Source organism: Pectinophora gossypiella, chromosome 11, assembly GCF_024362695.1.
Source record: "Pectinophora gossypiella chromosome 11, ilPecGoss1.1, whole genome shotgun sequence".
Taxonomy (NCBI): Eukaryota; Metazoa; Arthropoda; class Insecta; order Lepidoptera; family Gelechiidae; genus Pectinophora; species Pectinophora gossypiella.
In genome coordinates, this window is record NC_065414.1 from 3,911,302 (window position 1) to 3,983,390 (window position 72,089).

The 72,089-nt window shown below is 37.6% G+C and overlaps 1 protein-coding gene across 2 annotated transcripts; it reads left to right on the forward strand.

The window, feature by feature from the left end:
* Positions 1-14,083: 14,083 nt before the first annotated feature.
* Positions 14,084-53,857, forward strand: LOC126370652 (furin-like protease 2). 2 transcript variants are annotated; one of them, XM_050015613.1, is made up of 12 exons: positions 14,084-14,298; positions 31,802-31,906; positions 39,838-39,969; positions 43,926-44,060; positions 44,556-44,863; positions 44,934-46,700; positions 46,785-46,900; positions 47,010-47,127; positions 47,198-47,752; positions 47,919-48,019; positions 49,771-49,949; positions 51,192-53,857. In XM_050015613.1, the coding sequence occupies exons 1-12, from the start codon at positions 14,146-14,148 to the stop codon at positions 51,345-51,347; spliced, it is 3,825 nt and encodes a 1,274-aa protein (XP_049871570.1). In that variant the 5' UTR covers positions 14,084-14,145; the 3' UTR covers positions 51,348-53,857. The 2 variants fall into 2 exon arrangements, with proteins under 2 accessions (XP_049871570.1, XP_049871569.1); XM_050015612.1 differs by lacking the exons at positions 14,084-14,298; positions 31,802-31,906 and adding an exon at positions 39,121-39,221.
* The last annotated feature ends 18,232 nt before the right edge of the window (positions 53,858-72,089 follow it).

A 72,089-nucleotide genomic window follows, 5' to 3' on the forward strand; every position in this document is an offset into this window, starting at 1 on the left:
ATTTTATTGCCTCCATTGTGTGACGAACTGCGAATTTGCGCGAGAATTCCGCTTTAGTTTTATACGAGTGTGAATACGCATTGGGCTTAGAGCTGAGATTGAATTCTAAGAATAGGTACGGTACTAGTTATTACTAAGAATGTTAAAGTAGCGTCACGATATGATAGCAGATTGACACATTACAATAGTGACGTAAAATGACGATTCATTTAACAAGAAAATATAATTAAAAAATTTCACAAAATTTTATTACTGCAATTTACTCCTTTAGCGAAATTATTATTTAATAACAAACTTGATGAACATGTAATAATGTTATAGATAATAGGATAATTAGAAACACAAAAACGTTTTTCTTAATGCGTTTGTAAGATTATGTAGGAAAAGTAAAGCTTAGTACGAATATTACTAATAGTACCTAGCTTATATTGGTTGTAGGTATTTAAAACGTGTACTATCACTTTTAAGTAAGTAATATAGTTTAATCAAAATGACGACGCCATATTTATTTAATACGACTTGTTTTTTGTGCTTGAGTATTACAAACATGTTTAATTCATATTCTTGTTGTTGGAAGGGACATACCAAGAAGAGTTTACATGGAACAGATTAAAGGGAAGGTGAACGTCGTGTCTTATAAGGAAGTGAAAGAATTGGCCTTTGATAGACAAGAATGAAGAATCGTTCACCGACAAGAGCGTGGCTCTTGAATTAGTGAATATTCTTGTACAGAACTAGCATAACGATAAACAACATATATGATATCCATCCTCAGTGGAGCAGCAGTGGTGGAGTATGCTCAATACCCCCTCCAGTTGATTGAGGGGAGGCCTGTGCCTGGCAGTGGGACGTATATAGGCTCTTTATGATGATGAAGATAATATCCACCCTATTACTTCTAAACTGCTACTCCAATCACAGGATAGGTACAGCAAGAAGTATCAGCTGAAATAGTAATTCGCGCTTAGTTTTATGTGCACGTTTAGGGGTTAAGTGTGAATAGGAATGTAGATAGGTAGAATACTTGTGGGGATTGGTCACTCGCCGACCGTTTCGGAAAGCGTTTATGGGCTCTGCCACAGTGCATGGAAAGAAATTACGCTCGGTCACTACTAGAGATGAAAGTTCTGATAAATGTTTTCCTAGCTCGCTTAAAGTATGGCTCACAAGTAGTGTTCATTGTAATCATATTTTTCGAGATAACTTAGAATTCTAAAAAATTAAGACAATACTAAAAGACTAATTACGCTGGTTTACATCAACTACTACAACAATCTAAGGAAATCTAATGAAGGGTTCGCCAGTAATGTTTGCTATTAAGTTTATGAAAAATATATTTTGTAGTATTTCGTGCGCCCTGTAGCGCTTTTTTTTGGAATTAAGGGCCATTATAGACGGACTTCACTTGAACCGCAAGCCAGCTGCTCAGCTGGGATGAAATTTTTGCATCAAAACCGACTGCAATAAAATGAGGTTGTTTTAGCTGGAGAGACTACTCCCTCTGTCTAAGGGTGCCTATAAGGCGTGTCTAGTAGCGGCCAGGCGAGATGTTTTTCTTGCTCTATGGCCTAGGCTCGCTGTAGTTTTATTGTATTATGAGTGCTGTTTAGTTACATAGCGTCTGTGGTAGATGGTGTATGCCTTTATTGCTTCTTTATTGTCTCAGAACGCGTGACGTTTAGTATATATTTACAAGACAATAAGATGACGTAGTGAGAATTTTGAAGGACAAGATAAGGGAAGAAGATGGAACATTTTCAATATGATGGATGATGGACTATATAATTAATAAATATACAATAATTATACATTGTTTTAAGTTTACGCGGTTATTATCATAATTATATCCCCATTTAAACGCGGTAAGAACCCGTTATTATGTGTTTTAATTATACAATAATTAATTGGAAATGGAGTGGTACATGGTCACGATGTTAATTCAACGTAATGTTCATAGATAGACTTGTTGAAGATCAATTTAATATTTTTAAATCTAATACGTCATTTCGCAAGGTGTTTTGGCTTAGGAGAAGAAATATATTTTTTTAACAACGGAAGTATATATTACAAGTTATAACTGAAGGAACACATTTAATACCAGGCATTTTTACCATGCTATTTTACATAAAGTATACTTTACATGAGCTTTAAATTTATTTTCTGACAAATTCAAAATACTGTTTGGTATTTTATTGTAAAAACGTATAAATAACCCCAAAAAAGGTGAATTTAATAATCATAGTTGTGTTCAGTGTAATCGAATAAAATGTATAGTATTGACTAAAGGTGTCACTTCCATACTTACTCGGAATACTTACATCTGAATCTATCTACCCTGCAAGCGATTAACTTATTTATTTCTAGGAATCTATTGTAGTTTTTGATTCGAAGTGGGTAAGTATAGAACGGTGCCAATTTGGACTACTACTAAAACTCTCTATCTCTTTCTTGCACTTATTTTAAGCGAAGGACGGCACTAGTTTTAAGAGCTGTCAATTTAAAAAGAAGTTAAGTTTGTGTGCACTAGAAAAAGCCCCACAATATTAATAATCTGAACTCTAAAATTATTGTCGTAACGATAGCTACGTATATCGTAGGTCTACGCATCTTAGCTACGGCGTAGATGGTGCTACGGAGCTCCGCAAGTCTTGTGTATTATAACCTGCAGGGCAAAAAAATAAATATCAACTATGAGATCCCTCTTTATCATAGGAAAGCTGAAAATATTAGTATGATCAGATACTTATCAAAAAAATACTTTTGTATGCAGTATTTTACGAGAAGTAATGATAAAATTGCAGCTAATCACATAAAATATACATTGCCGGTAAATTGGCTTTGGAATTTGAGGAGCAGTAGAACTGTCGTAGTTATCTGTTTGCAGGAGTATTAGTATAAGATAGTGGGGTTGAACCGGCGACAGCAGCTCTCGTACAAAATACGCGTTAGGGCTTTTCCAACCTCTTTTCTATTATGTGGTAACATGATATTTACCTACTGTCTAGAAAATATTGTTTGTCTTAGAAAGGTTCCATAATGTTTACTAAATGAACAAACACTATGTTTAATAAATACTTCATAACGCTGTGGATTGGTAAATATATGCATGGTTTTATTAGAAATGTGAATAAATTGTTTATTAAACGATGTTTAGCCAATAATCAATGTTTGTATAATGTCTTTCTTCTAACTTTGAAGAAATCAATACATAAAATCACGCCTATTTCTTATTTGGGTACAATAAAATACAAAATTTTATTGCACTTTAAACATATATTCTTCTTTTTCTATCGTGTGGATTACCAACCCTATCAATCCTGGTGTCAGGGTTATTACTGAGCTGCCATAGGCCCCTGACATGACTCACGTAACGACTACGCACTTACATCAGTAAGTAATAACTGGGACCAACGGCGTAACGTGCCTTCCGAAGCACGGATCTTTTTACTTTTTTGATCACGTGATCAGCCTGTAAAGTCCTAACCAAACTAGGGATCACAAAGTGATTTTTGTGATTTGTTCCCACCGGGATTCGATCCCGGGACCTCCGGACCGTGAGCACAACGGTCAACCACGGGACCACGGAGGCCGTTCATATATTAAAAATACATTATTATAATTAGATAGGTACAACAGGCGGCCTTATTGCTAAGGTCCACCAGGCTAATTTTAAGTAATTATAGGAAATTAATTTAATAAAAAACGTAGTGGGATAGACAGTGCGGTATAGTATAGTAGCAGGATAGAGGTAGTAAGTGACTATAGAATTATCACATACCCTGACACAACTTCGCTTCATCCATTCTCAACAAAGTCTTCACGCATGCTCGTTAGTTCGAGTACCCTGAATTTGATCGCGGTATACGCCTAGGTTTTTCCAACTCTACAACGTACACCCTAACTTAACTTTAACTACGGTATGGTTATCCTGTTTGTTATAATAGTTCTACGTGGATGTGTACCCGGTTAATGGCAATAGGCTAGTGCCCTATTACATGGGACTTACGGAGCTGGCGAGGAGTGGGTATACTTACTATTTACTGTACATCTCTGCCTTCTCCTTCGGGTGTACATGCGTGATGTTATGAATAATTTATTTCAAAAGTTATCTCTTAAATACGCGATACAAGCTGAGCTTAGTGCAGGGACCACCGCATTTCTAGAGTAATTGGTCCTATTATAGTTGTCTGCTTTTTTCATTGTAAAATTTAACGATTGGAAGGCGTGTGTGGGGCGAAGCCAACACGTAGAGTCCCCTTAAGACAATTTAATCTAAATGTGATGTGACACCAACCAGCGAATTATCCCTGTATGTACTATGGGAGTGCACCCAAAGACAATCCCCGGTCCGTGTAGGGCTATTGCAGATTATGGGAATAAAGGGACCTGGGCTATTGGATTGGGGGTTAGTGGACCGGATACTGGGGCTATGGGGGACTACGGCGCCTGACCAATGTTAATAACAAAGATATAATTATTATTTGTATGTCGTTTCCATACCTCGGGCCTATGGAGTCCCGGACTTTTGGAAGGCGTGTGTGGTGCCGAAGCCAACACGTAAGACAATTTAATCTAAATGTTGTGTGACACCAACCGGCGATTATCCCTGTATGAACTATGGAAGTGCTATTATTATTAAAGACTTGTAAACACCCACGGTGCTTGCGCCACAAAATTGTTCGCCTAATGAGATAGGGCCCTAATTAAATCAGCCAAGTTTATGACGCATTCATAAACAAATAGACCGTTCTTTGAACTTATAATTCACCTGTCAACAATTGATCCCGAAATAAAGCCGAATATGACTTTAGCTGCAGGTTTAACGAGTCTCATTCACGGCAACAATACGGACTCAGTTCTATAAAGCCTCTATTCAGAAGATGTGTGCCTTTCAACGAGATTTTCTTAGACTGAAATGAGAGCCTCTATCACAATTCATTATAATACCATTCGGATAACTCCATTGTGTGGGCACCATTATAGAATCATTTACCTTAAACTCCAACTAAGAATCTGAGTGGATTTAAGTCATTTGTGCGCAGTTTAATAGATTAATACATAATTTGATTTATTATAGAGTAGCTTTAGTAATCATAATGGGTTTAAGTTTTATGTTTTTGTGGGTTCACGCATTGTTCGTAATTTACTTAGTAACTGAATAAAGTTCGTTGTAGATCGATGAGATAAAATTGTGCTAATGTGTTGTTGACATTCATTTCATCTTAATTGCCCGACTGCAGCGAATCAAGGAGAGGGTTATGTGTTTTAAGAGTTTGTTTACCACGGCATGCGACCACGGCTATCTTCTATTACTGTTTGGAAAAATTTCAGAGAAATATATCTAAGTATTTTCTTGTTACCTTTTAGAGCGTACTTTTCCGTAGTTTTATTTTTAAACACAGGTTTCTTTTGGTTGTCGTTAGAGCGTTAAACTGTACTTACATTTATATTTTGTTCAAAAGCAAAGTTCAATCGAATTATTTGATAATTGGATTCAATTTTGCTTGGTTGTATTATTCTTATTAGAAGTTCACCGCTTGTTTATTTATTATTCGTAAGGCGAGGTGTTATTGTATAGATAATACTTACTTTTCGTGATGTCCAAATCCACGCAGTTGCAATCGCGGGCAAGAATTAGTTACAGAAATAAATGTTTAAAGGTCAGTCTCTCGAAATTGTGTGAGCGTGTGCCGCTATCACCGCCATACTCAAACAGGACCAATGTTTGTCTTAATTTAATTTTAAATGTAATTAAAATTATTCGCATAAAAAGCAATTAATTTACCCAAACACTTGATAAATCACATTTCCAGCAAAAATGGTTTTCTCACAACTAAAACATTAATTACTGAAATTATTTTTTGTTATTACGTTGATTTTTTTAAATTAATTACTTGCGAAATTTAAATGGATTTATTTTGAAATATATTTCAATGATTTTGCGGATAGGCCGATTATTTTTCTGAAAACAGGGTATGGGTAGGATTAAATTTTATTGTATGGTGCCTTCATTCCATTACTTGAGTGATACTTACCTATAGTATAATTTATGACAGAAACAAAACATGTATATCTCTTCTGCTTCGGTCTTGGCCTCGGGTTGGGCTCACGATTCGGAGGGCCCTGGTTCGAATCCCGGGGGGGGGGGACATATCACAAAAATTACTTAATGATCTATTATTTGGTTAGGACATTACAGGCTCATCATCTGATTGTCCGAAAGTAAGATGACCCGAAGGCACGTGAAGCTTTTGGCCCCGGTTACTACTTACTAATATAGGTTAGTAATCGTTACATGGGCCATTGGCGGCTCAGTAGTAACCCAGACACCACGGTGGATGTGGCTCACAACCACACGATAGAAGAACATGTTATATATATGAATTTATTGTATTGCTAGCCATACATGAATATGTCAGGCATATTAATGTACCGTGTTACGCGTAGGGACTACATAGTGATAATATTAATCACATTCCCAATAACAGTCGGATGACACTAACTAGTGTATTAAATTAATCATAGAACTGTCATAATGGCGTAGCGTAGGGAAGCGGAGGAATTTACTTAATGGTAGAAGTCAATGGGGAGCACTATTAGCATACAATATTATGTTTATCTTTACAGATATTGGTGGTATTTCCTGTACGGTACGAGCATTAATATGTATACACTTTGTACCATGTCACATTAACTTTTTTGACAAATTGAACTGTAAGTCTCACTAAATATCAAATATGTTAGTTAAGTCTCACTAAATATCAAATATGTTAGTGCGACAGAGTCCTAAAGTGGGTACATTATATTGCTCATGACTGTACACACAATCTAATTTTAAATTATACCTGTCAGTTTCTTATACGCTGAAAAAGAAAAAAGACGGCTAATCGATAGGCGTAAAATTTGTAGAACACACGTCAATTTTAGGCATAATTCTAAAACAACCCTCTAAAAATTTTACATCGGCCATTAACCCGACAGAATTAAATTGACAGCAGACGTCAAACGAGTTGCATATCAGCGAGACGCCTATTTTATTCACTGGGGTAATTCATTTTAAAATTAACCTTAGTCAATTTTGTCAGTCCATTTCCTTTTCTGTGGATAATAAAATAAGGCGGTGTCTGCAGGAATCGAGGCCATTGTCTTACAATATTTTTTAAGAATGTCTAGAAAGCTAACAGAAAGCTCGGTGAGGCGTGGGTACTTAGTTCATCTAGTGATGTATGTTGTTCCTCGCGGACGAACTAAGTTGCTAGTAACACCCCTCTCACGCGAGTCATGCACGTGCTAAATGAGGTTGCAGAAATTACAGATTTGTTTTCATGCTCTATGAGTGAATTTGCAAAGGTTACGCTTTATGTGTTAAGTTATAAAATGAATACTTATAAACAATAGTTAGGTAATAAAGTAAGTGATGTCTAGTTATGTTCCTACTCTATCGAATTGGTTATATAAACTGTTTTGAAGAAATAAATGAGGAGCTCGGTGGCGCAGCGGTAAACGCGCTCGGTCTGCGATTGTTGAAGTAAAGCAACTTTCGCAAAGGCCGGTCATAGGATGGGTGACCACAAAAAAAAAGTTTTCATCTCGAGCTCCTCCGTGCTTCGGAAGGCACGTTAAGCCGTTGGTCCCGGCTGCATTAGCAGTCGTTAATAACCATCAATCCGCACTGGGCCCGCGTGATGGTTTAAGGCCCGATCTCCCTATCCATCCATAGAGAAGGCCCGTGCCCCAGCAGTGGGGACGTTAATGGGCTGATGATGATGAAGAAATAAATAAAAAAGTACCTTAAGTCGTGAGCTTATATTATCTGTCTTAGGGCCCTGTGCTGAGGATTTTCTTGCAGCTATTTTCCTTGGCTGTACAGGTTGAGACGTTCGATAAAAAGTATTTCCATCGTCCGTATATTGAGATTCCATGGGAGATACAAGGAAACCCTTTTTTATGTACGTATAGTTCACTTTTTTATTGAAATTCGGGCAGAGTAACGGCTTACAAAACAGTTCAAATACAAATGTGTCCGCTCGAATGGTGCGAGGACTTAAATAGTAAGTGACAAACAACCCCCCACTACTACTCTGACCACGCCATTCAAGCGACGTGACTTATACATAATTGATTTAACTTCTAAAAAATCAATAAGTAATAAATCTTATTACAATTAAATTATTAGTAAAAATACAAGAAGTTCCATATAAATATAAATATAATTTTATAAATTGTTTTAAGTTTACGCGGTTATTATCATAAATATAATAACAACAAAATAAATAATATCGGGAGTCTCATATCCCCATTTAAATGCGGTAAGAACCCGTTATTATGTGTTTTAATTATGATAATTTTATAACTTATATTGCGTAATTCAAATGCAGAATTATAAATAAATTGGAACCGGAAGTTGTAAACACTCAGTTCGGATGTAATTATAAATTGATTTAACATAAAAATAACAAGATATAGTTTTCCTACTTACTTATAGTAATATAGTGGACATTAAGGTACGCCGCCCATATAAGTATACATAAGTTTATAAAAAATACTGATTTAAAGTGTAGCTTTGTTATCCATTGATTTAAAATATTTTTGGGTTTGAGTTTGCTTAACATAAAGTACATTATGATTATATGTTTTTATTAACAAATATTAATTAAAACATAATTTCTCAACATTCCAGCCATAACAGAAGTAAAGTAAGCAAAGTAAGAAGACTTAAAAAATACACTCATGTTTACACATCCAACTGAGTCTATATGAAACTTAAGAAGTTCTAAAGTTGAAGCTAGAACAAATAAGGTATTTGAATTTCAGCCGAAGCTAGCCTAGTTCGCTTTGAACTGAATACCAACTTCGCTTCTCGTAAGTGGCATTTTAAGTCTTCATTTGTGTTTTTTGCTACAGTTATTCGACGAAAGTTGGAGATTTAAAATTTCTATACGTTTGGTTGGTTGGTGGACTGTGGTTCTGTGGTATACCGGCTTGCTTCGCAAACGGGGAGCGCCGCTTTGAACCCCGATATCGAACTTGCACAAACGAGCTACTAATTTATCTCAAGTGCAGTTTTTACTAATTAGTTGGCTTGAAAATTATAGACAGTGATACGGCTCATCACCTATCACGTTGGCCAATATGGTTCCAAGAACCACGCGGTATCAAAAAAAATGAAAATAAAAAAAAAATGGTACCAAAAACAAAATAAGTACCTGAACAATATAAAACACTTAGGTACAATTAATAAGTTCTCCAAATCGCTACACGAATGGCTACTGCAAAAGCTTTTTTATTCTTTAGACGATTTTTTTTGGCTTGCGTGTATGAAACGATTAACGAATGCTGAGGAAGCAAGAGAAGTGTGCCAGGATCGAAGGGGCCTCCGACCTCCGTGGTCCAGTGGTTGAGCGTTGTGCCGACGATCCGGAGTTCCCGGGTTTGAATCCCGGTGGGGACAAATCACAAAAATCACTTTGAGATCTTTAGTTTGGTTAGGACATCACAGGTTGATCACCTGATTGTCCAAAAAGTAAGATGATCCGTGCTTCGGAAGGCACGTTAAGCCGTTGGTCCCGGTTACTACTTACTGATGTAAGTATGTAGACGTTACATGAGTCATGTCAGGGGCCTATGGCGGCTCAATAATAACCCTGACACAATGTTGTTGGGGTTGGTAACCCACCTCACAACCCACACGATAGAAGAGAACATACATACATACATACATAAACTCACGCCCGTAATCCCTAATGGGGTGGGCAGAGCCACAAGTAATCAAAGACAACTTGCAGCCACTGTTGATACGAATTCCAAAGATGGATATGATGAACCTTATGGTGATAAGGGATCAGCCTATCGCCCATAACATTAGTCCATCATGTTAGAGGACACAATCCCTCTGTCGGTTTTTACGACATGCCCGGGAAGAGAAGCAGCTGAACGTGTTCTATGTTTTTTATATGCTCCCAGAACAGCATAGAAGCAAGATACGATAGAAGAGAAGATGATTGTTTAACAATTTTGTCTGAAAATCTCGGTCGTTAGAGCTTAAGTTCCGTGCTCTTGACAAGAAATCTTGTCGAATGTTTTAACGAAGCGGTCAAAACAGTTAAATTTGTTTCATTAGAACATTTATAGCCTTTTAGCTACTTTGGATATCAAAGGGCAAGAATCGAGAGGACTTTAGGACCCAGTTAATTGATTGATAGCATATAAAAGGGACTTGCTTGCAAAGTTTACGAAACCTTCGCGTAAATTTAATTTGAGATTTCCCGGAAATCATTCAAATTCAAATATACTTTATTGGAAGATAAAATAAAAGTTACAAAAGTGACTTAACTAGTAATGGCGGCCTTATAGCTTAAAGTGATTTCTTCCAGGCAACCATTAAAGTGCAAAGATGGCGGATGCAAATGATTATTACTGCTTTACTAAAATTTCTAGTCGATTAAACATTGGTTCCATAAAACAACACGGACCTCCGCCATTGTTACTCACAACGGTAACTATATTTAGTATATACGTTGATGAGGTTGGTACGTCACCTCACAACCCACACGATAAGAAGAAGTATACGTAGTAGTTAATATATATTAACATTATACGTATACTTATACTCACGCCCGTAATTCCTAATGGGGTGGGCAGAGCCACAAGTAATCAAAGACCAACTTACAGCTACTATTGATACGAAATCTCAAGCATAGGTAGGATCAACCTATCATCCATTATAACTTCATCCTGTTAGAATGGACAAAATCCCTCAGATGAACGTGTTCCAAATCTTTTAAAAACATAATTTAAAAAATATACAGGGTGTTAGTGACATTGCAACGAAAACTTTGTTTCAGACTATGATTCTGAGTTGATATCAAGTGGAAATTTCCGTTGTAAATGTATGGAACTGAATTAGAAAGACATTTAATCACCAAAATTAAAAACAAAACAAACACATCTTATAAATAAAACACCTCCTCCAATGCGTCACATCGAGGCAAGGTGCCCAACAGGCTGGCAGCATTACCCCTCTGAATCGCCAGACTAATTCTCTGACAGAAATAACTACCAGCCCTAGCATCCAAAAAAAAAATGAAAATAATTTAAAAAACACCAAAATTTTTTATGATTTTTTCTATAGAGAATTCCACTCGATATCAACTCAGAAAGACCATGATTATGGTCTGAATCATCCCCCAAAGTTTTTGTTACGGTGTCACTAACATCCATGAGTACCCTTACGGCTGCCTGTAAGTAATGTACATGGTGTAAGTAACATCGTAACAAATACTAAGAGGGACGATTCGGCTCATGATTCGGAATAAGTATCAAGTGGAATTGTTTATCGCAAAAGTATATACCTACTTAATTGAAAAAAACTCGAAAAAGAAATATGAATTTTGCGACGGAAATATCCACTTGATATTAACTCAGAATCACGGTCTGAATCATCCCCCTCAGTATCCGGTACGATGTCACTAAAACCCTGTACATGACTTCGATGGATGAATAACGTACGGTCACGAGCATTAATATGTATACACTTTGGTACCATGTCACATTAACTTTTTTGACAAATTGAACTGTAAGTCTCACTAAATGACAAATATGTTAGTGCGACAGAGTCCTAAAGTGGGTATATTATATTTCTCACGACTGTACACTTCTGCTCACCTTGGAGGACCTGTCTTTTCCCATCTAAAAACATGTCTGAGGAGGATGTCTGAGGTAACAACTCGACTGAGCATACTTACACATAGATTTGTTAGCAGTTAAAACCGCGGTTACGTACGTACGTAAACTCCAACTTAACACTCTACATACATCTTCCAGTTTGTTTGTGCCGCATCCGCCGCGAACTCGCTCTGGTACAACAAACAGCGAAATACCAATAAAATACAAAGTCTTGAAACACTTCCTCCTACGCCTTGAATAGAATACTTTGTGAAGAATAATAAAGTAACAAGAATATGCGAGTATTAAAAAAAGAAACTTGACTTCAATGTTTGTGGAAGGAAACGTATAGATTATGAATTATTATAGATTATGAATTACTATAGATATCTGTTACTATTGTAGCGGACCCAACTAGTTGGCCACCTAGTTCCGCTCACATGCAACAGATGGCGCCACATTTAATAATGCAGTTTTCAAGCAGTCGTGAAACGCGATATCGAAGATTTCACAGCAAGACGCATATATACAAATTTCAACATAACACCGTTGGATCGTCGATCCCTAGTCACACTACCAACTTGTGGCTAGCGGGGTACTATGCTCAGTTCGGTACCCCGAAAAACATCCTTTGGCGGCAGCACACCCTCGCCGCCAAACTATATACAGAATGTTAGTGACATCATAACAAAAACTTTGATTATGATTCAGATCATAATTCTGAGTCGATATCAAGCGGATGATCCGTCGCAAAGTATCTATCTACTCAGCCTGTGTCCACCAACTGCTGGGAATAGGCCTTCTCAAGTCGTTACAAGGACTACCCACAAAAACTTATCATAAGCCACATCAAGGTTATGTTACCTTTTAAACCCATATTTCGTCATAAAACAAAACAAACATCATAAAGTTACAGGATTTTAATGAAGCTGTAACTTAATGAGTGGGATTTATGATATTGATCTGGGTCCGGTCTATAGGACCGAGCGTAATAGTTTCTTGGAGTTTAAACTTAACCCGGTCAAAAGATATTATGATTTTGAGGTTGTGTATACGTTATTACAATAAAATACCAAATAATATTTTGAATTTGTCAGAAAATAAATAGAAAGCACATTTATGTAAAAAAGGCTTATTTTAAGATAAATTATTACCTAAATGGTAAAAATCCTCTAGTTATTAAATAACTTGAAAGGCATGTTGCTGTTGCAGTTTCTTGTCATTTCTTCTCCTCAGCTATAATACCTTGCGAAATGACGTAGATTTAAAAATGTTAAATTGACCTTCAACAAGTTTATCCGTCATAATTACGTTGAATAAATGATTCTGATTTCTGATCTGATATCCATCAAAGAATCAAGTCATGTAATAATGGTTATGGTTAGGTTAATGACCGAACTCATTTATTTTGATTTTCAAATACGCATATAGATGACAACGATAATCTACATAGAGGTCAATAGAGTCACAAGTGCGAACATCAAAACCACACTTGCAGTCACTTTAGATATATCCATGCTATAACTGAAATGACACTATCACTTTGTCGATTTTTATGATATACACGGGAAGATAAACAGCTGAACGCGTACTTTCTTATTCCATTCCGATCCACTCATTATTATTTTCTTTTTATTATTACGACTTACCGAAGATATACCGCACATGACATAAATCACTTGGCCGGAAAGATCCCACCATAGAAAATATTAGTCTAAATTATTAATACTAAAATAAAACTTAATTAAAACATTTCCTAAAATGATACTGACGTAAAATGTAGCTTCTTTAATTTCGTTTGACTAACGATGTGACAAGAACACAAGATGAATTTTTAATGTATAATTAGGTTTTTGTGCCGTGGAAAGCTTCTAGTAATTGCCCCTTAAAGTTTTTTTTAATATCACTCAACATGTAATTAGCTAAGTGCTGTCTGACAACTGTTCTTCGTGAATGATAAACGAGCCACCTTGTAAGGTGGTGTTTAATTCTATTCACACATTCTCAAATCACAATTATTCCATTTATGAAAAACTCTTCATATAAATAATTTTATATCAAACGCTTTGTTTACTCCTTTTTAAATCTATCTAGATCAGGAAAAGCAAAACGCTTTAACCAATAAGTACAAAAGAGCAGCGGTTATCGATAAAAAAGGGAAAAAATTAAAAGAGAACTTTATTGCACGCCCCGATACAATTAAGTGCGCCGAGTCAATTGATGGCATGCATACAATACGTTAGGATATCAAGTAGGCTAAAGAAAGGGCGCCAAGTTTCACGCATGCGCAAAACAGGACACAGGAAAACACAGCCAGTCGCCCGAAGGCAGTCTTCGCGACGACGTCCCTTGCAGCGGACGTGATACGCGCTCCAAAATTCGAATTTCGTAATCCATATACGCGAGTGTTCATAGATGAAAAAGAAACAGATATGTTATGAAAGTTGTAGGTAGATTTACGTGCAATGCGCGGCGTGCGTGATGTTCGCACTAAGCGTGCTTTTGTTCATGACAGTGTTAGACTGTGTACCTTCTTTCGATGTGTATCATCACCAGTTCGCGGTCCATGTCCCGGGAGGCTCCGAGAGAGCCACAGACATCGCTCATCGACATGGTTTTATCAATCACGGACAGGTGAGGCAGTATTTTTGTTTTTTTTTTCCGCCATTTCTCGAGACAAGTTTCGGAGGTTACGTCAATTGTTCATAGGTAAAAATCGCTGAGGCCATGATCGTACAATTCGTTTCCTGTTAGGTAATGCAATTAAAAAGGAAAACTTAAAATTTTTGCCAAAAATATAACTCGAAAATAAATCTAAACAACTTCATTAATTTTGATCGCCAATCGCTACCCTTTATTAAATTATGTAAAGGTAGATTCTAATAAAGTTATTAAACTCCACCAAAATAAATAAAAGTTGTAATTAAAAAGTCGGACCTTGTGTAAAAATTACGGTACCTATAAAATGCTGTTGGAACCGTTTGTATTTCGAAGTAACGTAAAGTTTTACCGGTATATAAGGGCGCTACTTCATCGGTGAGCACACGTTTGTAATGTAATATATATGATTCGATTTTGAGCATCAAATTACAGGCGAATGCTTGTGTAATACAGGGTGTTAGTAACATCATATCGAAAAATTTTAAAGGTGAATCAGACCATGATTCTAAGTTGATATTAAGCGGAATTTTCCGTCGCAAAAGAATGTAACTGAAAATCATGAATTTCCGAGAGGAAATTCCACTTGTTATCAACTCAGAATTATGGTCTGAATCATCCCCCTCAGTATTCGTTATAGTGTCACTAACACATGTACTTGTATGGCTACACATAAGTGTACTTGTACTTGTACGGAGTCTAGACGACATCATAACGATTACTGAGGGGGATGATTCAGCTCATAATTCTAAGTTAATATCAAAGTGGAATTTTTATCGCAAGGGTATATAATTGAAAATAATTGAAAAAACGATCTCGAATGTTGCGACGAAAAATTCCACTTGATATTAACTCAGAATCATGATCTGAATCATCCCCCTTAGTATTCGATACGATGTCACTAACACTCTATATTATAATGTTCGATATCGAATCTGTACGTAAACTTAAATCACAGTCAGGGATGTAGTAGGTATGTAATGTAACGCCTAATCGAATCATATAATATGTTACATTATAAACGAATGGTCATCGATTACTATTTACCCAAATAAGTATGCAGTCTAGAAACGTGGTATTTACATAACTTTTGTACCTTTTTCTTGACAAGAATGTTTCCACTTTGGGAACAGCACATAGCAGGTTCTTGTGATAATTTCGTAAAAAACCGACTACTTTCCAAAGTAATTTACTATCAGACAAACATACATAACATGAACTCACGACTATATTCCTAAAGGGCTAGGCAGAGGTACGATAAGCTGCAAAAGTCCAATCAGTTGCAAAGTAATAAATTAACTGGTTGCACTTAAGACTTCCTGACATGACATGTTGTTTCTGTAAGAGACCAAAAACACCTACAAAAACATAAATTTTATAATTATGACAACTAATGGTTCATAATTTCACCACTGTTTACAAATAATTCGTTGAGCTCAGTGACTGAATTTTAGCTCTTTGATCGTACATCCATCGTAAGATAACCCTACCCTAGCTCATATTTATATATTTTATGAGATTATAAGCAACATGGTTCCTTCGAAGAAATTACTTTTTAACAACTTATTCCATGCTACATAAGTAATAACAACAGAATATAAACTCACGACTTTATCCTAATTGGGGTAGTCAGAGTTAAATCGATCACAACACGAAATAATTATCCATACCTCACGGAGCTTTCTGTTACACCTGCGTGATAGGTGGTGAGCCGTATCGCTCCATAAGTAAAAACCACCGCAGATGATCGGGCCGTCATTTAGGATACTTACTTTTATTATTATTATGATTTTGTTTTGTTTTTCTTTTTTTTGTTAATGATTTTTGATCTTGGTTTTCTTTTCGTTTTGTTTTTTTTTTCTTTTTTTCTGTGTATTGATTTCCATGTGGTTTCTGTCCTGTGTTGAATGTAAATATGTTTGTCTGTCCGCGTCCGCTTACCTAACCTGAATATTTCACAAGTCCGGTTTTTACAGAAGTGACTGCCTGTCTGACCTTCCAACCCGCAAAGGGAAAACCAGCCCAATACAGATTAGGTCACATACCTCCGAAATAAATTTCTCGGGAATGTGGGTTTCCTCACGATGTTTTCTTTCACCGCTGAGCATGTAATACTCAATTATGATCCAAATAAGAAAACAAATTCGACAATCATTGGTTTAGGCCTGTGCTGGATTCGAACCTGTGACCTCAAAGTGAGAGGCAAGCGTTCTACTAACTGGGCCACCACGTGTCAATCATACAAAATATCAAACGAATGTAGCACAATTGGCGGCGTTATTTCTAAATATAAATCTTTTCCAGCTATTCTTTTCGTCACAGATCATGCGATGTATTAGATTTACGTAAAAAATGTAAATGTTATTGAATCTCTGTTGTGAAAGAAATGTCACCTGATCGCATGTGGAAAGAGAAAATTCAATTCAATTCGGGATTTTCCCGTATCGTTCGGAATTTTTTTTTGTCATCTTAATCTCAGGAAGACGCCTTTAAACGTCTGGTTCAAAATAGTCGCTGTGATTTAATTAAAGAAATATTATTATTTTTTCGTTTAACTTTTTTAAACTATGAAGTGAAGGACTTTCCAGGTTACGTTCTTCAGAAACAATATAGATGGCGCTGTACAGATTTACCTTCGTTTTTCTAATTTCATGGATAACAGACACTTGCATTTTTTATCTTTGTTTTTGAGTATAAATGATGACACTTTTAATTACACCCAGTCACAATCACATCTTTCATCCATTAATTATTATTCTGTTCAAAATAAAGAGAAGCAATATAATTCAAATATCAAGCAACAATTATTTTTAAGAATTTATTTATTTATTTATTAATGCTTTTGCTATTAAGTTGTACGGTATTTATTTTATTTTAGGACATTAATTGTATCTAATAATAAAAAAAAGTAATTAAAGAAAAAAAAAAGTAATTAAAGTAGTTAGTAATTGTATGTAAGTTCAAAACTTTATTCCTAATTGGGGTAGTCAGAGGTAGATCCGTGAGCTTATGTTGTTATCATGATAATTACGTTGAATAAATGATTCTGATTTCTGATATCAACAATTCAAAGAAATTCGAATTGTATCTACATTTCCTGTAGGTAGGTAAAAAGAAAACGAAATTCTGAATATAAAGATTTCGCCGAAAATGTTTTATGTCCGCTTCAAGAAATCAGAAAAACTCGTTTATATTTAATTAAACGTCTGAACCAGTCTGAACTGAGAAGAGGTAACATACTTGTTTCAGAATATATTCAAAGGAAAGCGAATAAAATGTGTTCAGACATTACCTAATGATTATGTTTATGAACACAGATGAGAGATTTTTACATTGTTTTAAGTTTACGCGGTTATTATCATAATTAAAACACATAATAACGGGTTCTTACCGCGTTTAAATGGGGATATGAGACTCCCGATATTATATCCCCATTTAAACGCGGTAAGAACCCGTTATTATGTGTTTTAATAATGAGAGATTTTTGGTCTTTCATAATTAGTACGGCGGTAGTAAGTGTGACGGTGGATTGGTCATGTCCTTAGAAGACCTGTGAAACACCCGTCCCGAAGGGCTTTGATCTGGTGTGCGCGTGGAAAACGCAAAACGGTCGGTCCAAAGAGACCTGGCAACACTCGGTTGACCGGGAATTAAAAACTCAGACGAACGATAGCTAGTCTTAAGATCACTAAATCTTTTAAGGGGCAATGTATGCGTTTTTACAATAAGATTCCCATTGACATTCAGAATTTGCCTTTCAACTGTTTTAAGACAGTACCTAGTTAAACAGAAACTTTACAAAAATATTATTATAAAGTTAGTGATTATTTAGAAGATATGAATGCATGGGATTAACTGTCTGAGAACTGATATTAGACAGCTAAATTACTCAATTGTATAACAATATTTTATGTTTATTTATTTTATTAAAGAACGTCTAGGGCCCTGTGCCGAGGTTTATCTTGCAGCTTCTTTTCCCCGGCTATACAGGTTGTGAGAAGCTGCAGAAGTTTTAGGCGGATGAGACTTTCGTTATGTAAAAACTGACGATTCAAAGTGTGGCTATGTTACTTACTGAATAAAGATATTTTTGAATTTGAATTTGTCGGTCTTTTATAGGATACACTTCGATGAGGGTGCGCGGGAAGTTCACGAGTTGATTTCACCCACTCCATTTCATCTACGGACAACAAGGCATCGGCAGGCATTTCATCCTTATGTTGCGGATATACCAGCAATACGCACGAAACGTTTTGCCTCTTCCTTTTTGAAGCGAACAGCGAAGGATAGGAACTGTCTGCCGTCGTCTGTTTTTCCAACTCGTTATAATCTGGGAGTCTAGATTAAGTAAAATTGAAGGGAAGAGAGGAAGGGGTAGACCTAGGATAACATTTATGAAACAAATAAAAGAGAAGGTGCAGGTCGTGTCGTATCGGGAGGTGAAGGTTTTGGCGGGAAGAAGAGAGGAATGGCGATTACTCCATCGACAAGAGCGCAGCTCTTGAATAGAGAGAGAGAGAGAGAGAGAGATTAAGTAAGGACCGGGAATTAAAAATTGTGGAATAGGGCATGAAGAAAACGATTATTATTTCTAACTAACTTTGTTTATTTTAAAACGTTTTATAGTCTTCTACATTTTCCTCTTTAAAAACAACCGTCCTCCATTTCCCTGTCATTCTGCAATCCTCTCCTCTCTCTCGCTCACTCGTCGCTCTCTCTTTCACACACCTTTGCGTTACGTTTCATTCAGCCGTCCATTCCTTCACTCGGCCATCCTGCTCTCAGTCTTTCCTTTTTTTAGTCGTCATTTGCTAGGTAAGCGTGGTTCACAATAGACCACATCGTCACTTACCATCAGGTGAGATTGTGGTCAAACGAGAGGCTATATTAATAAAAAAAAACCTATCACGCTACTGGAGTATACTACATAGGTATATAAAATATAGTACATACTAATGTGAGATTGAGGTCAAACGCGAGCCTATAATACTAAAAAAAAAACAGTTGATTGAGGGAAGGCCTACACCCGGCTTTACGTAAAAGTATGTGTTTATTTTACTCACAGACATTTAAAAAAAAACTTATTCAGACATAGCGAGGCATGTGCCCTGCATGGCGCGTAACGCATGTCTCGCATTGAGGCGTTCCTAGTAAAAAAAAAAATCAACGCGTGCTGAAGTCGATGGGCACATGCTCGGTCCGATCCATCGTGTGTGAAACTTATGCCTTATGCATTTGCAACGCACGTGGGAGCAAGACAGGGTATGCGGCTCAGTGTTTAAAGTACCAAATAGAGCCAGGCGACGCATGGCACATGCCACGTCGCCGCAACATGCATGCTCAACTACGCCCACAATATGCACGCTCGATTATGAAGGTACGCTCATTTCGAGGCGTGGGTTGCACGCGGTGCGAGGCGCATGCCTCGCAGTCTTTGTATTCGCCTTTAAGGGTTGTCTACTCACTAAAAATGCTGCGAAATCGGTATGTCCCGGAAATTGACACAAACTGTCAAAAAACGGAAAATAGCGTATTTGGGGCATATTATTAGGAATGACAGATACCAGCTGCTTCAATTAATTATGATGGGCAAAATTGGAGAGAGAAGACGTCGAGGGAGGAGGAAGAAGTCGTGGCTGCGGAACATCCGCGAATGGACCGGCGTTACAACCGTAGAACAGCTGTTTCATCTTGCTTCTGACAGAGAAGAGTTCTCAAAGCTGACGGCCAACGTCCAGTAATGGACAGGCACTGTAAGAAGAAGAAGTCTCACTAAAAGCAAAACTTGGAGATTGTAATACCGATAATACGATGTGAGGATGCGTTGTTAATCTGTATATAAAGTACATAGTTATCAACATCATAATCTAGGATAAGCGTGTATATATATATATCAGACCATTACATGTATTAAAAGGTTTTGTATATACGTATGTGAAAATTGAACTGATTTGCCAATAGCGTGTGATTTGCGGTTTAATCTGTTTTGCTTTGAAACAGAATTATGTGCGATCACTTACAATATGGTTGATTAATTAGTTGATAACTATGTTGTTATTGTTGCCAAAATTACTTATTTTAATTATAGCTTTTTTACATGAAAGCATTCTATAGTCCTATACCCGTTCAGCTAACATACTTTTATCTATATGAAGAGAATATACAAAACAAATTCACTAGGTATTTATATTTAGTACAATATGGTGTGTATCCTTTCTACCCACTTATGTACCCATTTATTATTATGTACTAGGAATGGTTGGGTACTACCAGTTACAGGTAAGACGGGATGTGACTTTGTTAAAATATATTTTTAAAGTATTTAGAGGACAATTTACCAATCCGGAAATTTTGTCGTCACTATGTCTGTATGTACCGGACAATTATTGCAACGTGCGACGGCAACCGCAAATGTTTAAAGTCCCGCTGTCGAGAACCAATCTTGGTTGGTACTCGCCGGTTACTCGCGCGATGCGGATGCTTAACGCCCTGGCCCAGGACAACCCCGACGTTGACCTGTACAGCTGTTCGGTGGCCAAATTCACAGATGTGGCATTTCGTTTGTTTCAGTCGAATTGGTTTTTACTGTAATGGCTGAATGTAAAACTGTAAAAATAAATACATAAATAAATAAAAAATATTATGTCCCCTCTAACATGATGACCTGTCTATACGTCACAGTAAGATGATCATAATTCTAGGAATATGATCATACTTATAAGAGTCACTGTGATCCTGTGGCACACCGGATTGCTTCACAAACGGGGAGCGCCAGTTCGAATCCCGGTATCAGATTTGCACCAATGAGTTATTAATTATCTTAAGCGCAGTTTTCACTAATATAATTGGCTCTATCATTATAGACGGCGATACGACTCGCCACCTATCCCGTTAGTTTTATATAAAGTTCGGGGAGGTGTGGGTACTCAGGTCATACTCAGAAGTCATCCATTGCTGGATGTACTTCTGAGTATCTCAATTAAGATATAGTCTTACGCTTATGTTTTGTATTGAATTACGTAGGTACTTTTTCCACAATATATTTTACTCTGAAACTTAAACACGTAACCAATTAGTCCTGTAAAGAATATTAGAGCACTTCCCCTTTCTCTGACGTATATTAATAGGAACATATCCCTTAAGGCCCAAGAGGACTTCCTAACTATGATCGAAGATAATCCCTAAACTTGTATATTACGAAGTTGTTCGTTCCAGAACTTTCCAGAAAGAAGTATCGATAAAGCTCTCGTGTACTGCTACTGTTACTTAAACGAAATACACACCAAAACCGACGCGCCGACATGGCCCGTCGCCTTTTTTTTTGACGTGGGAGCGCTGAGGGCTCTCACCCGGTGAAGCCCACAGCCCACCGACATAGCCCGCCGACATTGCCCGCCGACTTAGCACGCCGATATAGCCCGCTGACTTAGCTCGCCGACTTAGCCCGCCGACATAGCCCGCTGATATAGCCCGCCGACACAACCTTTTCAATTTTTGGATTTGAAATAAGTGAAGCCGCTAGTCCACCGACAATTATCGGCATAATTATGACGGCGGGCCGGCGGGGCGGTGTGTATTGAACTTTATAGTTACACGCCTACTTGGTATATTTCTCCTTAGAAATACTTTTTTAATAAAAATGAGAAAGTAGAGAAGTCAGTATATTTATAGCTGTAATGTCTTATTCACACACGCCGTCATACTTTTGCACGTGATAAAGTATGGCAGAACATGTCTGTCATGTGACATTTGTTTGCTGCGCCGAGAACATTGTGTCGAGGGTTTACTCGGCATGTGTGAACAAGGCATAACGGGTAAATGTTGCGTTTATGTAGGCAGTAAGAAGAAAGCACGTTAAATCATTGGTACTGGTTATTTGATGTTACTACGTAGTCGTTACATGAGCCATCCCAAAGACCGCCTTTCACGAGTAACAGAAAGCTCAGGTGACGCGTGGGTACTCAGTTCATCTTACGATGGATGTACCTCTGACTCGCCCAATTGAGAATATAAATTCAAATTCAAAAATATCTTTATTCAGTAGATAACATAGTTACACTTTGTACAGTATTTTTTACAGAACGAACGTCTAAATCCGTCTAAAACTACTGCAGCTTCTCACAACCTGAATAGTCGGGGAAAAGAAGCTGCAAGAAAAATGTCGGCACAGGGCCTTAGACGTTCTTAAAAAAAAATGTTAACTTATGCTATATAGAAAGAATATTCAAGAATGAAGGAAGATTTTCTACGAACTATTAGTTTAAGTCAAAATAACGTGTATTAACTTACATTATAGTACACAAGTCATTAAATGACGGGGTCCATAGGTCCACCAAGACCACTAACAATTACTTTTTTATTAATGTGAAAAATCCATATGCCATCCAGTTACTTTACGCACCGAATTCTTCTGATGACGTCATCAGAAATTTTCAAATTAACAAACCATAAATCGACCTTATCTATTCTGGAATCATTATAATTGCATATGTACTTAAATAAAATAAACAAAATTGAAAATTCTGCCAGCGCGTAGAGAACCTTGGTCTACTTTCAGCTTTACATAAAAATGGTAAAGTCACAGGAAAAATACTTATTTCTGTCTTTCAATAAGCGAAATATCAGCTTTGCGTTACCTTTGTTGAGTAGAATTTTCCTTAAACAACATTTGTTGTACAACATTATCAATCATCACAGGAAAACAAAGAACGGGGAAAAAGCAAAGAAAATGTCCGGCGTTCTTTAAATCATTTCAATCTATTTTAATCCCTTATTATATTATACTAAGATCCGTTTTCACAGCTGCCGTAAACCTAGGCTTAGGTGAACAATGTTTTGTTCCGTTACGAGGCGTGATGTGCCAAACAAAAGCAAAATAAATGATGGCGTCAACTTTTCGTTACCCTAGGGGTTCACATAACCATCTATCAATTAAGTGCCTCTCAGACGTTTGCTCTCCCTCTTTGGCTAAATTTTATTGATATCTATAGATAGGTCCAATAACAGATTGTGTCAAAGTGCGTAAAGCATAACGCTGCCTTTTATTAAAAACCACATAAGTGCCCATTCGTATGTAATTTTTGTTTACAAAACCTCGCAATACTACGGGAGTGTCAAAAAAAAGTTGACCAAATTTTTACCCAAATTGAAATTGATTGAACGAAATTGAGGATTTGTTGAAGAAAATCGATTTTTCTTACGCATACGTTGTTTTCACTACGACGATAAACATCGTGGCTGACTTTGCAAACTGACGTTTTTGCAATTGTTTGCTTTGCAAAAGATGCAAATCAGATTCGCTAAAAACTTCAGATACGTTTGTTAGTGACGTAAGCGACGACATGTAGAGAAAATGTTGTCTGCGGAAGTAACTGGTCATTAACGTTCTTAGGGTGGTTGACTTCTTTCATGAATCTACTCACGTGAACGTGCTGAATATTAATCTGAAATTCACCTTCAATATCTTGTTTAACGCCGGAGATATTCGTAGTAAAAGACAGTGGTGGGGGAATGCTCCGTCCCGTTCTAGCAAAACGATATAGAATTGAGCCTTTGGCGGCTCTATAATAACATTGACACCAGGGTTGATGAGGTTGGTAATTCACCTCACAACCCACATGATAGAAGAAGAACATAGCCCCTCAATCAACCGGAGGGTATATGGAGCATACTCCACCACGCTGTCCTACTGCGGGCTGGCGGAAGTGTATAATCAGATAGCACGGGACTCTAACTATTGAAATTTAAAATACTTTTCTAGTCATCATCATCATCATCAGATGAGCTCGAGATGAAAACATATTTTTTTGTGGTCACCCATCCAATGACCGGCCTTTGCGAAAGTTGCTTTACTTCAACAATCGCAGACCGAGCGCGTTAACCGCTGCGCCACCGAGCTCCTCCCTTGTATCCACTATAAAATGTTGAGATTTAAATTTCAAACATAATAAGTAGAAGATGGAACAAAGCATTTCCCTCTTGCCGGTTCATTCTTTACAAAATGCCTTTTGAGTTTCAACACCCTGCTTCGGTTAAACCAGCAAACTACTTAAGTTTCACCCCCATGATATCTGGGTCGGCCAACCTTTAGAGTAGAAAATTGTAGTACGTAATAGCTCTTTCATTTCCGTCTACCGCCTATTTGGAGAAAATGTGAAAATAATGCAAAACAGGGGAAAAATTGCTCCCACCCGTTGAAGCTATTCATTCGAATTTTCGCATCGATGATACAATCAAATAGACGCCTAAAATTTGATTTTTTGATTGATTCTGTCAACTATCTGAGGTAAGGGGGAGTGAGGGAAGCGCGCTGATTGGCTCACACGACACCATAGGTACGTCGAAAGGTCACGGAAGCACTCGCCATTGGTCGTTCGTTGTCGAGCGACATTTTATATCTGACCTATTTGTCAGATGTGTCCACAGAACTATATCAATTCAATTGAGTTCGCCCAATATGTGTATCTAATGCAAACCAATATATGAGAATTAATATAAAATATTACAATGTGTATAAAATTAGATTACATTGGTATAACAAAGATTACTTATATAAAATCATACTTAGATTAGTAAACATTTATTTTTATAGAAAAGTGCGGGTCCGATTTGCGCACCGAGTGTCCCATAGCGACATAGTGACTTTGCGGTTGAAAAACTATTGTCATCGAAAACAGGGGGAAAAATAGTTCTATTAATAGGAGTCTAGACGAAAATCTTGGATTTATTTTCCTCATTGAACTGTTGTTTCGTTCCGCGGAGAACAGATGTCGTTGTATGTATTTTGATCCGTGAAGTTAGTTTGAACGATGCCGTAAAATCGAGTTACCTCGTAATTAGGTCATGTTATGTATATAGAGTTGTTATAAATTGTTCTATTGGTATCGTCTCTCCTTCTGTTGTCACGCACATTTAATTTACTTACACTTACCTGTAAAACCAAGGTAATTTTAAAACAATAAAGCTATTTAATGGAAACTATTTAACTTCAAAGACAAGATGTAATCATTAATGATGATGATGTGATGTGATGATGTGTGTGTGTGTGTGTGTGTGATGTGTTGCTCTAGAGCAATAAGGCCGCCCAAATTGTACTGTATTCATGTGTTAATGCCTGATTGTTTAAATGTAGTTCTGTGCAATAAAGTATATTTGATTTGATTTGATTTGATGTAATAATATATATTGACACACAAGGTAGACTAGTTGCTGAAAGAAAGATAATCAAAGATAATGGCTTTAATTATTATTATATACTGTAGTCTTCTATCGTGTGGGTTGTGAGGTGGATTACCAGCCTCATCAACCCTGGTGTCAGGGTTATTATTGAGCCGCCAAAGGTCCCCGACATGACTCATGACTATTTATTTACATCAGTGAGTAGTAACCGGAAACAGCAACTTTGGGACAATCAGGTGATCAGCCTGTAATATAGCCAAACTAGGGATCGAAGTAATTTTTGTGATATTTTTACACTGGGATTCGAACCCAGGACCTCCGGATCGTGAGCCTAACGCGCAACTACTGGACCACGGAGGCCGTTTCTAGCGTAATACATGTGATTAACTATTGTTTGACAATATGATATTTCATATTGTAGATAATTTACCAATAGACTGTGTAACTAACTGTGACTTCCGGATATTATCATATGTTCGGGACGAGGCATTGTATTTGTTTCTTGAATGGTATCATTATTATTTTTTTACATCTTCCTCAGGCATAACTCCGCCCGAACGACGTTCTAATCAGCATAAAGTTGTAAAGTTAAGCCGTTGAAAAGTTGTTGACCGAAATAGGAGCGTTTAACAGCCTGCCCTTTAGCTGGAACTCCCTAATCTTTCATTGTTAGGACTTTCCAGAGTTAGTTCCACGGAAGTTTTGTTTGGAAACGAGTGATTTTGTTCCGATAAAAAAAGATTTTTAACAGCCTTAATAATTGCGTTGATACGCAGCAGTTACCATTTTCCTAATGTTAGGTAGAGCAGAATTGGGTAGTTTCTTAGGTCAAAGATAAATTATGAAATTCTGATTACTAAATAAAGACAGATCTAAAGGTGACAAAAACTTTTTCTTTTTTTCTATTTTACTTTTTATGACTTTTAATGAAGTGTAAATGTGAATATGTAATAATAAGTGCGACATTTTGACACTTTTTCTATGACGTCACAGGTTTCTTTTTCATACAAATTCCATAGTAATTTCATGTTTTGACTTTTAGTAAAAATTTACTGATTTGACTAGTCGGAAACTACCTTAACTTCGCATTTCTTCAGTAGTTAATGCCATATATTAGGCCAGGCGCGCACTACGAGTTTTTCGCCGCGCGGCAGATAAGAGCAGCGGCATAATGTCGCACTGTAATACTGCGCAGCTGCGGTGGCTCTGCCGTCAAGTGCGCGCAATACAATTTAAAACTGTTTGGTACAGTATTACAATGCGACATTATGTCGCTGCTTTTTTCTGCTGCGCGGCGAAAAAAGCGTATTGCGCGTCTGGCCTAATATATGGCATTAACTACTGAAGAAATGCGAAGTTAAGGTAGTTTCCGACTAGTCAAAAACAGTAAATTTTTACTAAACGTCAAAACATGAAATTACTATGGAATTTGTATGAAAAAGCAACCTGTGACGTCGTAGAAAAAGTGTCACAATGTCGAATTTCGAACCCCACCGGTGATTCGAATTCGCGATCTTTTGTTGTAAGTCACACATTCTCTCAACTGGGCTATCACACAAGCAGAAGTATGCATCATAATTAACAGCCTCCCCGGGATTCCAATTATCCTCCCTTTTGTCTCCCCCTATTGTCATATTCATTCCCTCTCGGAATATTTTCATTCATTTCATTCTGGTATTCAATTAATTTCGAGTTAGCTTTTTAGGTCGCGTTCGCCTTGTTTTGGTGGTAATGGCAACCCATGGTGAATTATGGTCTGGTTTTTTTTTAGTTGATGAATGAATGATACAGGATGGACACCGTAGACGTGGTAGACCCCAGAAACGATGGCGCGATGATCTCGACGGTTCTCGAAAAGACTGGATAGAGTTCGCACAGAACCGGGATACTCGGAAAGACATCGGGGAGGCCTTGGCCCAGCAGTGGGATCACACAGACTAATAATAATAATAGTCCTACACGAACCGGGGATTGTCTTTGGGTGCACTCCCATAGTGCATACAGGGATAATCGCCGGTTGGTGTCACACCACATTTAGATTAAACTGTCTTAAGGGGTCTACGTGTTGGCTTCGGCCCCACTCACGCCTTCCAAAAGTCCGGGACTCCGTAGGCCCGAGATATGGACACGACATACAAATGATAATAATATGATTGAGAGGATAATTATTTGTTGATTATTATAAAATAAATTAATGAATCATATAATTTATTGAAAATTCATATATAATAAGAAAAGCCAACCCAATACGGGTTAGATCACATGTAATGTGCATCATCATCATCACTAATTTAAGATCCACGCTCTTTCCATGCTACTTTTTTAGGGAAAATAGGGTAGTGGTGTTCCACTTGCCTTCCGCCCCATAGTACTCTATATGACGCGTGTGGGAAGGCGCCCAGAGAAATCTATCACAAAGCCGTACCAAGACTCCTGTCTTCCGCCAGTATAGTACTGACAGTTACTGCTGCCCTAGTTCAGGTTCCGGGTTACAGTCCCTGTGACTTACCCGTTCCATTACATTGTCGTATCGATGGCTCCCATCTCCACCTCTGTAACTAAACCGTTGAGGACTTCACCCGTGTCCCTGGGCAAGGGTTCTACGTTATACCCCGTAGGTATGGGTCCCTATCCGATCTCACTTCGGACTACTGAAGTAAGAGGCGCCCACCCTCGCGAAAAGGACGCACCGAACAGGAATTGCCCCAGTGGAGGACAGAGAAGATAACTCTGTCCCCTCTGGGGCCGGGTTAATGGTCTTGTATGAAACCAAAACCAAAGGTTATGTGTATATTTCAATATACATATTTAGCAGTAGGTATATAAGTCCTTTCTTCGCTCCCTTTGTAATATAAGACTCAACAAGGTCCAATGAACATCCATCGAATCGGGTCGATAGGCTTTTATTAATTGTACCTCTTCATACCTCTTTCCAGACATATTGTATCTTGCCCTTTTCATTTATTATGCCTCCGCGGTTCACTGGTTGAGCGTTGGGCTTATGATCCCGAGGTTCTGGGTTCGTATCACGGTGGGGATGTACCACAAAAATCACTTTGTGATTTATTATCCCTAGTTTAATTACAACGTTGTAGGCTAATCACCCGACTGTCCGAAAGTAAGATGATCCGTGGTTCGGAGGACGCGTTAAACAGTCGGCACCTGCTCCTAAATAAGAATATAAAAAATATATAATATATATTATATAATTATATTAACTTATTTTATATATCGAATCGAATCCAGCACAGTGATTTTCGAATTTGTTTTCGAAATCATGTTTGGATCATATATGATTATCACGTGATCAGCGGTGAAGGAATACATCGTGAGGAAACCCACATTCCCGAGAAATGCATTTTCGATGTATATGACCTAACCTGTATTGGGCTGGTTTTCCCTTTGCGGGTTGGCAGGTTAGACGGGCAGTCGCTTCTGTAAAAAACCGGACCTGTCAAATCTTCAGGTTAGGTAAGCGGACCCTGTGAAAAACCCGGATAATGCTAGGGGGATGATGATACTTCCGAAATACAACTAATAATGAATACCCATACTTAATAGGGTCAATAACCAAAATTTATATCTACTAGAAAGTGCCTTTATAAATCCACAAAGGATGTTATAAAGAATTTCTTTTGACAAGTACAATACTGAAAGAATACTCGGAACGATCATAATAGAAACAGTATGAAATAAAATATTAAAGGTTGAAAACAACGTCTAAGTAATTTATTTGTTGACTGAAGGAATTCAAGATAACAAATAATGTTAAGAATATTGAATCAGGGAGAATCAATATTTGCCAATGTTTTCGAATGAGAATACGCATCGGCGTACAACTTCTAGACTCCTAATAACAGACTCTTTCGTCGTCAAAAAAAGACGAAAGATTTCTGTCAACATGTCTGACTAATTCAACAGATATGACGTCAACGTATGACCAATGGCGACCAGGTCCGGGACGTATTTAGGATCTTGAATGAACCAATCAGAATACAAGGTGTTAGTGACATCGTAACGAATACTAAGGGGGATCAAGTGGAATTTTACATCGCAAAAGTATAGAATTGAAAATATAAAAAAATACAATAATTTTGCGACAGAAAATTCCACTTGATGTCAACTGAGAATCATAGTCTGAATCAATCCTCAAAGTTTTCGTTACGATGTCACTAACACCCTGTATAGGCATGGACAACTTAGTTCATTTTGGATTCGACGGATGTACAGTCATGAGCATTATAATGTACCCACTTTAGGACTCTATCGCACTAACATATTTGACATTTAGTGAGACTTACAGTTCAATTTGTCAAAAAAAATAATGTGACATGGTACCAAAGTGTATACATATTAATGCTCGTGACCGTGCCTCTGATTAAACTCAATTGGGAATATATTTCTTATAAAATTTTTGTTCAATCTTCACTTCTCTCGCCCCTCTTTACCTCAGCTTGTTGTCAGAATTAATCGTACGCGAATTAAAAAAAGTATAAACTAATACGATGTTTTCCTACACCGCTGACTACGTGATAATCCTAGCATTATCCTGTTTTTCGCAGGGTCCGCTAACCTAACCAGAAGATATGACGGATCCGGCTTTTTACAGAAGCGACTGCCTGTCTGACCTTTCAACCCGCCAAGGGAAAACCGGTCCAATACAGGTTAGGTCACATACCTCCGAAAATACATTTCCCAGGAATGTGGGTTTCCTCATGATGTTTTTATTCAGTGGTGAGCACGTGATAATCATTTATGATCCAACCATGCATTCGAAAAGTAATTCAACAATCATCGGTTTAGGCCTGTGCTGGATTCGAATCTGTGACCTCAAAGTGAGAGGCAAACATTCTACCAACTGGGCTACCACGGCTCCAGCAAGTTTACAGAGATACCACATTGAAACAGTTCATGTAAAAAAGAATACATAACATACATACTTATGAAATTTTGCACACTTTTTTAGAAGCCCACGGAGACTAACATACGATACGGGTCGAAATTGATAACTTTCTTCGTTTATGAAGTCGGTTAAAATAGCAATATTGCTTTCGTAGGTGAATTGCTTCAATGCGGCCATTTTGTCCCCCCAGATATCAAAGCAAGTAGGTAGTTATACACGAAAGAACATCCCGGACACTTCCTACCAACAACCTCGTTTTACACAGTCACCACACATTGACGTTATCATACACGCGCACCTGTATGTGTGACGTCTGGCGCCGTACGATTTAAGTCTAAACTATGTTCGATCGAGGGGGGTGAGGTAAACCTACCTCAGACGCTGGTGGGGAGCGGAGTGTTGGCGTTCTATACACGCAGTATTATTCCTTCTCATGACGCGATCGAATATCGCATTGATGTGCGATTATATTCTATTTTTATATCGCGCTTTATCTACGGCACCTACCTATACATCAATGGGTCTACACGTATAAACCCTACATTACTATTCACGAGAATATCCCAACACCCAAGAAAGAATGATCAGGGTGTGAGAACGTCCGTTCCTGCCCCAGTGTTGCCCTACATAAATATTTGATGTCGTTTCATTATTTTACTGCGTCCCGTGACCTTCATAGCGCAGTGTGGTCGTAAAGAGGACCCTGGCAACACCGAAGTATTTCCGTTTCCGTTCTGAAGTTAAATGTGTTTATTTATCCTGTTATTTTGTTTTCGTGCGATGTTTGGGATAGTTCACGATTGGCTAGTTGGGAAAATTGTTTGATATCTTATATCGGGTTTCGGTAATTTGTTTTATAAAAGGCTCTGGATACCTGGAATACGGTTCGATTTTATATATAGATTTAAGTAATCTAAAGTGAGTTCGTAGTCGTTACATGTGTTAGGTTAGGGGTCTCTGGCAGCTCAATAATATAACCCTCATTCTAGGCTTGCTAAGGTTGGTCATTTACCTCACAGCCCACACGATAGATGAAAACCAAAATTTACAAATCGTCTGAAGACCTGAAGATTCTAATGGTATCAATGTATTAAATAAATGTCTCTACTTTGGACGAATCATCCAAGACCTCTACAGTGTTATGACAAAACGAAGACCAAAGAGAAACTGTTTAAAAATGAAAGAAGGTTCACGAAAAAGTCCCGCGGCGGCGCTAGTATCGCAGATTCTGCATAGAATTATTATAACTTGTCAATTAGTTTCATTTAAATCCGACGACTTCTTTCATTCTTTCTTTATTTAAGCCTAGTTTATATTTAGTTTTCTGTCGGTAATAAACCGTCTACAGTTTGAGCTCCCGGTATGCCTCGTTTTTAATGGTCCTATCTTTTGTTACAGATTGGAAGTCTGAAGAACTTTTACCTACTATCACACTCACATGTTAGCAAAAGATCGCCCAACGCGAGCTTAGACCACGTCAATAGACTAAAAAATGATCCACAGGTAAGTTATAATTATCTATTTTTCTATTGTATATGATAATGTTGCCTTATAGGGAACAACCACGCAAACGTCTTTTTGAAAAATGACATCCAAATGTGATTTTTATCGCAATAGATAAGCTAGTTTTATTCAGGTAAAAAGGTGAGGAGCTCGGTGGCGCAGCGGTAAACGCGCTCGGTCTGCGATTGTTGAAGTTAAGCAACTTTCGCAAAGGCCAGTCATAGGATGGGAGACCACAAGTTTTCATCTCGAGCTCCTCCGTGCTTCGGAAGGCACGTTAAGCCGTTGGTCCTGGCTGCATTAGCAGTCGTTAATAACCATCAATCCGCACTGGGCCCGCGTGATGGTTTAAGGCCCGATCTCCCTATCCATCCATAGGGAAGGCCCGTGCCCCAGCAGTGGGGACGTTAATGGGCTGATGATGATGATTCAGGTAAACAATTGTAGTCTCAATTTCTATCCGGAATGAAATTTATTAAAAGAAAGAACGTTTCGTTGACGAAAAACATAGTATGATTTTTTATAAAGGCGCTTACCTGGTTTTCACACTACGACGACGACGCCAATTAAGTACTGCATACATTTTATACATTTACACGGAAAATTGCACTTGATATCAACTCAGAATTATGGTCGGAATCATCGCCCTCAGTATTCGTTACGATGTCACTAACACCATATACATTTTCTATTTATTAAATGTTCATGTTATATGATGGGCTGGCAGAGGAAGACCTCGAAGGACATTGACCAAATTTTAGATGTCCTTAGAAAAGGTTCAGTACGATCTACTCTGAACCGGCGTGCGTGTATTAAACGATTGATGAATATGGAGGAAGCAAGAGAAGTGTGTCAGGATCGAAGTAAACGGAATTCCAAAGTCTCTTCTTATCTCGGTGAGAAATAGGCGTGAGTTTATGTATGTGTGTATGTTATATGATCCCAAAATCAAACCCCAATCTACCTTCAACAAAACTTAAGTTGCTACGGTCTCTTCGACTAAACTTTCGATACCTACTGATATTCGAAACTATTGATATTTAACACGGCAAGCAACTCACGGCATTCAAGAGGAAAACTAATATATCTCAATAACTATTCAAATACTGCGCAGTGAAGAAGTCGCTCTAAGTTTGTTACCAGCCAATGTTTATCTTTTAATTAGTTTGAATCGGATTTCAACTCACAGTTGGAATTGGTACTTGTCTATCAAAACTTGTTTATCTTGAAAGTCCCTTGACCCTTCGAAATCAGGAATAATTATATGTTTAATTTGAAATATAAATAACCTGTATACGTCCCAATTCTAGGCACAGGCCTCCTCTCAATGAACCGGAGGGGATATGAGAACCTATACTTCACCACGCAGATCCTCTGTGAGTTGGTAGAGGGACCAAAAGTCTTATAGTGCCCTCTGCAGCACGGAATCATCTTACTTTTTCGCACAATCAGGTGATTCAAGTCTGCAATGTCCTTACCAAACAAACGACAGTCTCACAAAGTGATTTCGACAATGTCCCCATCGGGAATCGAACCCGGGCCCCCAGATGATCCGGACGCTCTAACCACTAGACCACAGAAGGCTGTAGGATTACCTAAATATAATATATTTATTTCTTTAATCAGTTTTGTATATACTAAATAAATAATTATGATAGATAGATAGATAGATAAAATCTTTATTTAGATTTAAGTCGTTACATAAACTTCTTAATATTAAAATTTGAACACATACGAAATGGTAGACTTAAAACTAAAAAGGGGATGAAACATACAGTGGCAAGTTACCCCTCATACTAAGTGATAGATACTTCTCCGTGCTGGAGGGGATCACTTAATGGTTTTCACAATATACTTACCTGGTGTGACAAGAAATGTTTTCACACTTAGTAGAGAAGTGATTTCAAAGAAATATACCTATTTACATGTGTCATAGATTTTAATTCTTAAACTTATTTTTTTTCCAATACTTTTAAAAGGCGAACCGTATCGACGCAATAAGAGGATTGGACTGATTTAACATCGTTTTCTTAACGAATTATTCATCGGGGTAATCTGAAAAGTTATCTGCCCCGGTTTGCGATGTTGCTTTGAATAATTGACTCGTGTTCCGTGAACCTAATCGGAATTGTAAATTACGATTATTATTATTATTGTGTAAAATTCAATAATCGTAATTTACAATTCCGATTACTCGCATTTCCAGGCGCATACTGTGGTACTGTCCCGGCTTGCTTAATTGGGGAGCTTCGGTTCAGACCCCGGTCATTAGTTGTTACATACATACATAAACTCACGCCTATTTCCCACCGTAGTAAGCAGAGACTATGGAATTCCATTTGCTTCGATCCTAACATACTTCTCTTTCTTCCTCCACATTCAATCAATCAATCAATAATACTTTATTGCACAACGACATATACAAAGGACATAAACATACGAATAAACCACCACCTCTGCACCTCTTCTTATTCTTCCGCAGTTACTCTAATACTACCTCTGGGTTGGCTGGAAGAGATCTCTCTTAGAGATAAGTCCACCCTTGTAAACGTCCATTTCTTGTTTGTGATGTAACTAGTTGTTAAGTGCAATAAAGTATATTAAATAAATAAAAACATAAGTACAATAGGCGGCCACATTCATCAATCGTTAGTCATCATTAGTTATTAATTTATCTTAAATACAGTGTTCACTCGAAAATTATACACCGTCTATACGTATAGACGGCGTATGGCTCACCACCTCACGTTGGTCTAACAGAAACCTCGGTGAGGCGTGGGTACTTAGTTCATCTTGCGATGGATGTACGTCTGACTACCCCAATTGGGATATAGTCATGAGCGAATGGACCACCTCCGTGGTCCAGTGGTTGAGCGTTGGGGTCGCGATCCGGAGGTCCCTGGTTCGATGCCCAGTGGGGACATATCACAAAAATTACTTTGTGGTCGTTTTTCTAAGTTTTCTTTTTCCCAATCTTTAAGGATTTTGCAGTTAAACGCTGCGCAAAGGGTCATAGTGTAAAAATATAACCCAAATTGTTTACTCAAATAGTGTGGGGAACTGTTAAATTTAAGAACACTCAACAGTAGCGACATCTGTTGGCAGAAATCGATAGTTTCTATCACGTTAGTCTGTTTTTACTTCATTTCGCTATAACGTGGGACAGTATGTAATGTCATGGAAATAATACACTGCAGCAATATGATTTATAACACCAAGTCAAATGAATAGTTAAAATATTTCATAGCAATAACTATTCGTATTGCAATGAAATATTTCTAACCTCAATACCTGTCCGCTTTCATATTGAATGGACTGAAAGGTTCCATAAAACTATTTTACAATACAATAGATTATAATATGGTTCTCTTTTATTTTTGTGAGGCTCGTAATTGTGTGAAAATCCGGTGGCGCCTGCTGTTGTTGTGGTGTTTGAATGCTCAATGTATACATAATATACATTAGATATGATTGCTACTTACACGTTAAGTCAAAAAACTGTATTGCTGAAACCGCCTCCGTGGTCCAGTGGTTGAGCGTTGGGCTCACGATCCGAAGGTCTCGGGTTCGAATTCCGATGGGGACATATCACGAAAAATCACTTTGTGATCCCTAGTTTGGTTATGACATTACAGGCTGAGCACCTGATTGTCCAAAAAGTAAGATGATCCGTGCTTCGGAAGGCACGTTAAGCCGTTGGTCCCGGTTACTACTTACTGATGTAAGTAAGTAGTCGTTACACGAGCCATGTCAGGGGCCTTTGGCGGCTCAATAATGACACCAGGGTTGATGAGGTTGGTAATTCACCTCACAACCCACACGATAGAAAAAGAAGATTGCTGAATAGCGTTTTTTTTCAAAGCTCATATGTGACAAACAATATAGTGTTTAATGCTGTGGTAATTTCATACACAGTGTTTTGAGTTTATACGAAAGATACAGCTGTTTGCTATTTACCCGTTAAGTCAGAAAACTGTATTTGTGAATACAGTCATTTTTCAAAACTCTTATTTGATAAACAATAAAATGTATAATGCTATAGTAATTTCATACACATTAGTGATGTAGGGACACACAGTGTATTATTCCTAAAATCGGAGTCAGCAATTCTGTGCGGGCGCAACGGCGCCAACCAGTTGTTTCCCATACCGCGCTCCCTCCACTCGCGTCAGTAGCCTGTTAATTATAATTATTTCAATTGTTAAAGAATCTAATAAATGTGCAGTGCGTGAACGTTAATCTGACTTCTTCTTTATCTCCTATTAGTCCAAAGTAATAGAATACATAAAAACACTAAACTGGTGACCCCTAGAGTGAATTTGAACATTTTTAAATCTGCTGAATCAGGAAACAACTCGCCACGCGGCGCGGGCCTATTTGCCGCGTGGCTACAGGCTAGCGGGGGAGCGCACACGCGATTTTAGTCGCCTTAAAAGGTTAATTTGTGTTTTTTTTTAAGTGATAATAGTGACAGTGAAAGATGCCGGGTAATACACCACCACCACCACCAGTGGAACCTTTAGCAGTAATTTCGATATCTAATCGGATCGCAAACTTTTGGACTGATCAGCCACGAGCCTGGTTTGTACATGCGGAATTAACACATGTATTGGAGGAGTTTTGCAACAACAGCGCAACGGTCACTGGAAGCCGTTGGGTTATTATTCCAAGAAGTTAACCGACGCGCAACAGAAATATTCAACCTATGACAGAGAATTATTGGCTATTTACATGTGTATTAAACATTTTAGAAACATGATTGAAGGGCGTCAGGTTACAGTTTATTCTGATCACAAACCGTTGTCTTTCGCATTTTCGAAAATTAATCCGGAGAAAGAAACGCCAAGGCGTACCAGATATTTGACAGTAATAAGCGAATTTACTACCGACATACGTCACATAAATGGTAATGACAACATTGTTGCGGATGCTTTATCGCGCATAGAAACAGTATGTAGTCCAACACAGCACAGTTAGCAGAAGCTCAGAAGAACGATGAATATTTGAAACGTAATGAGTTTGGCAGTCACGTTGTTATGAAGAAAATAGTTGTACCGCATACAGGAAAAACTATATTTTGTGATACGTCAAGTCTTAGGAAGATTGAATGAGTATGGTATAACGATTAATGTGTCCAAATGTGCCTTTGGTCAACAGAAAATAGAGTTTTTAGGGCACGAAGTATCCACTGAAGGAATTAAGCCTTTAGATGACAAAGTTGCTGCGATACAAAATTTTCCAAAACCAAGAACGATCGAGGAGTTGAGACGTTTTCTAGGTATGATTAATTTTTATCGCCCACACATTCCGGGCGCAGTTAGAAGTCAGGCGTTACTTAATTCATACCTACACGGGGCAAAGAAGAAAGATAAGACCCCCATTGTGTGGACTCAGGATGCCGAGAAGGCATTCGACGAATGTAAGCGGAGCCTTAGCCAAGCCGTTAGGTTGGCCTACCCGGGTGCAGACGCTACGTTAGCATTAATGACGGACGCATCTAACACGTGTAAGGTCGATGACGAAGAGGAGCATAAAAAGCATCTACGTCAAGTCGGAATTTTCTTATGTTAAGCAAAAATTGCACAAAATAATCTAGTGTTTAAAATAATTTTAAAGTGAACAAAAAAGTTAGTATTTAAGTAGTTAAAAAAAAAAAAATTGTGTTAATTTAATAGACGGACACTGCAGCATCTGGTCGCTCTTGCTAAACAGATGAGTATTATTTCTATTATGGGTAATCCGGAAAGTAAAAATGAGGAAGTCGTTATAGCTCAAGTCGGAGCTAACGACGCCAACGCCACCGCGACTATGGAGAAGAAGGTGGAACTGCTTAGTGTTTTTCTAATTTGTATTATTGTCATCGTGGGTTTAGTGTTAATGTCCAAAGGATGCAGGCGTTGTGGTCAGCAGGCCAGGTCTGCCATAGTCAAGGACATGGTTTCGTCAATGGAAAGGGGCGCCCTAGCGGTAGCAGCGACAGCGCACCCTGTTTCGGAGCGAGTTCCCACATTTTAGTGATGGTTGTATTCAATGTACGAGTGTCCCTCTATTAATATCTATTAATATATAATACAAATAGTAAGTAAATTTAGTAATTAAGTATATTTTTTTTAAGGTTCACGACAGGGATAGTTAACCTACATAAATATTGTAAATTGCATCGTGTTATAATAGTTAGGTAGCATGCGCTTGTATACGTGCGATAGGCGGACGCGCTGATCGCAGGTGTCAAGTTGCAGCTAGCGATAGGCGCTGGGGCACTACGTTGCTGCGCGCATTGAATTTCAGAGAAATTAGGGTTCAGTAATTGATTTTTAAATGTTAGAATCTAAAAATTTTTTTATGAAAATTTTGGAGATGGAGGGGGAATGATGTAGGGACACACAGTGTATTATTCCTAAAATCGGAGTCAGCAATTCTGTGCGGGCGCAACGGCGCCAACCAGTTGTTTCCCATACCGCGCTCCCTCCACTCGCGTCAGTAGCCTGTTAATTATAATTATTTCAATTGTTAAAGAATCTAATAAATGTGCAGTGCGTGAACGTTAATCTGACTTCTTCTTTATCTCCTATTAGTCCAAAGTAATAGAATACATAAAAACTCTAAAGTGTTTTGAGTTTATACGATAAATATAGATATTTGCTATTTACCCGTTACGTCAAAAAGCTGTATTGCTGAATACAATCTATTTTCTAAGATTTTATTTGACAAACAATATAGTATTTAATGCTATGATAATTTCATACACAACAGTGTTTGGAGTTTATACGATAAGAGATTTATAGATAAGAGATACGAAGAGATTTAATCGTGAGCGGGAAAAAAGATCGACTTTAAAAAATAAATTTTATAATGTTCGAGTGTATTTATATCGATCACGCAGCGCGGAGTCACTCACTGTGCAATACAATACAATACAAAAACTCTTTATTGCACTTACATCACATTAAAAAAAAAATTAAAATAGTATTATAATACTGTGGTTCTGCCCGAGAGTTTTTTTCCTAGTACGTATCGCCTTTGTGTGCATTGAGCTCAAGTAATCAAGTAACGGGATTTGACAGTTACAATTATTATTTATTTACATTTCACGACTGATTTTACATTGTCGCATGCCGCGTATTCTCGCCTTCGTCTTTCAATTAATTTCAATTCGGATAATAATCGAGACCACGTATTTTAACCTAAGTATAATAAAAAGTAGCTTACAAAGAGAAAATTAAATGGAAAAAAAATGACTCAGGCTGTCATCATAATCATAATCGTAATCATTTATTGCAAGTCACAGTTTTACATAGGTGGTATACAGGAAATGGTAGGTACATTGTGACGCCCCGTTGGGGCACGGCAACTTTAAATCTTTACGATAAGTTGAAATCTACATGTAACTATCGACTTATCGGTCAAAGTAATTAGTTCTCAATATTATAGAAATAGAATAGAATGGAGTACAATATAAATAGTTTATTATAAAAGGGCGCCACATAAAAACATACATACATACATAAACTCACGCCTATTTCCCACCGGGGTAAGCAGAGACTATAGAATTCCATTTGCTTCGATCCTGACACACATAAAAAACAAGACAATAACATCATATCAAATTTTTACAAAACAATTACAAAAAAATAAGACTGATGATATTCTAGATAGATCGAAAGAACTTCGCATGGACAGGAGGAGGACCCGGTGGTGTAATGGTTAACATGCTCGTCCCGGCTTGACAAGAGCTGCGGGTTCAAGTCCCGTCCGAGTCAGATTTTTTTTTGATTTACCTTTCTTTTTGTGCGTTTGGGCGGGTGCATATAATAAGAATCCTATTCTGAGGTGTTAACAAAAATCACATTTGAATGTGTTTTCTTTAATCATAGTCAAAACATATTTTATTTATGTAGTCAAAACTTCAGTCATATATTTTTTTTGTTCAGGTAAGATGGGTGATGCAACAGCGGGAGCTTCGGAGGACGAAGAGGGACCACCAGTGGCGGCCGAGACATGTCATGCGGCAGACCAGTACGCCCTCCTTCCCTGACCCATTGTTCAAAGAACAGTGGTATTTGGTAAGTTATAAAAAGGTAGGTAGTGCCTGCCTTTGCACTTCGCTTTTCTCGTCTTGGCGGGGACACTGCCGTGCCCCCAGATTTCATTTGAATTTTGAAAGGGATGCTCTGATAGTTCGGACATGTAGAGAGAGTTGGGTCGTGTACCAGTTTCAAGATAAAATTATGAAATTTTGATTACTAAATAAAAACAGATCTGAAACTGACGATAAACATTTGCTTTTTTCTATTTAACTTATTTTTTAATTTTCATAAAAAAAAACGAAAAGTTCGACAGTGTGCGTTTTTAAACAAATTCCATAGTAATTTCGTGTCTTGACGTGTAGTAAAAAGTAGTTGATTTGACTAGTTGGAAACTAGCCTATTGATGAAAGTAGACTTTACGAAAAAGATTTATGATGCATAATATGTAAGTTAGAAGAGGAAGGCCTAGGTGTACAGTCATGAGCAATATCATGTACCCACTTTAGAACCCTGTCGCACTATCAATAAAGTGAATGTGACATGGTTTCAGAGTGTATACATATTAGTACTCGTGACCGTACATACCAAGATCAGATCCAGGATGTTTTGAAGAAAGGTCAGGTCAAGACTACTCTAAACCGGCGACCATGCATGAAGTCTTTGAAGAGAGTGGATGATGCGAAAGTTGTGTGTCAGGATCGTAGTAAGTGGAATTCTCTGGTCTCTGCCTACCCCACCAGGAAATAGGCGTGATCTTATGTGTGTATTATGTGTATGTATGTATATTTAATTTACCTTTACCTAGTTACATTGGCGTTAAACCTTGGAGTACCATCTCAAGCAATGGTAGCCTACATTTTAAGTAGTTTTTATAATAAACATTTATATTTAATTCTGAGGAGCTCGGTGGCGCAGCGGTAAACGCGCTCGGTCTGCGATTGTTGAAGTAAATCAACTTTCGCAGAGGCCGGTCATAGGATGGGTGACCACAAAAAAGAAAGTTTTCATCTCGAGCTCCTCCGTGCTTCGGAAGGCACGTTAAGCCGTTGGTCCCGGCTGCATTAGCAGTCGTTAATAACCACCAATCCGCACTGGGGCCCGATCTCCCTATCCATCCATAGGGAAGGCCCGTGCCCCAGCAGTGGGGACGTTAATGGGCTGATGATGATGATGATGATTCAATTCTATGCTAAGTAATTCAAAACTTTTTGAAAGTCCTACTACTCCTACAAAATGTCAGCCATAGGATTAGGGCGCGTTTATTGACACAAATTATTTCACGACTTTGCGACTTCTCGAGTTATCAGTTGCCATGCGGTTTCTTGTGGAAGGGGCCACAATAATTCGAAGGTTCCGGCCAAGTAGTTAATAACTTTACAATAAGTCACGCCAAAAAAAATATCATATTGGCCAGACAAATGGGAAGCACTGAGGGCTCCCATCCTGTATATTCCAGATCGTAGAATTATTTCATGACGTGTTTGACCATTTCATGAAATGATCATATTTCATGAAATAGCTAACTTTAGTTGACCATACCGTTGAATCGTCAACATTTAATGACATTTCAATCAACGTTTGGCCATATCGTTAATGTAGGCGGTGTCCATACTATGTGGTGTAATAAAAATGCGAATAGTCGATTAATTTCTTAGGTTCAAAATTATTTACCTATTCGATATGGAAAATTGTACAATTTCATTGATTCATCAATTATAATATCAATCAAGTTTTAAATATAATCGACACCAGCTCCACTACCAGTGGATAATATTACTGATTTTACGATATGATTGCTATATCATGAAGTAATCCTGCATTTAGCTGCTCATATCGTTAAAAGTTTCGTGTTCATTGATTTGGCCAAACTACATCATGATGTGGTTATTTTATGAAATGTTTGAGCACATCATGAAATGATCGATTCGAAGATCTGGCCACGATATAAACGTAACATAACATAAGCTCAGGACTATAATTATCTCAATTGATGTCAGACGTACTTACATCCGTCGCAAGACGATCTAAGTAAACATACTTCACTGAGCTGTCTGTTAGACCAATGTGGTGTCGCTGTCTATAATGGTAGTGCAACTGTGTTAGTGAAAACTGGACCTATAAATAGCATTAATAATTTTAAAATTAGAATCGTCGCTAACAGCCGTACGCTTGATGCACACATAACCGGAAAACGGGACAAGCGACTCAGGGCTCAGGCCACGGGATTTTGTATGAAACCGCAACTAAAATCCCGCTTACTTGTAACGCTTTCCCGACTCAGTGTGAGCTTTACAGTTACACCACCAAGATAATTCAATTCTCGTGAATAATGTACATCTGTCTTAATGACTTATAGTTTTTACGACTCGGATCCGTCAAACTCGAATGTTCATTTGGAAATGTACGTGCGGCCATGAAAAGTTTGAAATGCCACCATAAAATGTACAGAATGAGAATAGAGTGGCTCGAAACGTGCGGAATTGCGAAACGAAATAGAGTCATGACTAAGACTTTGTAATTTTGTATGGAAGAGATATTAACACTTTCAAGGACAGAATGTTTAATGACGTTCCGATTCTAAGGTGTCATACTATCTATTATGAACCATCAATGGCCCATGGTCTTTGCCCTTGAAGAGGTTAATTTAGAAAAAAGTTCGTACCATATTTGGGTCAGTGTATGAAAGCGTGATTAGAACAAATAATATAAGCGAACTTACGTCTATGAGCGCCGGTTCAAATCGGGATTCTCTTAAAATGCATAAATGGTTTTGTCATAATTTTAATTATCATAATCCTTTTCGCATAACGTTTTTAAGCATAATAGTACTTTCCCATAATAACATCTAAGAATACTGGTTTGTTAGGTATAACTTATTTTTGGACTAATATTTGTTGGTATAAATATGATTCGCATATAAATAGGTATCCATAATTCTTTTTTAGAATAATAGTGTTTTGTCATAATTTTTACAAGCCATAACAGTAGTAGGTTAGGGTGCGGCGAGGGTGGCCCTTGGGCCACCCCTACGCTGCCAGCATGTTTATCTTACACACGAAAAGTATACTGAATGATCACCAACAGCATGAAATAGAGTCAAAAAATATAAAAAGTCACAATCATGAACCAAATGCAGCCAAGGAAAAATTAAGTTTCGGAAATGTTCAAAGTTGTGCCAAAACTTTTCTTATTCGGAGTATAGTTTTTATGCTTATAATACTTATATGTCATTATTGTGATTAATTATTATGCTTATGGTAGTTATGAGTTTCAAAATTATGCATAAAAAGTTATGACAAATTAATACTATGCGTAACTAATAATAGTACAAGTAATATTATGCCATGGTAAATTATTACATAAAAAAATATGCGTAAAAATAGAGAACCGTTTAAATCCCAGTACCGGGGTTGCACCGTTGACTTATTTATTATTTGTCTAAGCTTGTGTATTCCGTGGTTTTATTGATAAGCGCTTACACGGTTTTCACTATGTACATCATTATACGTACATAAGATCACGCCTATTTCTCGTTGGGGTAGGCAGAGAGAGACCACGGAATTCCACTTACAATTCTGACACACCACTCCAAGTTGTTCGTAAATGTTTGAGCTGCCTAAATTGTACTGTATTTGTGATGTGTTATGTCTGATTGTTGAAATTAATTCTATGCAATAAAGTAAGTATATTTGATTTGATTTTGACCAGTTTCGCTTCTTTCACTCTCCATCGAAGACTTCATAAAACCTATATTTAACAGTAGCTTAGGCCTAATTTTAGTTTTAGTTATTTTCCTTCACCACTGAGCACGTGATAATAATTTATGATCCAAACATGAATTAGAAAACAAATTCGACAATCATTGTTTTAGGCCTGTGATGGATTCGAACCTGCGAACTCAGAGTGAGAGGCAAGCGTTCTACCAACTGGGCTATTGTGTAAATATATTGAAATAAAAATATAGAAAAGTACAATGGCCTCTTTCTTTTCAGAATGGTGGAGCAGCAGATGGTCTAGATATGAATGTAGGGTATGCCTGGAGGAAGGGATACACGGGAAAGGGAGTAGTCATCACAATATTAGACGATGGAATACAACCTAATCATCCAGATCTCAAGCAGAATTACGTAATATACTTTTGCTATTTTCAGCATTAATTATTTAATAAATTTGATTTTATTTTCTTAATTCAAAGTTCCAAAAATTAAATGTAAAGGAAATAATTTATAGCTTAACTAGCTTTTGCCCGCGACTTCGTCCGCGTGGCGTGTTCTAAAAGAGAGATATTTTTCATATAAAAGAATTTTCCCGCTAATTCCCATTCCCGTGGGAATTTCGGGACTTCCTTTCTTAGTACACCTCTGCGGTCCCTAAGCTACGTCCTATCCAAATTTCAAGTGCCTACGTTTAGCCGTTTAGGCTGTGCGTTGATATGTCAGTCAGTCAGTTTCTCTTTTTATATATTTAGATTTTTTTCTGTCTGTCACAAACACAAAAATCTAGTTGACATTTTTATAATTAAAAGTTCCAATTCCGTAACCATTTACCCTCCTCTTGCTTTCAAAAGTTCCATTGTGAAGGTTACGAGTGAGTTAAGTTGAATTAGATCCGCAATATTCTAGGACCCGGCCGCTTCGACGGACATAAACGGGAACGACACGGACCCCACGCCGCAGGACAATGGGGACAATAAACATGGCACCCGGTGCGCTGGAGAGGTCGCCGCGGTCGCCTACAATCGATATTGCGGTGTTGGCATCGCGTACAATGCCAGCATTGGAGGCGTCAGAATGCTCGACGGCCTTGTTAACGACGCAGTGGAAGCACAAGCACTCGGATTTAACACCCATCACATAGACATCTACAGTGCGTCGTGGGGACCCGAGGATGACGGGAAAACCGTCGACGGCCCCGGCCCCTTAGCTAGAAGGTATTATCTAATTGCATGTGATTAAGAACTCGTGGCTAGAGGGAAGCTCATTAAAAACGTTTTGTTTCAGGGCTTTTATAAATGGAGTAACTAACGGAAGGGCAGGGAAAGGTTCTATTTTTATATGGGCGTCGGGTAACGGCGGAAGGCATACGGATTCCTGCAATTGCGACGGGTATGCCAATAGTATATTCACTATTTCTATATCGAGTGCTACTCAAGGAGGCTATAAGCCATGGTACTTGGAAGAGTGCTCTTCTACATTAGCGTCTACGTATAGTTCTGGAACTCCAGGCAGAGATAAGAGTGTAGCTACGGTAGATATGGATGTGCAATTAAGGCCTGACCATTTGTGTACAGTTGATCACACTGGCACATCAGCCTCCGCTCCTTTGGCCGCAGGTATATGTGCTCTTGCATTAGAAGCTAACCCCTTACTCACATGGAGGGATATGCAACACCTAATTGTAATGACGTCAAGGACGCAACCCTTGGAAAAAGAGGAGGGTTGGATTGTGAACGGTGTAAAAAGGAAAGTGAGTCACAAATTCGGGTACGGCCTAATGGATGCCGCTCAAATGATCACATTAGCCGAACAGTGGACGAGCGCGCCACCGCAACATATTTGTAAGTCACAAGAAATTAACGAAGACAAGAATATAGAGACTTCTTTCGGCTACACGATATCAGTGCATATGGACGTGAATGGCTGTAGCGGAACAATGAACGAGGTCAGGTTTTTGGAACATGTTCAATGTAAGATTTCACTCAGCTTTTTCCCGCGAGGAAATTTACGGATACTGCTTACGTCACCGATGGGTACGACGTCCACCCTTTTATTTGAGAGAACACATGACGCGACGAGTTCCAACTTTGACGACTGGCCGTTTTTAAGCGTCCATTTTTGGGGCGAAAACGCCGAGGGTCGATGGAACCTTCAAATCATAAACGCGGGTAACAATCATGTGACTCAACCGGGGATTTTGAAGAAATGGCAGTTAATATTTTATGGCACTGCCACAAATCCCATTCAGCTACGGAGCAGCAATAAGAGTCATTTTAATTCACATAGCGTATACCAACAAGATAAAACGTACCATGTGAACGATGTTTACGACGCATCTGAATATTCACAATTCCTCAATGAAATCGAACTTGGTATTTCAGATAAGCGTAGTTACCCCAAAAATATTCCTTCAGCGCAGCGGAAAAATGTTTTAGCGGATGCCAACGACAAACAGGTTCAAAGGTTATGCGATCCGGAATGTGATTCGCAGGGTTGCTACGGGAAAGGTCCAACTCAATGTGTCGCTTGTAAGCACTATCGTCTCGACAATTCTTGTGTATCCAGATGTCCGCCTAGGAGTTTTGTGAATCAAGGCGGAGTGTGTTGGCCATGTCACGAATCCTGTGAGACGTGTGCTGGTGCCGGTCAGGATTCTTGCCTGACTTGTGCTCCGGCTCATCTACTTGTCATCGACTTAGCAGTTTGCCTTCAACAATGTCCCGACGGCTACTATGAAGATCCTGACGCAGATGCATGTTTTCCATGCGCAGAACATTGCGATACATGCACAGAAAAGGCAGATATGTGTTCGTCGTGCGCCCACAGTTATGTATTATATAACGGATCGTGTCTAGCCGCCTGTCCGCCTGGCACTTACCAGAAAGATGATTTTGGATGTATGCCATGTCATGAAACATGCGAATCTTGCAACGGACCCAGCGAGAATGCGTGCGTTTCATGCCGAATAGGGGATTACGCATTCAAAGGCCGTTGCGTATCAAAGTGCCCTACGGGGTATTATGCAGACACGCAGAGAAGGGAATGTTTACCGTAAGTTTCCTCAATTTACGACTGGATAACGTATGTTTCTCTTTTTTTTTTCAAGGTTTCTGAATATTGTATTTACAATTGTAGGTGCCCCATCGGATGTTCCATTTGTACGTGTGCTGTTTGCTCTGTATGCCAAGAGAAATGGATCCTCACAAAAGGGGGAAATTGTCTCCCAAATGGAAACGACAAATGCGACACCAGTGAGTTATTTTCCGCAAACAATCATTCATTTACAACGAACTTTGTGTTGAATATCTAATCATGTTTACGTTTTATAGATGAATATCTAATCATGTTTACGTTTTACAGGTGAATATTTTGAAGGAGGTCGCTGCAAAAACTGTCATTCGACTTGCGAAAAGTGTAGCGGGTCAAACGAGTGGGACTGTTTATCTTGTTCGAGCCCTTTGTTATTGCAGGGTTCGAGGTAAGGACACTTTATTAGATGTTCTTATCTCGCGCTTGAGGAAAAATACTGACGAAATTTTTGGTTTCAGATGCGTCGCAGAATGTGGACAGGGGTATTACCAAACAGCGGGGAGGTGTTCCAAATGTCCGCACACCTGCTCGAGTTGTGTATCTAGATTGAACTGTACGTCTTGTGCTGGTGCCTTAAGGTTGCAATCTGGAACGTGTCGAGCGACTTGCGCGCCAGGATATTACCCGGATGAAGGAACTTGTTCCAAGTGCTACTTGTCATGTGAGACTTGTACTGGTCCTAGACGAGACCAGTGCGCCTCTTGTCCTCCTGAATGGCGGTTGGCGGCGGGGGAGTGCAGGCCTGAATGTCCGCAAAACTTCTTCCCCTGGCAGGAGAGTTGTCGGCGCTGCCATCATTATTGCCAAGACTGCCATGGAGCAGGACCGCAGAGGTGCACGTCCTGTCCACCACACTTCTCGTTAGAAGGAGGTCTATGTGTGGAATGCTTGAGCTCCCAATACTATGAGCCTCGAACAAGGACGTGTCGCCCATGTCACGACTCCTGCAGATCGTGTTCAGGCCCCGGCCCAACGAGTTGTGTAACTTGCGCTCATCCACTCCGTTTAGATAGGTAAGCAACATCATTAATTCAACTCAAAGGAAACTAATTTACTTTAATCTTATTCATCTCAAAACCACTGCCTCAAAAGATCTTGGTTAGGAAGCGTAAGAATGGTTGAAAACATGATAAGAATATCTTGATTTATTTTGGAGGCTAATTTTTTGTGGTGTTGCAGGGTGAATCACAAATGCTTGCCTTGCTGTACGGAGAGTATGGTGTCAGTTTACCAAAATTTTAATCAGACGACTGATTGTTGTCATTGTGATAAGGACGTAGGTAAGTTATCATCATATTCCTAGCGGTATCCCGTTTTAACAGGGTCCGCTTACCTAACCTGAAGATTTGACAGGTCCAGTTTTTTACAGAAGCCACTGTCTGTCTGACCTTCCAACTCACGAAGGAAAAACCAACCCCGGTTTCCTCACGATGTTTTCCTTCAACGCTGAGCACAAGATAATCATTTATGATCCAAACATGAATTCGAAAAACTATTTAGAAAAGTCATAGGTGTGCTGGATTCGAACTTATGATTTTTCGATGAATATTGTGTGCCGATTTTTGCTTTTTATTTTCTTATGAAAATGAAAAAGTGCAGTCTAATGTATCCATTACGCCGAGTGTCAAATTTTTTATATTTTTTCTATAGTCTATGTGACCCAGAAATAACATGGCTTTCTATTAGTGAAACGATTTTCCAAATCGGTTCGGTAGTACAAAATATTATTTCCTTACAACAAACTTACAAATGTTACTTATTAATAATAATTGTGTACGTAAATTATAAAAATCAATAGTCTCCATTACAGTATAGTCTAGAACTATAGAAATTGTACTGTTATTATAGTCAAAAAGTATCAGTTATTTTAAAAACTCAAACCCGACTATGGAAAAAGTATGAAAGAAGAAAATATTTCTCTAAAATTCTTCCGAATAATGATGTTTAGGAGACAGCAGGACAAATCTTTGCTTGGCATTCGACCACGCCTATTTCTTCTTAAAACAAAGCAAAAGCTTCGCTGCAGTCGAGTAAAACAAATTATAATGTTTGTCAGAATAAATAGGTACGATTTTCATTATAAGTATTGTAATTATCCAAGCCATATATAGCCACAGAGTATGGCACTTCACTGACATCATACATTTTCATCGTACCTTTACCCACGTATTTACCGCTTCGTCAGACGCAACATTTAATTTCGTCGCGTCTAAAATTTCTTCGGCGTTATCTTAAGTTATTAAGTCTCTTCAATGGAGCCCAGTAAAATGAAAAGGAAACTTATTGCGTCCTTTGTGGTTATCTTTTAAAATATTCACTATAAAATATGCTGTATACCCCCTTCAGTTGATTGAGGGCAAGCTTGTGTCCAGCAGTGGGACATTTATAGGTCGTTTATGTATGTTTATATACGCATTGTTGTATGGCTAAATATATGTAATAACTCACCAGACGCCATGGCTATGTCGCCATTGACTGTCGCTAAATTATTTATATTAAATACGGCAGGTAACTCACTTGGCGACGCTTTGGCATTTACTTCTGGCAATATAAGTTGCTTGGCGACGTCGCTGGCGACGTGACCTTCGCGTCTCGATTGGACGTGCGTGGCCGATATAATCGACACTAACTTAGTACAATCACATAAGAAAATATATATGTACTTCAGAACCGTGTCACTTGAAATTCTTTTGACAGATTGAAACAAAATCTCACTAAATATCAAATATGTTAATACGATAGGGTTCTAAAGTACCTACCTAGACTTACGTGTACGTATTTTTAGAAGTATATTTCCACCTGATCTAGAAACAAACTTGATAAATAGTTACATTTTTGACTAATGATTGCAATCATTAGCTGTTACTAGTAACTACGAAATGATTGATTTGACACATTTATATAAAAAGTACTACGACCGTTATAAAAATGTTTTAATTCCTTTCAAAGAAAGATGAATTCAGTACAATAGGGCTTGAAGATAAAACTTTGCAATTTGGTTCTCAAACACTAAATTGTGAATTTCTTACAGGGGGATGCCTAAACGGTTCTTCGGCGGGCAAACGTCGCATTGCGGAGAACATTCGCACTCATATAAAACCATCATTTTTTGTTGACGACCACACAGAAACCAATATTCTGGACCGTAATATATTGGTGACGGCAGCCTCCACGCTTCTTGTGATGCTCGCTATCGTGATTGTTTTAATGGTAATACCTTTTTTGTTTTATCCGGTAGGGTAAGAATCCTCGGCCTTAGGGAAAAGGGTAAAGAAGGGATTTGCTAGAAGTTGACGGTGATAAATTCGTATTGGTGAAGTTTTCGATTGATACGGAAAAGGGAGCTTTAAATCTGTTTGGGAAATAGAAGTTTCTTTCGAAGTTGTAATTATTTTTAACATTTTTAGAATGCCTATTTAAAAGTCGGTCCAAGTTGGCTTCGGTCGATTTGTATATTTATTTAAGAGTTCATTGTACTCCGACCAGAACTTAGAGACAAATAGATTATATAAGGCGTCTTATTATGCTCCTACCTTACCGGGTGAGCCCTCAGCGCTCCCCATTTGTCTGGCCAAGTAGTTAATGCCATTCGCGGCAAATCTCCAATAAGACACGTCAAAAAACGGTGTACCTACCTATTTCTTACTTGTTAATAAGTATTACGAGGTTAGGTATATTATAGCCTCACGGTGTAACGTAATTTTGAAATCGAAACGCCATTGTTAGGTTATCTGGACGACTGGAGGCTCAAATACAGATAGTTACGTGATACTTTTGAAGAATTTTGTATTAAAATTATATCACACACTAATGCAAAAAATACGAGTGTGTAAAGTTTTAGAATTTGCGCTAACAGAAACAGAATAAAATAGTGAAAACCCACTTGAAACACGAAATGTGTTTAACGCAATTATGAATAGCCCACGTTTTTATAAAAAGCATATACCCTTTGTTACATTCATTTATAATGTAAAGAGATCTGAAAACGTATAAAATGTACCTTAAGAACATTTTCAAAGGCAAACTCCAGTATAAACTTAGGTATATTACATACCTTTACGTAACTCAGACACTATTAACCACAGAGCATAGAAACGATGGAGATATGCCTTTAGTACAAAATTACACGAGTCTGCATTTCGACTATTAACTCACGTCGTCGTGTGAAGCGTCCGCACCAAGACAATTCTGGCTGCATCGATTTACCCGCCGCTCATTGCGGAGTATCACAAGCGGTAGTTGTGGTTGCGCCATACCAAATAAGCAATGAATGACGTGGAAAGTTGTATCGATGGTTGCCTGAGTAAAACATTTCATTTTGTGCATATTTCGGTCCCACCAACTATGCTCCCGCGGCATCTCTCTTAATATAAACACTCCGTGCTTGTTAACCGTCCAACGAACAGGAAAGTTCCTTTACATCTGAGAGATTTAATTAAATCCTTCTTTCAGTTGAAGATGAGGAAAGGAAAGCATCGACATCTGTATCCGAAGACTGAGTACTCTCAACTGACTAGTGTTGATGAAGACTTACTTCCCCTGACATCACCGACGACTATTCTGAAGGTGAAGGAGCAAGGTGTGAGTCAACTGGAGGAACCAACATAGCAACCTTATGTATAACAATGTAAATCGTAAATTACCTCTCTGTAGACATTCTATTAACAAGTCACTGTAGACATGTGGTATATCGGCTTACTTCTCAATCGGGGAGCGCCGTTTCGAACCTCGGTACCTGCCTTGCACCAATGAGTTATTAATTTAATTTATCTTAAGTGCACTTTTGACTAACACATTTGGCTCACCATCTGAAAACTTGGTGACGTGTGGGTACTTAGTTCATCTTGTTATGAGTGTACCTATGACTACCCCAATTGGGATATAGTTGTAAGGTTTTTTTTTATTTTAGGAAGAGAAAACAGAATAAAATAAATAAATAAAATATATTTATTGTTCCAAACAACTTAAAAACTAAAAGGTACAATTATATGATAATGCTGAATGACATTCAGTACTTCTTAGAATGTGGAAATACCTACTGTTGACACAACTGGTACGATAAAAAATATTTGTACTTTCTATAGAGAGGTAATCTATGACATAGGTCAGTGATTCTCAAAGTATACGGTCCCGACTCAAAATTGAATTATCAATATAATATTCTGTGGTACAGCAGTTGAGCGATAGGCTCATGATCCGGAGGTCCCGGGTTCGAATCCCGATGGGGACATATCACAGAAATCACCTTGTGATCCATAGTTTAGTTAGGACATTACAGGCTGACCACCTGATTGTCAGAAAGTAAGATGATACGTGCTTCGGAAGGCACGTTATGCCGTTGGTCCCAATTACTACTTACTGATGTAAGTAAGTAGTCGTTACATGAGTCATGTCAGGCCTTTGGTGGCTCACTCATAACCCTGACACTAGGGTTGATGGGGTTGGTAATCCGTCTCACAACCCACACGATAGAAGGAGAAGAATGTAATATTTACCTCTAGAAACTTACTAAGTTACTGATCGTAAAAGATGCAATGTGAGTATGACGCGATAGCGGAATTATATTTCTTGAAAGTATATAAAAGTTCAAGTGAGTACAGGGGGGTTAAAATGGCCACATCGAAGCAATTCATCTAAGTAACCAATATTGCAATTTGACATTTGCGCATATAAAAGTAAGTGCACAATGCAAACAAATGTTAAATAGCAATATTGCTTTCTTAGATGAATTGCTTCGATGTGGCCATTTTAACCCCCCTGAACATGTTTTTAAAGGTTGAGATGACTCAAGGATAATGTATCTTTGGGAACCACTGATATAGGTAGAATATATGCTGCAGACTGATACGTAGAGGATTGAATAAACAATTAATGTTGTAAATACTCGTATTACTATATACCGATAAAATAACGTATTAATTGTATGTGGCCATTTCAATTTAATTTATCCACGAAATATATTATGCAAGTAATGAAATTACTTACCGTTTTCTTCGTATACTTTTTAGACTTTTATTGGTGTTACAAAAAGTGTTTTGTTTAAAAATAATGTATTATTAAAAATAAAAATATATTCTTCACAATCTCTATTTTCAAAGAAAAAGATTACATAGCATAGAAATGAAAGATGGCGTAATTAAAAAAGAAAATGAAATGAAATTTTAAGGAAAATAAAACTAATTGCTGGTTTTGACACGTAAGTAAAGAAATAATTAAAATATTTTCCTTGTCTTTTTGTATCCATACTCACAAAATATTAGTTCAAGAAAAAGTAAATACGTCCCAAATAATATTTTTAATTACTTTTTGTTAAGTATACTAGATAAATGTATTATCGGACCAGTGTAAAATGGTTTTTATGGGACCCAAACTCATTTCGTTTGGTTGTTGCTGTCTATTTATGATGGAATTTTTTGGTGGTAAAACTTGTTTGAGCTAAAAATATTTTTTGTCAAAATGAGGAGCATATAAACGGTAACAAAAAGCTTTTATATTGCCTTTGTGGTTGCAAATTGTGGAAAATATGATACCTTGTGAGTTTTAAATCATTGTTTCGAACGAAACAAAATTGCGCTCCACGGTTATTAAGTCTTATTATGTTATGTTTTTTATTTTAAATATTAAAACCGAAATAACGTGTATTGTTTACATTTCGTACTTATAGTTTGTGTACTTACACAATTTTCCACTATTACAATGAAAGAACTTTGTAAAGTATTTTTTTATATAATTTGTTTTGGTCCTATTATTTTCGACTGTGATTCTAAAATGATTTCTTTCCACTTGAGACAGAAAGCGTTTTTTCTTTAATTTCACTTTTTTGGCACGTTAAGCCGTTGGTCCTGGTTACTACTTACTGAGGTTAGTATGTAGTCGTTACATGAGTCATATCACAGGCCTTTGGCGGCTCAATAGTAACCCTGACACCAGGTTTGATGAGCCTGGTATTCCAAATGTGATTATCCTTATTTGTCTGATTTTATTAATTATCTATTTGTAGGCGAACAGGTTTTTCGACCAAAAGCTAATTTTTAACTATAAATGTTATTCCACAATGTGTTACATGTTTCCTCAATTATAGATTTTAGTGTTGACATATCTCGATGTATATTTACTTTATAAATGCCATTATGTTGATCTTTCATAGTGAATTCAATTCTACAATTGTGTAAATAGTACTATTCAATTATACCGTGTACCTACACTTATTTGTGTGTGTAAATATGTAAATAACGTTGTAAATACATTGATGGTTTTTATGACGGGCTGATGTTGTTTTCTTTAATCTTTCTGCTCCCTGTTTACCCCTTAAGGGCTACTTAGCGTAGTGAGAACGTAACACTACCTAAAAAGACTAATTTTCTATTTATTTATTTAGTCAACCAACAGCAAGTACACTGATACATGGTTACAGTTTGCAGTTAATACATATTAAACAAACTAAGCGCCTCGCCACTTAAAAGTGGACAACATGCTCTAATACTTTAGGTACTTAATTACAAAATTAAATTATAGTTAGAAAAGTAACAACTTCAACTATTAAAAAGTATCTGTTATAGATAAAACAGTTTTTTTGATTCGAGGAACAGATGTGAAGAAGATATCTATTTTATCTGCATACAATTCGTAACTAGTAAACAACCGAACCAACGAATAGTGTTGTTTAAGATTGGTGCGGCATCTACGAAGCGAGAACAACTTTTTTGCAGTACAAGACCTAGCTGTTCGGACCACGAACAAAATATAAAAATGTCTATGGTTTTGTTACTATTAAAAAGATATTGTCATAGACGAATAGGAGACTTCCTTCTTGGCATCAAAAATGGATGCATAATCAATATCTTGTTGTGCAAAAAAAATATCTAAAACAATGCTAAAAATATATGGTGATTTATAAAATAATAATAATAAAAGTGTAAAATGTGTGAATAAGTAAAAGAAAACAATAAACTTTAAAATATTCCTTTATGTGGTCGTTTAATTACCAGCACACCACTCAACCATCACATCTAGAACGCCACACTAGCATTTCTTTTTGGTACGCTAAAATTAACCTTGCTTAGCAAAGGGCACTTCTCCCTCCCTAGCGTTATCCCGTTTTTACAAAGTCCGCTTACCTTACCTGAAGATTTGACAGGTCCGGTTGTTTACAGAAGCGACTGCCTGTCTGACCTGAAAGGAAAGCCAGCCCAATACAAGTTAGGTCACATACTTCCAAAATTCGGGATTGTAGGTTTCCTCACGATGTTTCAAATTAAAATAATTATCATTAACTAGCGACTCCACAGAGAGAGTCAAGCATTCTTCCAAATGACTATTACGGCTTACCCAAGACTAAAAATATGTAACTCTTAGTACTAATAAGAGAAAAAAGAAATATGCAAGCGCTTACTTTTTGCTTACGCATATAAGTATTATGATCTCACAAAGTGGCCTCGTAGGTTCTTGTGGCTCTGCCCACCCCAATATAATATTCAGGTGTGAGCATAATAGTATTATTATGTTAACATTATGAACGAAAAGATTATGCTTATCTATTAGAAAAATTTCAAATCGGTTGATAAACAGACCCGTAGCGGCCAGCTGGCCGCTAGCGTAACGTGTAGCTACACGTTACGCTCTGGTGCTACGTCGTAGCTACGTACTACATACTGAAACCCACGCCGTCACTTGCGGTGCATTGTGTCGTATGTTATTATAAAACTCCGTCGTCACAACAGAGTGACCATCACTAACCATGGGGTGTCTCTTAGTGTTGTTACGTTAGGAAAACGTATATTTAATTTTACGTGAATAAATAGGCGCGTGTCTCGAGTAAAGAAAATAAATGAAACAGATGATAAATGGGTTACGGTCGACGGGCGGCGGTCACCGGCCAGTGACGGGTGCTGACGGAGTTAATAAGTCAAGCAAGTATACCTAAACCTAAAGTTTATAAAACAGTAGGTACTTACTTTTAACACGCGGTCTCCGTGGTCCAGTAGATGACCGTTGAGCACACGATCCGGAGGTCCCGGGTTCAAATCAAGGTGGGAACTTAGAGATAATTTTAGAGCCATGCTCTTGTCGGGGTAGCAATCTCCATGCTACATTTTTAGGAAAAAATAGGGCAGTGGTTTTCCTATTGCCTTCCCCCCAACAAAGACAAATAATTACAAATTATTTGACGACATTGTCGTGACCTTTGCGTCTCGGTGAGTGATGGCTCTTAGAGAATTACACACCAAGCTCTATTTATTTTTGCAAATTCCTCTTGTTGGTCATTTCATTGTAGTTACAAAAACTGTGAATGCAATAGTAAATAAGTAGAGACATGTTTTCAGCCAACTTTTGTTGTTAGCAGCTCAACTGAACTTGTGACAAAACTCTGCTTTTGTTATAACGTTTTGCTTTATTTTCTGTTCAGAACTATAAAGCATTTTCCCACTGAATATAAAATCATATAGTAGAAAATAGATGTTACTTACATAAAACATAGATTTAATCAGTGACTGATGGTAATAAATAGCCTTTACATGGTCATTTTATGATCATTATTGTATGAAAAAAAAATACCGGAGATACCTATAGACAATGTGCAGTTATACTTGGTATTGAAGTAGTGATATGGGTAAAAACGTAAAGTAAATAGTTTATGTATACGCCTCATTGCCACGGTTGGGCACAGGGCTCTTATAACTCATCGAGTCGCCAAGGCCACCGGCGACTGTCGCCAAACAATTCATACTGAAATTTATGGCAGTTAATTTACTTGGCGACACTAAAGCAATTGATTGACGACACTGCCGGCGACGTAGTTTGGCGTCTCGGTGTTTTCTCGGCACTGCCTAAGTACCGGTGTTTAACATACATACATAAACAGCCTATATATGTCCCACTGCTGGGCACAGGCCTCCCCTCAATCAACCGGAGGGGGTATGGAGCATATTCCACCGCGCTGCTCCAATGCGGGCTAGCGGAGGTGTTTTTACGGCTAATAGCCGGGACCAACGGCTTAACGTGCCCTCCGTAGCACGGAATCATCTTACTTTTTCGGACAATCAGGTTATTCAAGTCTTAGTGAGACTGTCCTTTGTTTGGTAAGGACTTTACAGGTTTGAATCATCTGATTGTATATAGGCTGTTTATGTGTGTATGTATTGTTAGCATTAAAACTAAAAAAATGGTTTGTCGAAAATCGAAATTGGTTGAAACAATGTTTTACCAGGCGGTACCCAAAATCGGCGGCCTATTCCGAGAAAGTCGCCATAGAACAAAAACTCACTAAGACGCTTCGAATGAGATATGTCTGGAATCTGTTGATGGGGGACGTGTTGACTCATTGTCCTTTGAAGTAAAATTTTCTCTCAACAAAATCGCAGAGTAAGAAAAGGTGTTTTTATTTTTTTGTTCTTTATATGAGGAGAATGTAAGCATACTTGTCACCTGTCTTGTTCCCTCATTCAGCACTTATCGCTATCGACCCACTAGGGTCGATTAATTCTTACAAATATTTTTCCTCCCACACGACGCCCAGAGCCAAGGTTCGCGCCCAACTGGGCACCCTCAGGCCTGTTGTCTTAAACATTGTACCGGGTGAGAGCCTTCAGCGCTCCCCATTTGTCCGGCCACGTAGTTAATGCCATCTGCGGCAAATCTACAATAAGTCACGTCCAAAAAAAAAAACTTGTCTTGATTTGATAGAAGTATGCCTGCCGTGTAAGAGTATGTAAGTGTGCCACGTAAAAATGATGCCATTTGTGGCGCGACAATCAAAACAGATTACAGTCGCTTGCGACGACAATATACGCGGTGTCACACACAGGCTTTAAAGTTGGGCAACTAAAACTAACTAGACTAGACATATATACATCCAGTTACCCCATATTCCTATCAGAATATACCTTACGTAATATGTCTACAGAAAATGGTATATAGATTTTAATTTTATATTATAAAAATCATCATCAGCCCATTAACGTCCCCACTGCTGGGGCACGGGCCTTCCCTATGGATGGATATGAAGATCGGGCCTTAAACCACCACGCGGGCCCAGTGCGGATTGATGATTATTAACGACTGCTAATGCAGCCGGGACCAACGGCTTAACGTGCCTTCCGAAGCACGGAGGAGCTCGAGATGAAAACTTTTTTTTTGTGTTCACCCATCCTATGACCGGCCTTCGCGAAAGTTGCTTAACTTCAACAATCGCAGACCGAGCGCGTTTACCGCTGCGCCACCGAGCTCCTCAATTTTATAATACTGTCCTTTTATTTTTATTTTCTTTTCGCAGTCGAAATGTTGTTAAACATTAAGCTAAGCTTGTTTCACGATTATGTGTTAGGTATATATTTATTGCTCAAATGAACAAAGAAAGATGGACCTGGAGATTGTTAGAGTGGCGCCCACGAGCATTCACAAGACCGAGAGGAAGACCACCTATGAGATGGAAGGACGACATTGTGCGTCACGCAGGATATGGCTGGATGTCGATAGCCCAAGATCGTCGGAAGTGGAAAAACATGGAAGAGGCCTATGTCCAAAATTGGATATGGATTTAGGCTGATGTATTTATAAAAAAAACATCGAGCACGTTCTTTATTAATTGTAAACTTCTCTACAACTTGCACTTGATTAGTTCCTTATTACCTTTCCGTGCTAGAAATCTATCAGCTAAGTCCAGAACTAGGACTTCGGAAGAAAGATAAGCTATTGACGTCAAGTCCACAGTTTGCTGAGATTCACAAAGTTATAGAATGATTGAGAGGTTGTTGGTGACTGCTTGAACTAGATATTACGATTGTTGTCTTGAAATGATTGTTGCAAGCTTGGTGATAGTCGGTTTCATAAAGTACTAACAAACTTTTTTGATTAAATTGTATGTGTAGATAAAGCCCGAAATATAGGCACATATTAGGTTATAGTAGAGATCCGAGTTATGACAGCCTAGTTGAAAGAATGCTTCATTATCATTATGAAGTCACAAGTTCGATCCCGCACGGGTCTTGACTCAATGACTTTCGAATTTGGTTGCGAATTCATACCTGACGTGCTCAGTGGTGAAGGTAAATATCGAATGGAAATCCATATACTCGAGAAATATGTTTTCGGAGGTGTGTGTCCTAACCTTGAGGAGCTCGGTGGCGCAGCGGTAAACGCGCTCGGTTTGCGATTGTTGAAGTAAAGCAACTTTCGCAGAGGCCGGTCATAGGATGGGTGACCACAAAAAAAAAAAGTTTTCATCTCGAGCTCCTCCGTGCTTCGGAAGGCACGTTAAGCCGTTGGCCCCGGCTGCATTAGCAGTCGTTAATAACCACCAATCCGCACTGGGCCCGCGTGGTGGTTTAAGGCCCGATCTCCCTATCCATCCATAGGGAAGGCCCGTGCCCCAGCAGTGGGGCGTTAATGGGCTGGTGATGATGATGATGATGTGTCCTAACCTGTAATTGGGCTGTTTTTTCCTTCGATAACAAAACATTTAGTGTAAGTACCCTTTGATTAGCGGAATAAGGCTTGGCATATGATGAAGATCTAGATATTAGGACTGTTATTGTAAGTCGAAATTCCTGTGTACACACCCATGTCTTAGTAATAGAAAGTTGACCATTCTTTATGACAGTGTACCTCTTGAGCTCCAGAGATAAACACTCTCGCATCCGAAATACCCGTATATCTTCTCGAAAGGGACAAATGCCGTGAGAAAATAAGCCTTTATTTTCATAGTCGGTCGAAATTGGAGGTGGAATGACTTTCACAAACTAAATTGGAGAGTAAAGAGCTTCTGACTTTTCATTTTAAAGGATATCGATGTGTGTTTATCTCATTGATGTATGTTTTTAACTTTATCTTATCAACGGAGTAAGTAGCTAAGAATAAGTTTAGTATTTGAATTTGAATAGACTCATACTTAATACGGAAACAGCCTCCGTGGTCTAGTGGCTAGAGCGTTAGACTCACGATCTTGAGATCACGGGTTAGAGCTGTCAAAGTTCAGAAGCTAGTGCTGTGACGTTCATTAGCATAGGGATGTATCAGTTGACATTAGACCGATCGATTCTGTTATCTAAAACAATAGGTAGGTGTATAATTCACACCGGACTTCTGATTTCTTTTGGATCTGCTACACACCATTAGTGATAACGGTTTGCTACGGGAATCATGCAAATGATACTTGTAAGTATGTATAAAAGCTATCATTTTAAAGAGAACCTTAAGCCGCATGAAAAAACCTCTCCCACATTAACTTCATTCGGGCTTCAAACCGGAATAATAAAAACGTTGTTTTAGAAAAAAAAACAATTAAAAATAAAAGGAACGCAATTTAAAAAACAGAGAAAGAAACAAATGAAAAGCAGGAGAGATTTATTCTAAGCGGCCGCTAAATTAACTCGCAGAGATGTTACTTGTTCTCCTTTTATTATTTAACACACGAACCTTGTTTTTCACGGACAAAGCCAGGCTTAAAACGAGGAAAAGGTCGGGAACACACCGATCTGGTTGCTTAACGTGAAAATTTTAGACATAAAATAACACGAATATAAGTACCTATGTGAGTAACAATCATTCATAGGATGAGGAAGTGGCAATACTTACTACCAGATATTTTTAGTAAATTGCCTAGAGGGCTACACACAGTCATGTGTGTAGGAACTAAATAAATATATTATCTAGGCGTATGTTTAACTATGTAGTACCTACCTACTTATTAAGTTTAGCGAGTTAAGCGCATTCATTCGCCCTTCGCATAAACCTTTATGGATTTGTTTTTGTTTAGAAGGGCGTCTTATTTTTTAAGAATTGAATTGTTTTTCTTATATTGAATAAATAAACTAAATAAAAATAAATGTGTAATTAAAATTATAGACTATTATTTATAGAAAGAGTAAAAGAAAATGGACCATAATGAAGACTATAGAGAACCGGGGAGGAAATATGATTGGCCACCTGATACGACATGATTCGTTTATAAAAACATCATCGAAGGAAAAATTGAAAGAAAAAGACGAAGGGATAGCCCTAAGAGAACATTTAAGAATCAAATAAAAGAGAAGATACAGGTCGTATCATATTAGGAGGTGAAGGATTTGGCGGGAAGAAGAGAGGAATGGCGATTACTCCACTGACAAGAGCGCAGCTTTTTAATAAAGAGAGAGAAAATCATTCGATTGTTTGATATTATAGAGAGAGAACGTTGATCAATCAATCAATGATACTTTATTGCACAACGACATAAAAGGACATAAACATACAACAGGGGGGGGGGGGTAGGAGGAGGGGGGTGTTGATTGTTGTATGTAATATAGACTCGCCCCTTATTATATGCTTTGAGCATAGGAGTGGGCGTATGTTTTATACACTCCACTCTACCCCTATGCTATGCTGTTATAAATAATATTAACGTTCCCTGTTACTGAAAATTAGATATCAACCCCTCACGCATTGGAATTTATGTACATAGACACACTTTAGCTAGAAAAATGTTCCCCACATATGGGTTTCAAATGTATTGCCTCATAGGTGATTCATATACAGTGAACGTGTTAAGTTACAAGAGATTGGACCGGACATTATATGTCGCATGTTTTTTGAGCGATGAGATTTTGAGCGGAGGTTGGTTCAATGCGGATTAGACATCTGAAGAGATAGAGTAGGGGGTGGGATGTATAGAGACTGGAGAGTTAGTTGGCCGATGCCATATAATACATAATAACACTACTTGTAGAAGGGATGGGGCTTGATTTACTTGTCTATCTCGCTCGGACGCTCGCACGCTCGGGGTTAATATTATAAGTAAGGGTTATGTGCCCCCGCTAGCGATAATTGAACGAAATTTTTGTACAGAGTGTCTAAGCTACGCAAAATACCGTGAAAAATGGTAACAAGGTTTGGAGGCTTTTACCCAGTAGTGTAATCATAGGACTGATTGGGAATCTACTTCAATATTTGGTACCTCTTCTCTACGGGAACTGTACTTGTTTATTTCTATTCATCGCTATGGTGTCGAAATACAGAAAAAGCGAAGACGAATTAATTTCGTAACGTTTGCTACGATACGTCTACGCCTCGTAGCAGACCCGCAGATTATTACTACGACTCTATTAATACGTCCTAAAGCTAGTAATTATAATAAAGTAGTATTTTATCATGTTAGGACTCCCTGTATTTCTCTGAAATCAGCCTTAGATGTTAAAGAGAATAAAATTTGTGACCTACCCCGCGCAACCACAAAAGATTTTTTACTTCTCACAATGGCGGCACGAGTTTAATTTAAATTTGTATAAATGAGGTGCGAGATGAATGCGATAACAGTCGCTGGGGTACAAAATTTATTTATTATTGTTATTAAGAAAGTCTTACGAGTTGGCTGGTTGATAAAAGTTGTTCTAAATTTTGGTTTACTGTTTATTTCAAGGTTTGCCAAGTGGCTTTTACTTTAAAACTTGTTTGATCATAAATAAGCTAGACAATATGTACAAGTATCTATCCGCGGCTTCGTTCTTGTAAATAATGAATCGCATTACTTACCAATTAACAATAAACAAGAGGTGAGTTTATAGAAAAAATAATAAATCAAAATAATGCGGTACCACTTATTGCGTGGGTCTAACAGAAAGCTCGGTGAGGCGTAGGTACTAAGATCATCTTGCGATGAATGTATGAGTCGTATTATGTTAAATTAAAAATAATAAAATGTATAAATATAAGACAGGCAAGCAAAATTTAATCCAATTTTAAATAATTGATTTTTTTCTTGTCTTATTTTGGTCAATGAAGTCCAATCTGAGCCTCCTGTATGTCTCAACCAAACAATAAAGTGTTTTACTGTTATTATGTCCCCACCAGTATTCGAACCCGGGACCACTGGATCATGGAGGATGTTAACAGAGATCTGACAAAGGTAAAAATCGTCGGTTATGCTTTTATGCCAAAACTTAAATATACGTATAAACCATTGTTGACAAAATTATTAAAATTAATAAGTGAGATAACAAAGTTACGAGCTTTATCTTCGACACTTTACGGTCTTTTTATTTTTATATGCATTATAAAATTACTCAGTTTGCAAAGGGCGAAATTATTTTTGTGCAATTAAATTTTTAAGGATGGACCAACCCTGAGGGGCGATACCACAACTAAATTAAAAGATAAGTATATTTAGAGGAGCTCGGTGGCGCAGCGGTAAACGCGCTCGGTCTGCGATTGTTGAAGTTAAGCAACTTTCGCTAAGGCCGGTCATAGGATGGGTGACCACAAAAAAAGTTTTGATCTCGAGCTCCTCCGCGCTTCGGAAGGCACGTTAAGCCGTTGGTTCCGGCTGCATTAGCAGTCGTTTATAACCATCAATCCGCACTGGGCCCGCGCCGCGTGATGGTTTAAGGCCCGATCTCCCTATCCATCCATAGGGAAGGCCCGTGCCCCAGCAGTGGGGACGTTAATGGGCTGATGATGATGATGATGATCATTATTATCATTTTTTAATCTTTTCCATCTTAATGAAGGACTTCGTTCCTCAAAAACAATATAGATGGCGCTGTACAGGTTTTCCTTCGTTTAACCTTCTAATTTCGTGAATAACAGACATATGCACATCTTTTATCTTTGTTTATGGGCATAAATGATGACCCTTTTTATTACACCTTACATCCATTAATATTCTAATCAAAATAAAGAGAAGCACTATAGGTCGCAACATAATTTTATACATAATGTGATCGTTAGGCTCACGATCTGCAGGTCCGGGTTCGATTCCCGATGGGGATATTGTCAAAATCACTTTGTGAGACTGTCCTTTGTTTGGTAAAGACTTTTCAGGCTTGAATCACCTGACTGTCCGAAAAAGTAAGATAATTCCGTGCTTCGGAGGGCACGTTAAGGCGTTGGTCCCGGCTATTAGCCATAAAAACACGTCCACCAACCCGTATTGAAGCAGCGTGGTGGAGTACGCTTTATACCCTCTCCGGTTGATTGGGCGGAGGCCTGTGCCCAGCAGTGGGACGTATATAGGCTGTTTATGTGATTCAATTATCAAGCAACAATTATTTTTATAAAAGGTTCTGCCATTACATTGTATTTTTGAATAATTATTATGAAAGTACCCAAGTAATGAGAAAATACATTATTATTATGTTAAATCTCGGCAGCGCTATTTATATTATTATTGGTGAACAATATTGTTGAAAGTCCCTCATTATGGAATTCAAATTCAATTCAAAAATATCTTTATTTAATTGGTAAAATAGTTACACTTTAATAAAAGACCAAAAAAAAAATAGTTACACTTTGAATCGTAATTTTCTAAATGACGAACGTCTTATCCGCTTAAAAGAACTGCATTTGATTCAAATTCAAACTTATAGCAAAAAATATAATTTTGTTTATTTATTTATTTATAAAAAATATAGTATAAATAAATAAATAAACAAAGAAACGACATTAAAAAAGACGTGGTCAAAAAGTTCTTTCCGAAACGAGCCGTTCGATTCGATAGATTTCATCACAATAAGGGCTTTCCAGGCTAACTTCACCAAAAACAATAAAAAAATAAAAATCAGAAAAACAGATTTCCAAACAGATTTGTACAAGTGTGTAGTGGTGCTCTTAGAATGAACAGAAGACTAATTAATATGTACAAATTAATTGTTGAACTCTGATCCCCAAACTAAGCTTAAATGCCTGTATCTTGGAGATCAAAATCAAGATACAGATGGCGTTGTACATTTTTTTTTTTGACGTGACTTATTGTAGATTTGCCGCAGATGGCATTAATTACTTGGCCGGACAAATGGGCGGCGTTGTACAGCTTTAACGTGATAATTACATATTTTCTCATTATTCGGGTACATAATTATTCCAAAATACATTGTAATAACAGAAGCGTATATAAAAAATATTTTGCTTGATTTTTGGATCACATTATGTTTAGAATTATGTTGCAACCTAAATTACTTCTTTTTATTTTGATCACAATTTGAACTTTACTTTACTTCTTTTTATTTTGATTTTTGATGGGTGGAAGATGTAATTGGGCCTAAGTGTAATAAAAAGGGTCATCAGTTATACCCAAAATAATAATATTCTCATTGGTGCAAATCCCCTACGGGGGTTCGAGCCCGTGCTCCGTGTTTGAGAAGCAACCCAGTGAACCAAACGACTACAGTGACTTACGTAATTGGATAAATCACGAACAATAAATTGTTTAAATTCTTAGTAATTACACAGTAAAGTCAAGAATTCAATAACAAGCCCTTCTTGAAATAATTTCCTGATAAATTCAAAGGTTATTAAGTAGATCATATCGATCTGTGTTTGGCCTTTGAGCTGTAAGTCGGAAAATTTCGCTGAGTTTAATCTATCAATGGTAATGTTACATTTTGTTGCGATGATTGGTAGCATTCTATTGCTTATTACTTATTTTATTTATATCGCAGCTATAAATGACAACGTACTGTACTCTCCTGTAACTATACCTACATACATATAAAGAAGGCAAAAGGAAAACCAATGCCCTATTTGTCCCTAAAAATTAGCTTGGAGAATATTACACCGACAAGAGCGTGGCTCTGAAATTAGTGATGATGACTCGATGTTTTCCTTCACCGCTGAGCACGCGATAATTGTTTATTATCTAAACATGAATTCGAAAACAAATTCGACAATCATTGCTTTAGGCCTGTGCTGGGTTCGACCCTGCGATCTCAAAGTGAGAGGCAAGCGTTCTACCAACTGGGCTACCACGGCTCGTATCTAAACTGGAACATCATCCAAAATGATTGTCGAAATCTAAAACGTGGTAGGTACTTTTCTGTGCACACTTAATACCTATGATAAAAATTAAAAAATGACAACTTTTTAAATAATTTTATATGCATAAAAATGTTTATTTTTTAAATACTTATACTGAAATATACATAAAAGCTTGCTAAATGTAAACAAATGTAATTGGACTCATTCACTGAATACCCGCTGTCGCACACAGATGTTCTTGTGCTCTGCCTGGTGTAGAAGATGTTAAAGAATACAGCGACTTTAGAGTTGACCACGTAGTTTTATTAGATAAAATTAAGCACACACAATTTGCGTTATTACACACTTGATCGTAGAAGAAGAAGAAGGTATTGCCATTTTTTGAATTAAAAAGTAAAAAATAATAATTTTGTTGGATGTTGCCAACATGCTGCGGCCTAACAAGACAAAGTATAAAATTATTGTTAAGTCTTATATTATTACAATTATATATTTTTTATACTTATTATAATTTACAATAGACACTTATTACTACTATGTCCTTATGTTATAGCTTATACTGAAACTCTATGGTAACGGTAATACACATATGCCCGAAAGCGAGCGAGTGAACGTCTTTCCATTCGGAGTGCGGACTTGTAAGGCCCGCACCTTTCCATCGCCGCCTGGAAAGACCTTCACTACTCTGGCCATAGGCCAATATAAGGAAGGTGAGCTTGGCTCCCTCATTATCACCAAAGTGCCTACAGCTATGTTCGGTTGGGCATCGCGCCACTTGGGCCTGCATTGCAAGGTATTTAAGTAATACGTATGCCATACCTTCCAAAATCGCTGCTTCATATTTTCGACTGTTTGCCAAAAATTGAGTCTATTTGATGGAATATCTGTGATATCCGGCTCGAAGGACCATGTCGCACACAGATGTTCTTGTGCTCTGCCTGGTGTAGAAGATGTTAAAGAATACAGCGACTTTAGAGTTGACCACGTAGTTTTATTAGATAAAATTAAGCACACACAATTTGCGTTATTACACACTTGATCGTAGAAGAAGAAGAAGGTATTGCCATTTTTTGAATTAAAAAGTAAAAAATAATAATTTTGTTGGATGTTGCCAACATGTTTAGCGCAACGAAATAAAGTATTCTGCGAAAGTAAAATCAATTTGGAGACTTTTTATATCAAATAAAAGAACGAAAAGATCTACTTATACGGAGTAAAATAAACAAAACAAATATTTGTTAACGAATTATTATGTTAATTTAAAAGTAGGTAAAGAATCTTACAGAGGAATAGTAATAGTCGCGTCGGCTAGATAAGTGGCACATCCAGTGAGTGCCATAGAGGCAGCCAATCAGCTCGCGACACCAAACACTTCAAGACCTCGATACCGACCCCGCCGGCGTGGTTTCAGACATGATGGTCCATATTACATTAATTAATTACACACTTATTGTGTTTAATAAGTAATTGTGTCAGGATCGAAGCAAATGGAATTCTATAGTCTCTGCTTACCCCGGTGGGAAATAGGCGTGAGTTTATGTATGTATGTATTACACACTTAAAATAAACAAATAAAATTAAATTAAAATTAAAATACAATAAAATTAAAATTAAAAAATGACTAGTAGTTTTTGTTTGTCAGTAAATGCATCATACAACAAAAATAAAAACAAAAAAAAAAATAAAATTAAAAAATGACCGTAACAAAATTTTGTCTGCTTTTTAGGTATTTGATGACTTTAATGTGGTTTGTTTTGATTTTAAAAGAAAAGTACAAAACAGGATTCACTTAATTTGTGCGTTACTCTGAAAAAGAAAACGAGATTTTCTCCAATAATTGAAGAGGTACCTGTAATGCAAAGGGAAAAGAGAGATTTTAAATAAGCTCTCTCATTTCTACCGCAAATTACTTATATACAAAATGTATTGTATTTTTATACGTATACATTTTCATGTCTGTTAACTAGGATAAGCAGAGTTACAAATTGTCAGACGATAATTTGCAACCTCTCATATCGTCTAAAGGTAGAAAGCATGGAATAGAAGAAAGAGGATGATGCAAAGCTTCTAATGCGCATTTTGTATGAGAACCACTGTCGCCGTTTTCTTTTACTATGCAAACAGATAACTACGACAGCTCTACTGCTCCTCAAATTCCATAGCCACTTTATCGGCAATGTATTATGTGATAGACTGCAATTTTAATCATAATCATATATCATTTATTGCGTTCCACATGGTAGGAGGTTGGTAATATAAGGTGAGTAACACATATGGATCCGGATTGGGCACAGCAATTTAAAGGAGAGTTACAGCATATTTTTAGGCTTAAACATAATAAATGAGAACAAGTATACATAATTTAGACATAAAAATAAAAGAAAACTACTAATCATTAAAAATCTCCTGCAGAGTATAAAAACTTTTGTCAATTACGTACTGTTTTAAACTTCTTTTGAATTTATTTAAATCGGTGATGTCTTGCAATGCTTTTGGAATCTTATTATATATTTTAACAGACATAGCGAATGGACCTGGAAGAATAATTTGCAATTTAGTGAAAGGTTGGGCTAGTCTGGTGTGAGGACGTAGGTTTTGGGGGTAGAGTAAAGCGGGAATAAATGTAGATTATTTTTGACAAATATACTGACTTGATAAATATATAAAGATATTAGAGTTTTTTAAAATAGGGTCTGCAACTTGTCATTGAATAAATGGTTACTATTATTCGAAGGCATTTTTTTTGTAAAATAAATAAGTTAGCTATGTTTGTGCTGTGCGGGCTTTTATCATTGCTGTTCGAGGGATCTTCTTATGATGGTCGATATTTGTTTTTGTTCTTACCCTGCATGTTGTAAAGTGCACAAGACGATATTTTAATACAATCGCTGAACTCCATGCGTCGTAAATTTGACGGACGATTGGAGTGCAAAGTTTAAGTATGAACTATTACTCATACTTATATGGCACGCGTTTCGCGCTCACTACGCCCTTCCAACCACTTTCTTTTATTCTGTGGTAGATGACGGACTGAGTTAGCTTATCTATCATAATAATACTAGACTTCAATACAATAATAAACAATCGATTGCAAACGAGTTAAACCAACAATTATTTAGTTTAATGTTTTCAGCATTGGGGTTTATTTTTATTAATTTGATTAATAAGTTTTTACTCGTTACAAATGGAATCAAGTGGTTTGATATTTAACAAACTGAGTGACATTTATTAAATTTCGTATTTCTAAACGACAATAAATTTAGGCAAAGTTATTATAAAAGTTGGACGCTGAGATATATTTGTAAAGAATAAGGTGGCCCTCACACGACACCGTGCACCGAGCGGATTATATTCTATCTATTTACTCACCTCTATCCACCCACTGCTGGGTATAGGACTCCTCTCCTTCACGCCATCCTTTCCGGTCCTATGAAAGTCTCATCCATTGCTTTCCGGCATACCTCACAATGTCATACCACCGTGTCATGACCACAGGGCTGGTGGTCTGCCTTGATATCGCATACCATCCCTTGGCCACCATTCAGTAACAGCCTTAGTCCATCCGTTGTCTCCACTTAAGCCTAGCGATTCGTATACCCACATCTTCGACTTTAGTGCGTTGCCGAATTTCGACGCTAGTATAATTATTAGTTATTTTTGTGTTTATATAATTATTGGTTATTGACGCATAAAACATCCATACAATTATAAGTAATTAAAACATACTTACACGTAATTTGAGTACACAAAGACCAAAATATAAAGTATTAATAAGATTCGGTGATCACGGGGACAAGGCTTGCCGCGCGCTACACCACCGCTATATTATCGTATTGTATATTAATACTAAATATATATAATTGTATATATATATATATCGCGCGGATCGCACATTAGCTACGATTATAAAAACCTCACCGCGATCACCGCCTCGGCGCACAGATGATTTGATGAAATTTAATACTTTATATACATATATTTATATATATATATATAAATATATGCTCGTCAGCGCGGACAGACGGTGTTCGAACTGTTTACCTGATTACCTTACCGGTTTCAACTGAAAACCAGGGTCGTAGTCTAGGCTATGGCATTATGCTGAGGTGTGTCAATGTGTTAATATGTTAAAATAATAAGTATGTCGAATATTTTTTCTTCCTTTCTTTCTTTCATGAAGTTGGATTCAACGGATCACATGTCAATGCGACTTAAAAACCGCTTTACCGCAAACCGCGTCAGTGCGCGGTTTCGTGTAAAAGTTACCTTACAACAAGCTTCAGGCTCTACAATATTTTAAACGTAATATTCTCAATGTCAGACGACGAACAAATATTATTAAATAAACATGAATAATGTATTTAAGCAAAGGTCAAATCACTTGTCTAAATAAAAGGCTTTTTTGTTTTTATTAAACTGCCAGGTATATAACAACATTCGGGACATATTTAGATTAGATACCTAGTTGAGAATGGTGAATAAGACACTTGTCTAAGATAATAAATGTTCACCTAAACATATACACATAATATGATATGACCCACGCGCTGCAATATATAGAAACAAATTTGTATATCGCCAATCCAATAAAGTATAATTAGTCGCATCGCGGACGATATGCGGGTGTTAAACTTCGCCTATTGGTTATCGGCACACTGTTCTGAAATTTATAAATGGATCTGATGACGCCTCGATTTTGACGAATGTCTAGTTTTTTTTGTCTAGGTTAGACTAAGAAATACACTTAATGAGAAAATAAAGAAAAAAAATTAAGTAAGGTTAAAATTTTCACTTATCTTTACGTTATCTTGACAATCCGAGTGATGCTTACCATTATTTTCTTTTTTTATTAAATTCTTTGAAATAATTCTTACGAATGTCAAGTCAACTATAATTTATGTCAAGTAGGTAGGCGGACATCTAGTCGCCGCGTCAGAGGTTAAAAGGTAAATTGAAGTTACATTTTAAGTCATTATTTATTAAGAGTAGTTAATATAATAGCGGATTGATATTTCATAAAGTCACAGTGTCTATTTAAATGTTTATTCAATAGACATTTAGAATTTGCCTTTGAATAGTTTTAAAACAGTAACTAAACAGAAACTATGTACAAAGGTGATTATAAGATATGAATAAAGAACATTTAGGGCCCTGTGCCGAGGATTTTCTTGCAGCTTCTTTTCCTCGGCTATACAGGTTGTGAGAAGTGGCAGTAGTTTTAGGCGGATGAGGCGTTCGTTATATAAAAAAGACGATTTAAAGTGTAACTATGTTACCTACTGAACAAAGATATTTTTGAATTTGAATTTATTGTAGTAAAACATATTAACTCTCACCTATTTCCTACCAGTGCAGAGATTAAAGAATTACATTCGATCCTCACAAACCTAAATCCTTGTAGTAAAAATACGCACTCAATATTGTGTCATAAGCCTCAGTATTATTTAATAAGAAAACAGGTCACAGAGACTGACGTAATTCGATGACAATGAAGGACATTGACAATGTTAACACAAATAACAAAAGAAGCGATTGACCGTTACCTAGTATCTGACCTGACCTTTGATATGTTTGACCTTTGACTGTTAACAACCGATATAACAAATACTTGAGTATATAATAATTAAGTATTTTTCTCTCAAAATATTAGGTCACTGTGACAAAATAACTAAATATGATATAAATAAATCTGAATCTGAATAAATGTTGTCCAAATCGATAAGTTTGTTTGATTTTGTTCGTATTTTGACAGAACGATATGACTCGATATGATATCGGGGTTCGAATCCCGGTGGGGACATATCACAAAAAATACTTTGTGATCCCTAGTTTGGTTAGGACGTTACAGGCTGATCACCTGATTGTTCGAAAGTAAGACGATCCGTGCTTCGGAAGGCACGTCAAGCCGTTGTTACCCGGTTACTACTTACTGATGTAAGTTAGTAGTCGTTACATGAGTCATTTCAGAGGCTTTTGGCGGCTCAATAGTATCTCTGACACCAAGGTTGATGAGGTTGATAATCCGCCTCACAACCCACATGATAGAAGAAGATCGTCAAAACAAAAACAAATGTTATACAGGGTGTTAGTGACGTCGTAACGAAAACTTTGAGGGATGATTGAGACCATGATTCTGAGATGATATGAAGTAGAATTTTCCGTCGCAAAAGTATGGAACAGAAAATAATAAAAAGAAAAACAAAAATTTTCATGAATTTTCCGACGGAAAATTCCACTTGATATCAACTCAGAATCATGGTCTGAACCATCTCCCTCAGTATTCGTTACGGTGTCACTAACACCCATACCTACTTGTATGGGTACAGTATGTACTTGTGCGGGGTGTAAGTGACATCGTAACGAATACTGAGGGGGATGAAACAGCTGATTATTCTGAGTTAATATCAAGTGGAATTTTTCATCGCAAAAGTATAGATTTGAAAATAATTTAAAAAAACTAAAAAAAAACATGAATTTTGCGACGGAAAATTTCACTTGATATCAACTCAGAATCATGGTCTGAATCATCCCCCTCAGTATTCGTTACGATGTCACTTACACCCCGTATATCGATGAATGTTAGCCCTAATTGAAAGTCAATTTATGTTATTAGAGAGGTTACACGTT

Coding starts and splice junctions, on each gene's coding strand:
- LOC126370652 (XM_050015613.1), top strand. CDS start 14,146: ATGTTCGCACTAAGCGTGCTTTTGTTCATGACAGTGTTAGACTGTGTA. Junction 14,299..31,801: donor GTTTTATCAATCACGGACAG/GTGAGGCAGTAT, acceptor CTTTTGTTACAG/ATTGGAAGTCTGAAGAACTT. Junction 49,950..51,191: donor CTATCGTGATTGTTTTAATG/GTAATACCTTTT, acceptor TCCTTCTTTCAG/TTGAAGATGAGGAAAGGAAA.